The sequence below is a fragment of the Schistocerca gregaria genome, chromosome 6, assembly GCF_023897955.1.
Source record: "Schistocerca gregaria isolate iqSchGreg1 chromosome 6, iqSchGreg1.2, whole genome shotgun sequence".
Lineage (NCBI taxonomy): Eukaryota > Metazoa > Arthropoda > Insecta > Orthoptera > Acrididae > Schistocerca > Schistocerca gregaria.
The window spans coordinates 123,656,924-123,729,012 of record NC_064925.1 but is presented as its reverse complement, the minus strand read 5'-3'; the positions used below and the strand labels follow the sequence as shown (position 1 = coordinate 123,729,012).

Sequence of the window (72,089 nt, the reverse complement as noted above, 5' to 3'; positions counted from 1 at the left end):
ACTTCTTCATCATCTTCAGAGCTAGTTGGCATTTAAACTTGTACTACTGTAGTAGGTGTGGGTTTCATGTCTATCTTGGCCACAATACTGCGTTCACTATGCTGTTTGTAGTAGCTTACCCACACTCCTATTTTTATTCATTATTGAACCTACTCCTGCTTTACGCCTATAAAACGAAAATATATGCATTTTAAGAAACACATTACAGGAAGGTGAAATTCTTCTAAGTAAAAGAAAAAAGGAGACACTGAAAAGTAGAATCTGCACTGAACGAGAAGTCTGTCAGAGGACAGAGTATGTTCTGCAGGGTTGAGGAGTGTTGTTAAAAAGATAGGGGTCTATTTGGTGGATAGTATGAAATACAGTCAGTGGAAAAGACACAGTGTGAGGAGCAGTTTATTGTGTGGGTAGGGTAGTTGCTACAAGAGGGAGGGATAGGGATGGATGGAGACAGTAAAGGTGAGGAGAGTCCTGATGTCGGCTAGGATCGCTGGAGAAGCGTTAAAGTTGGTAGAAGAGATAAATATTGGGCCAGATCTCATTGTGTGGGAGAGGGTGTTGGTTGAAGTTGCATTGGGATAGGATATGGACTACGTGTACATGCAAGCGCATGTCAGGGTGGGTAGTCGGAGGGGAGACATAGGGGTTATTTGAGTCTAGTCTGCAGACAGAATAGGAGAGGTGCAGTTGTTCGATCTACGTGAGGAGGGGTAGGAATTTGATGAGATGGTAGAGGATCCATGTGGGGGAAGGTAAATGGTCGCGGAAAACGAGACGGAGTGCATACCATTTGAGGATATGGAGGGACTTATACAACTTTGGTGGGGTCGAGATCCATGCAGCCCACAGAGGTTTCATTTTTTTAAATTGTTATTTCATCCCCCCTCGAACATGTGGGTGGGGATTAGGTGGCAGCAGTACAGACAACCTTATTTTCAGCCAGTAGAACTTGTCCCTAACTTAGACACTCAAACAAAACACAAAGAGACATATGTACCACAAATTTAAAATTATTTTAAAAGTCGAGGTTAATGTGAGAATGTAAATAACACAAGGCTGTCTTCATGAATTATTTAAAAACAACGATAAATATAGGAGCAGACAGCACTGTGGAAAACACATGGAAAAGCTCTTGAAGGACACTAAACACTTAAAAACAGTTAAAAACCACTTTGAAAATGCTGGACACGACAGAAGATACACTGACCTCCATACACATTCACTAAAACTGGAAAAAGGCCTGTATTAGGCAGGTAGATTGTTGATGGGACAGAAGGTAAGTGAGGAGGGAGACAAGACAATGATGAGAACTGAGGACTGGCAAGAGGTGACGACAAGAAGACTGGGGTAGCTGGGGGAGGGGGGGGGAGGGGAGAAGGCCAGTTGATATTGGGATTTACAGATTTAAGAGAAAACGGGGTGGGAGCGAGAGGGAAGGCAAAAAGATGGAGGTGAGACATGGGAAGAGGATGAGGAGGGAACCCTCTGGGGAGTGGATGAAGTGGGATGAATTCAAAGTTCATAGGATGGGTATATGTTAGGACAGTGTTTGTGGTTTTGGAGACAGAGATGGTTGTAATGTTTTTGGGAGAGGACATGGAGAGTGTGCATGTTGATGGTTGATGGGATGTTAGATAAATATCTAACAGCAGACTAGTACTGGGAAGGAGAGGGGACACAACTAGATTGTTGTAGTCGAGTTTACAGGTGGTGTTGATTGTTCGGAGATGTTCATTGTGAGTGAGGAGAGTTGGGAATTTAATGAGTTGGTAAAGGATCATTGTAAGGTAAGGTAAGAGAGGTGGGAAGCATGGCATTCGAGGATCTGGAAGGAATTCTAGAAGTTGGTAGTGGCAGATATCCATGCAACATTTGCATAGCAAAGGATGGATCAGAACAGGGATTTGTACATGTGAAGGATACTGGAGAGGTGCAGTCAACACTGCTAGCAAGAGGAGAAGATGCAGAGTATGTAAAGAAACACTGTACGTAGCTTGCAGACCTACTTCATAAAGAAAACTCTGCTTTTAACCTAAAAGAATCAAAAAATAAAAGTACAAACGTGTGTATCCAATTTTCAGAATACCACAGAAGATGATTTGTATATAAAAGCGAAACGCATCTGGTGTAATTCTGTTTAATTACATCCCAGTCAGCTTAAGACAGGTAACGTATAATAACATATGTTAACAGCTGCTGCGGAAGATGGCCACACAAACAAACGTTTTCTGTCTTACTTCCTGGTTGACGGTCAATGGTCTCCGCCCACCTCCTCATGCCAGCAGGAAGCAAGAGCAGGAAGAGGAGAACAACCTGCCACCACTACCAGAGGATTCCTCATCTGCTTCCACTATAACCGATGTTGATCTTTGGTCAAACCATCTTACCCTCACTGAGTAATTTGAACCCAGCCACCTTCTTCAAGTATCGCCGACCGCGATTAATCCCGCTCGCGCTAGAACAGGCCCCTCCACCATCTCGCCTTTCCGCAGGATTACTTACAGGAGTAGAATCCCCTTCCTATCCTATCCCCTGTGCTCTGCACTGGAGTGGGGCTATGTGGTGACATTAACTACCGATATTGATATGCATGTAGAAAATCGATACCAAGAACAGTGTATGAGTTTATAATTTTTAATATTGTATTGTTTTTGTTCTCCTCTCTCGTTATAGTTTTGCTGTACACATGTGTTACTCAAGTGGCTCTCTCTCCCTGTTTATTGATTCTGGTCAATATCAGTGCATATTATTTTCCATACTTACCACTGCGAAGCTTCCATAAGTCTATCTCTGTTTACAGTTACGATTCAAGCTACTTTTTTCATCTTAGCTACTTTTTTGATCTTGTACATCATGGACCCTTCGCTTGCATCTATATAATAGTCACAAAGTACCTCCGAAAAGCACATAGACCTAGTATACTGTTCTCAAACAGTAGAAAAGTGTTGTCTGTATTTTATTTGTTTTGGCACATCCTGTATTTGAGTTCCTTCATAAAAAGATTATTTTTATAATGGCAAGCTTTCTGTTGTATGAATACAGTGAGTCAGTTTTTGTCATGTATTTTGAGTATGAACATTTAATTTTTTCTTGTTAATTCCAACAGACTAACATGATCTCAATGAATAGACACTGCTAAGATGTTAAATACGAGAATACTACAAAAAGAGGTCTTCTACATAAATCTGTTGGTTTTGTGCTGATCATTGCTCTTCTCTGGGTGAAAAAAAATATCTGAGCTAGATGGAGACAGCAACCATAACATGTATTATGCTCTTAAACTAGACATAGTACAGTGTCAGGCTCTGGTCTCATGTTGTGTTATGGACTAAATCACTGTTAGCCCTTGTCCTTGGATATTAAAGTTCAGGAAAGTGGTTCTACATAGTTTCAAGTTGAAATTAATCTGCTGCCTTATTAAATTTCCAGCATTCCTATATAATGTCAGTAAATTATGCAGAGCACCTACAGTACCAAAATAACTTACAATGTGTGGCCTAAAGTTTTTTCGTTCTTTTACTAGTGTGCATTAAAGAAACCAATAAAAGCCAGGTATATGACAATATAAAAAGCGTTAAAAAATATATGACACATCAACCAATAAAAATGTATCACAATGATAAATTACAATATGCCATCAGTATATAATTTAACAGAGAATGACATTCTATAAATGTAGGACGAAAACAACACAAAGCCAGAAATAACGTTAACCCTAGGGAAGATGATAGACAGGTCTCAAAACATGTTCTGTGATCGAAAAACATTGTGTTTTGTGGAACAAAGATGTGTAAAAAATATCATTTATTTTGCTAAAGCTGACAACCTATGTTTGGAAGAAGTGTTTTCTTCTATACTACTAATCAAATTCGTCAGCTTAGTCATTTTTATGTCACAAGACATCAGAACAAATCATATCCAAAGCAAAACATCAGAGAATATGTCAAGAGCATCGGAATTTCGTAAATCACACTAAAAGGCATAACTCGTCTTAAAGTGCCCATTCGTATGTTCTGACTCACACTGGAGTACTTGGTATTTAGCTTCATCTTGTGGTTTTTCAGGTTGCCAATTTTCTTACAGTATTCTCTAATGTTTGGTTCTGTGCATGGTGAGCACACAGACTGTGTGGAAAGGTTTATTGAAGGGGTTAGTGGAATTAGCACTTTTTATTTTATCCCTTCCTTTGGATTTTTGGCATTGGCTACTGCGTTTTTTAGTCAAGCTGTGACTCGGCCTGGGCTGTGGCTACGTCAGATGCACCTACCCATGCTCAGTCCATGCAAATAGCGTTTTGTTAAAACACAAATCTCCAATGCTGCCCTTAAATATATTGTTGCATCCTTGAGCCCCTGATTACCAGATGTACATCTAGCGGTTCTCGGCTGACGCCCCTGGTTACAGGAGTCAAGGATAACACTTTATTAATAATTGTAATACAAAGTAATATCACCAGTTACAGTAAGATTTTGAGCAAGTACACAAAGTCCTTTCATCAATACATGTATTTTCTCATCATTAGAAACTTTCCTACAAGAACAGATATACAAAGTAAAAGGCAAATTACTATAGACAAAACTAGCTCTACTTTGCGTCTTCGGGTCGATTCCACAGTGCCATATCTTGTAGGCGATGACATCTCTGTCGGCAAACGATTCTAGTCCAAGTAGCGATGCGTTCTCACAGTGGACAAAAGCTAGCGGCTCTCGGCTGACGCCCCTGGTTACAGGAGTCAAGGATAACACTTTATTAATAATTGTAATACAATGTAATATCACCAGTTAGAGTTACATTTTGAGCAAATACACCAAGTCCTTTCATCCATACATTTACTTTCTCATCATTAGAAACTTCCTACAAGAACGGGTATACAAAGTAAAAGGCTCAAGGATCCAACAATTTGAAAAAATTAACAAAGCATAGTGCCGCTCTGCCCGCTGGGCGTCCAGCCGGCTGGTTGCGCGTGTATGGGGGCTTAATTAAAATGCAATAATTTTAGTTGCTACGTGTCCGGTTACGAAGTTTGGTAACCAGTTGGCCCTGAGTAGTATTATCGTGCAATCTGACTGCATAAAATAAAAATAATGAATGACAAGAAATTTCTGTTAACGCAATTGATTAATTAAGTGCCCTACAACTATAAAAGCTTCGAAACAACAAAGCACAAGTGTAACTGTTCTGTTTGTGGTAGTGTGACTCAACGTAGATGTATGTGGCACAGTTCTTCCTCAATACTACAAGATATTTTGAACACCATTTACAATGAACTAATTGAAAAACCAGAAATACTGTAATTGCACATAGAAACCAGAATTACAAGTCTAATACATGAACACGAGCCAGATGCTTTATTGACTGAACATGTGGCCAAGAGGCATTGTCAATAAAGAAATGTGAAATAAATATAACCTGACGAAAAATACACTGTGACCATTGCAATATCTTCCATCTAAACATTACGCCAACCGAACAGCATCTACTCTCTCGCCCAACAGAACAACAACTGCACTCAACATCCTCTGAATTAGTACTGTCCTTGATATCTTCTCAACAAGAACTCCCACGGCAGCCTCTGAAATGCTACTGCTTTCGACATCCTCTCAACTAGTACTGCACCAGTGGAGGTGGCGGAATAATAATCTTTGGCGCAATCTCTGGCGCTGTGACTCAGTGTAGCTACCTTTGAATGGCTAACCGGTACTTTTCTGGTGTTTGTTCTGGTTCCACCCTTTCCAGGGAAGCACAGTACCAATATTACTACTTTTTTATGGGACATTGTTTACTTTAGCAATTTATGCACCTAGCCGAATAGTTTTTTGCTAAGCATAACAAAATTAAAAAGTTTCAGGAGATAGGCACACCTATATAGAATTAGTGGATGCCCTATGCGATGAGCCAGTATTTGTTTCCTATCAAAGGGGTTAGTAGAGCTCTACTCTGACAAGAGAGGCGTTAGTTATTACAGAGATCGTTTGTTCACTTTGCACCACAAAAATGATGAAGATTTTGAGACTTTTGCACATCGAGTATGAACCTCTCTTGTCACACGTGTGTGATGGAAAAAGATGCGATGCACAATGAAATACTTATTGAAGAAGCTGAAGCAAGAGCTATTGATGTATTCATCTGCAGCAAAAAAAACACACAGATTCCTACTGAAGTAAGGTAGCCTCCCCTACTCCATTAGACAATCCCATAAGATTGCCTGTTTTACATGAGTGGGTGGCTCGATTTGTCTCACTTCCCTCATGAATGAGCTGTTGTCAACTCTTGTGAGTGACCCTGGCCGACAACGCTGCCCGAAAAACCAGATGTGAAGTTACTAGCAGTAGAGTTCTAAGCAAAATATCACATGAGATGAAAGTGTACAGAAAAAAATGATGCAGAGGAGAGACCTTGCCAACCACATTCGTCTTCTGCAAGAACAATAAATTCTGTAATGAAAGGAGCAGTTGAAAAGGTGGCAAATGTAGTTTTAGAAGGTAATCTGAGGGGAGAGACTGTCAGAATGTTAGTATATACAAGAGCTCAGATTAGAATATTGTTTGTCTCATAGTGATGAGTATGGGCTTAAGACACTACACCATAATATAAGGAGAGGAAATAATTGTGCCTGCAGGGACTTGTTTCATAAATCTCCACACTGACTGAAAGAAATATGACTTTGGTATGAAAGATGTGCAACAATGCAGACAGGATTTTGATGATATTTTAGGGGACGAATTTCTACATCATTTCCAGGTAGTGATTATAAGATGAGAACTGTGCAATTCAGTGAAGCAACTCCCTGTTTCAGCTGTAAGTGCATGCATCAGTCATGAGGAACATGTGGTGTGAGGCTTCCTCTACAGGCCCCAATGGAAACGCATATGTGAGCATTAAAAATTAACGCCCTTGTTACGCTCAGCTGAGGTACAGGAAGAGACTGCTGAGATCAGCCTTTCTGGTTGATCTGATCAGCCAGAATGATGTTCTTGAGAGGTTGCATATAAATGGCAAAAGGTGTATAAGGAAGCCAGAATTAATATAAGAAAAGTTTTGTGAGCAAACATGTGTTGATAACTTTGGCCAAAGAGGTTTAGGGATTCTGCATGAAAATATACTTGTTAGTAGTCAGGAAGTAATAAAAGTCGAAGTTCAGTGTGAACAACTGTTTTTATGTAGCAAAAAGAAGCTGATACCAGTAAGAAAGTTTCGCACCATTGCACCCTTTTTAAGAAATCAGTTGGATGAGAAGTTAGCGCACTTGCCTGAGTCAGAATGGAATCTTTCTGGAGAAATATATGTCGTTATTTGAGGAACGGCAGCGTTTGCCAGCAACTGAGCTGCTACTGCATGGAATTGCCATGGGAGATAATAAAACGGTTGCTCAGAAGCCATACAGACTACCATTTTGCCTACAGCCTTTTTAGGGTGCTATTCAACAAGAGCTGACTGCAGAGATAATTCAACCATGGTGCCTAAGAAATCAGTCAATGGGAAAAAAATACCTATCATCTATGCACTGATATGCGAGTGGTAAATGAGGTCATATCACCTAATACTTATCGTATACCCTGTATTGACGAAAAACAGGACGGATTATGGAATTGTACGTGTTTCACCGCCATTGACATGCACTATGCTTTCCATCAAATTGCGATTGCACCACAAGATCTATCAAAGATTAGTCATCTGAAAATGTTGTAAAGTGCCTTTCAGATGGCTACAGAAGATCACATTTGTCTAAGAGAACACTTTTTTGTTTATTAAAATGTCATACAAGTGCTTACACACACATAAAAACTATAGGTAAATTATTTATGTAAGGTTTTTTACTGAAGTTTGCCTGAAAGGATTACAAGAGAGAAACAAACAGAGAATTTGCTGCTTTCTTTTATATGATAGACTAGTGAAGTTCTTGTTAAGCACGTAATCGTTCCAAAGGGATAGAATAATAAATTTTCATACCTTTTACTCTCCCACATGCCATGCTTGAAATCATTTTATGATGCAGATATATTGGCTGTTCTTCGAAAGTTAATTAAACAGTTAAATGGAGGCTGTACGTTTCAACTGTGTGGTAATGTTTGGTAGAGTTTTATGGTTAATGTTGTCTCTAGAGCAAATAGGCACATTGACTGGTATTGGTCAGAGGGTAATATAACAGTTATTTGAAGTTAACAACTGGAACTAGAAAGTCTGCAATTGTTTAAACAGGTTAGGAAAAAATTATGAAATGTTAGTTGGAAGTCGTGCTGACCTCTTACAAGACATGAAAAATTTATGCTTGAACTATTCAGTACTGCAAGGCTCTTACACATTTAATAAGCAACATTTACTACTATTTGACAATAAATCTGTGATACCTGTTTTTATGAATTAATGATCAACCAATGGGAAGTTCTGTTTTCACCAGCGATCTGTACAGTGCTTAATTGAAACGCAATTGGTGGGACGCACTACACGATGGGATTACCTTGATTTGCTCTAAATACCAGTTTGACACTATTCTCTTATAAAATATTAGCGAAACTACAATTTGAAAGCCTTAACTCCTCGCAAGTGTGACATTACACGACTTACATCAGACCTATATGACAACTCAGACTCTGTGGCCCCTCATCAGCTGTAGCTGGTCACCGTCAGGCGTGACCACCAGTCACAGCCCCACCAACCAGAACAAGGCACATGGTGTGCGCCATTATAGACCCCACCCTTGAGCTCAACTCACAGGACCCAACGATTGAAGGAAACCTTTGCATAACGCTATTAGTTTAATTTGTGTTCAATTTCCTTAACATTGATCTATCTGCAAGAGGTATGTCTTTCGATCTTTTATATCTGTAACAAGGATTGCAAAAGATGGGACATGTTGTAAGGATACGAATTTTTGAAGGAAATACTGTCGCCCTTCCTAGGTATTTGCCATTGTCCATATAATATTTTATAGTAGTGCCTGCTTCCTAATTAAATCACGCCCATCCTCAAATTGTTCAGGCTAAGTATGGCTCAAGCTCCATGCTGTTCCCCAAAATTTACTTAAATGCCCATAACCAATATTCAGATAGTGAAGGGAGATGAAAATTTAATAGTCATGGGTGACTGGAATTCGAGTGTAGGAAAAGGGAGAGAAGGAAACGTAGTAGGTGGATATGGATTGAGGTTAAGAAATGAAAGAGGAAGCCGCCTGGTAGAATTTTGCACAGAGCACAACTTAATCATAGCTAACACTAGGTTTAAGAATCATGAAAGAAGGTTGGAAGAACCCTCGAGATACTAAAAGGTATCAGATAGATTATATAATGGTAAGACAGAGGTTTGGGAACCAGGTTTTAAATTGTAAGACATTTACAGGGGCAGATGTGGACTCTGACCACAATCTATTGGTTATAACCTGTAGATTAAAACTGAAGAAACTGCAAAAAGGTGGGAATTTAAAGAGGTCGGCTTTCAGGGATGAAGTAGCGAAGGCAGCAGAGGATCAAGCAGGTAAAAAGACGAGGGCTAGTAGAAATCCTTGGGTAACAGAAGAAATATCGAATTTAATTGATGAAAGGAGAAAAAATAAAAATGCAATAAATGAAGCAGGCAAAAAGGAATACAAACGTCTAAAAAATGATATCGACAGAAAGTGCAAAATGGCTAAGCAGGGATGGCTAGAGGACAAATGTAAGGATGTAGAGGCTTATCTCACTAGGGGTAAGATAGATACAGCCTACAGGAAAATTAAAGAGACCTTTGGAGAAGAGAGAGCTACTTGTATGAATATCAAGAGCTCAGTTCTAAGCGAAGAGGGGAAAGCAGAAAGGTGGAAGGAGTATATAGAGGGTCTATACAAGGGCGATGTACTTGAGGACAATGTTATGGAAATGGAAGAGGATGTAGATGAAGATGAAATGGGAGATACGATACTGCTTGAAGAGTTTGACAGAGCACTGAAAGACCTGAGTCGAAAAAAGGCCCCTGGAGTAGACAACATTCCATTGGAACTACTGACAGCCTTGGGAGAGCCAGTCCTGACAAAACTCTACCATCTGGTGAGCAAGATGTATGAGACAGGCGAAATACCCTCAGACTTCAAGAAGAATATAATAATTCCAATCCCAAAGTAAGCAGGTGTTGACAGATGTGAAAATTACCAAAATATCAGATTAATAAGCCACAGCTGCAAAATACTAACACGAATTCTTTACAGACGAATGGAAAAACTAGTAGAAGCCAACCTCGGGGAAGATCAGTTTGTATTCCGTTTAAATGTTGGAACATGTGAGGCAATACTGACCCTACGACTTATCTTAGAAAATGGATTAAGGAAAGGCAAACCTACATGTCTAGCATTTGTAGACTTATAGAAAGCTTCTGACAATGTTGACTGGAATACTCTCTTTCAAATTCTGAAGGTAGTGGGGGTAAAATACACAGAGCGAAAGGCTGTTTACAATTTGTACAGAAACCAGATGGCAGTTATAAGAGTCGAGGGACATGAAGGGGAAGCAGTGGTTGGGAAGGGAGTAAGACAGTGTTGTAGCCTGTCCCCGATGTTATTCAATCTGTATATTGAGCAAGCAGTAAAGGAAACAAAAGAAAAATTCGGAGTAGGTATTAAAATCAATAGAGAAGAAATAAAAACTTTGAGGTTTGCCGATGACATTGTAATTCTGTCAGAGACAGCAAAGGATTTGGAAGAGCAGTTGAATGGAATGGACAGTGTCTTGAGAGGAGTATATAAGATGAACACCAACAAAAGCAAAACGAGGATAATGGAATGTAGTCGAATTAAGTCGGGGAATTAGATTAGGAAATGAGACACTTAAAGTAGTAAAGGAGTTATGCTATTTGGTGAGCAAAATAGCTGATGATGGTCGAAGTAGAGCGGATACAAAATGTAGATTGTCAATGGCAAGGGAAGCGTTTCTGAAGAAGAGAAATTTGTTAACATCGAGTATAAATTTAAGTGTCAGGAAGTCTTTTCTGAAAGTGTTTGTATGGAGTGTAGCCATGTATGGAAGTGAAACATGGACGATAAATAGTTTGGGCAAGAAGAGAATAGAAGCTTTCGAAATGCGGTGCTACAGAAGAATGCTGAGGGTTAGATGGGTCCATCACATAACTAATGAGGAAGTATTGAATAGGATTGGGGAGAAGAGAAGTTTGTGGCACAACTTGATCAGAAGAAGGGATCGGTTGGTAGGACATGTTCTGAGGCATCGAGGGATCACCAATTTAATATTGGAGGGCAGTGTGGAGGGTAAAAATCGTAGAGGGAGACCAAGAGATGAATACACTAAGCAGATTCAGAAGGATGTAGGTTGCAGTAGGTACTGGGAGATGAAGAAGCTTGCACAGGATAGAGTAGCATGGAGAGCTGCATCAAACCAGTCTCAGGACTGAAGACCACAACAACAACAACCAATTTGTTATACAAAAAGAGAATTTATTCATTCTTTGATGAACATTTCGCAATAACATGACTGCATCTTGTTTGTCCCTTTATTGGTAACATTTTAAGCTGTTACAAATCGTAGTGAGAAGCTCAGTTAAGAACACATATGTCTTGAGTAACGAATGTTTTGAAAAACTCGATTTTATGGGAGACAATTTGGGTTATGTTTGTGGCGCAGTAGAACATTGCCCCTACGAGGTGACAAAGTTATAACAAGAGTGATAACGTCGTTAACTTCGTCGACCCCTCATAGAGGACTAAGCTGTTGACAAACCAGCAAGTTCGGAAAGCTTAATCTATCAACTATAACAGCCACAGACACAGCCAAAACAAATCAATGGAATGAAACCGCGTTTTTCAGAAAGTGTTATTATCAAAGTTTCATCAAGGAACCAATAAGTTCCCTTATTCTAAAGCTGACCATTATCTTATCAGCTTTTGCTTGTTCGCCTGTTATGTGTGAAGAAAGGGCAACCTCTGGATCTCATGTGGAAATGTCGATGCCACTCGAATTCCTTAGATAAAATTTATGGTTGTATTTAAATCCTGATCAAATTTATAGGCCTACTTTGTATGGAGTCTGTTACAGTTCTGAAATCTGAATATCGTCTTGTAAATTTTCATTTCATGTTGTTTTAAAGAGAAATCTACACACCAGAAAGGATGTTTTGACTTTCTGTCCTTCGCATGGGGAATACCCAGGATTTCAAACGGAATAGTTCTGATAGGCGATCGATATACATTCAAGCAATCCAATTCATATATTAATCTGGTGAGCCCTGAACATCCAGAAGGACATCTCCATATACCCTACTGTGAAGACACAGTTACTACAAATTATTGCCTCCTTAATTTTATTGAATATTTATTTCATACATTTATGCCCAATTGTTTGGAATATGATAACAGATTTTCATGTGATGCAGTGAGCCTCTGTGCTTCTTGATAATCAAGATATATGACCACATGATCATAAATATTTGTTTCATGTTTGTGCAGTGAAGTGCTAGTGGAGTGCAGCTATGGACCACTTGGCATGGGAGTGTCGTGAGGCACTGCTGAGCTATGCATACGAGCACTGTGGCAACAGGGGTACTGCATCGCAGCTTAACCACATACCACTATGGTAGCACTGTACTATTCATTTAAGAATTTCAAATGTTAAAAACTATCCTGTATAATCCCCATTTTAACCTGACGAATGTAAGTGGAGCCTTAAGACCAAAAGATGACATGGAAGCAGTTATCAGTAATCTGTTAGTACCATGATGCTAGGAAGTACTTTGTACCTAACAACAAGATACTAACAGCAAAACCCATGGTGCAACGACACTCTACTGTATAGTAGATATGGTATGTCCAAATTCACATGTCCTTCCGTTGCTGCACAGTGCAGGTTTGTGTCCAAGAACTTATATAGTTAAAACAGCAATAAAAATCGATTTATGAGCGAGCTCGCTACCACCTGTGAAGCAAGTGTGTGGCAGCACTGGGAAGTGGACTTCTGTCAGATAACTTACCAGGAATCTGGTTACTTCTCCATCATGCATGCCTTTGAGCACCACTTATTCCAACACAGATACATATGGTTGCGAAAACAACAAATACCATTCAGCCATTATAACAAAAAGAGGAAACTAATACAAATTATGACAAGTTTTGCTAAATACCGTTCTGAGGAAGATATTACATATTTCAAAAGTTATTGTTAGGTTGTTATTGGCTACTGCACTACAACAGAATCCATGAGCATCAAAGAAAAGGTCGGTAGAGAATATGCTGCTGTTGCTGCCGCTTACTAAGATCACCAATGCACCAAGACAAAAAATAAGTCACTACAAGTAGATCAGAAGCACATAAGCTGGAAACTTAACGAAACTACACAGCTGAAGATTCAGATACAGTATGTGAAGTACTCACACATCAGATAAGCCGTACATTAATTCGGTAACATCAATGATTAAGAGGAGTTATCTGAGTCATTAAAAACGTGTGAACAATTTAAAAAAAAAGAGAATAACAGTTTCTTGGTAGTGATGTGTATGAGGCAGTGTTGAATTTCGCACCCTTTTAAGTGAGGCAAGGCACCAACCATCTCACATATGAATAGACACTTCTAGTAGCTTCACTCTAATAGGAAAACAGACTGTAGCAACGAATGCTGATCTGAAACTAATAATGGTGAGCTAACCATTCCCACTGCTGCTCAGGCTACTGGCAATGCGTGTTATTTTTATATATTTCACTTGTACTAGTGTGAGATTGATGAGCTCTGTGTTGCCATTTTTGTATTTTTGGTGCATGGTATTCTGTGTGTATCGATTCTGAATGTCTTACAGTCCCTTCCCCTAAAACGTAGCCATAGCTATACAATTTGGTTTCCTGTAATAAACTGAATATCACTATGAGTGAAACATTTTATTTTACATGAAGTATTACTAAATATAAGACAGTATACTTGATGATGTTGGACATGGTGTGTAATTTCGTATTGCTCATTCCAAATAAACAGGGAATTTATGCTTAGAATACTTTAAGGGAATCGCATCACTCTGATTGTTGTTTTACTTCCCTTCCCCTGAATAATTTAATTACTTCTATTTTCCATCTCTTTGAAAAAGTACTTACTATTACAGTGGCATACATTAGCTTCTTATTGAATTGTGATATCGAAAAACGAATTCACATGTATCGTTGCACAGTAGTTGTGATCGTATGGCAGCTATTTAGACGTGTGAGTGATATAGAAACAAGTTGTTCTCACGAGATCTGGCGGTAGTTAATACTGTTTTAAAAGTTAATGTACCAGTAATTATGATTTTTACATGTTGCTTTTATCACCTTTATCCTTCACATGCTGCTTCAGAGCGACAGCATAGATGCTAATGGTTCCATGCTGTAAATCTAATAACTTTCGGTCCGTTTAGTACATCTGTGTACTTATGTCAAGAACAACTGCTCCCTCACTTTGATTTATAACATGGTGGATCTCTTGTGCTTACCACTTTAAAATTTGAACCTCATTTTGTTTGTCAAATACTGCATATTCTCGGCAGAAAGACTTCCCGACGTTCTGTTAGCGCCCAAGTTAATCATCAGTGTTAAGAATCATATTTCCCTATCCCTACAGTTATGCCTTTTCAGTTTTACTGACCTGTGTGTAGCCTCTTTTGATAGGTACTGACGCAAACCGAGTAGGTCCCTGATAGCTGAAAGATTAGATTTCTTTAAAAAAAATGGTTAAAATGGCTCTGCGCACTATGGGACTTAACAGCTGAGGTCATGAATCACCTAGAACTTAGAACTACTTAAACCTAACTAACCTAGGACATCACACACATCAATGCCCGAGGCAGGATTCGAACCTGCGACCGTATCGGTCGCGCGGTTCCAGACAGTAGCGCCTAGAACCGCTCGGCTACTCCGGCCGCCTGTAGTGAGCTATCTAGCGTAGATGCGTAATACTCTCTCTCTCTCTCTCTCTCTCTCTCTCTCTCTTTCTCTCTCTCTTTCTCTTCTGATTGCCAGAACCGCTACCAGCATGGACATCTGATCACAAATGCTTACCTCGATCATCTCTAATTGGTATTACATCTTTCTGTATATTCAGCTCTAACTCTATTGGTAATATGGTATTATGTTTCATACAGGTAAACGACATCCTCATTAATTAGCCCTTTCACTGCAAATCTATACTAAATTTTTCGCAAAAATCTATAAAGTTGAGCAAAGTTCGGAATTACTATTCTCTGCCAATATCCTGTATTTGCTAATCGATGGTTTTGGCCGCAAGTCAATCGATTCTCAGTATTGTGTTGCATTTGCGTCATTGTGAGTGACAACTATTGCGACTTAATCCGTCTTCTCATACTGTGTTAAACCCTAATCTCTCCTTCAACTTCTTATGTATCTCTCTCGAGAGGCAGTGAAGACAAGATTGAACTTACTACAGTACACACAGCTGTATTTAATCAGTCATTACTTTTATAGCTGATGTATTACTTCCTCTTCATATTTTGCTTAGACTTTTATTTTTAAGATAATTTAGTAACATTTAGCTGTTCTAAAAACTGGCTTGCTGTCGCCATTCAGTTTTTATCCTATTTTTCCAAATCTAAAAAGTGCATGTATCATCGTCCTCAGATAGGTAAGTTCTGACATTAGTGCTGCTACTCAGGAAACAGCTCTGAATAGCAATGTTAAGCTACATATTTGACAATATACCCATTAGGCGACTTCCAATTTCACTTAGGCTTGTTCGTATAGTGAATGTTGGCGCTGGAGACCTGTAGGTTGTTACTTATTGCAAATTTATTAGCCAGATGTCATTGTCACTTCTAATCTCGTGTTGCCTAACGTTCTCTATCATTGGAGTACAAAATTATTTCTTGTTTTATGCCCTGCACTGAAATCCTCCAGAGCTATAATGAAGTTGTATTTGGGTATCGAGTCGCAAATAAATTACTTGGCTATAGAATTTATTCTGTAGTTCCTCTTCTTTGTCATTAGATAAAGAATGTTCCATTGTTGAAGGTGGTATTAAACCACTGGGCCACTACAGTACATAACATAAACGTTTTTCTGCTTATTGATTACTGTTAGTGTTCTTTTGAAAGTGAACCATGGAGAGTGAAAATAAACGTTTATCAACAAAAACTCACTTTCTTTTGAAACCCATGATGCTGTTACGAAAATAACATGAGCGTAATTAAAGCGTCACAGAGTATATGAGTATTTCCATTAGATTCTGTTGAGTGACAGCAATCGCTGCTATCGGTCTGGTGCTGTAGTGCTAGTATTCGTGATATAGAAGGCAGCGGTATTATTGACTAAAAAACGAAATAATTTTATCTCTGGTACTATATTGATGTTTAGTCTGTTCTGCAGCAGCTGAGCAGTACGCCGTTCTTGTGGTGCAACAGTAAAAAAATTTTGTGCAATAGAAGCGCAACGATAGTTGTGCATTATGTCGTTAATCAGAGGACTTTCAAAAACTTTGCGGCCGTCTCTCCTAAAAGTGCGGTGCACAAGTACCCCAGCATTGTATTATCATGAAAAAGTAAGATATTTAGGCCTACTGCGCAATACTATCTTTCTATGAAATGAAAATCGGAACTAGATTATTGTGTATCATTGGTTTTGACAGGTATTGGATCACTACGAAAACCCAAGAAATGTGGGATCACTGGACAAGAATGACAGCAGAGTTGGGACCGGGTTGGTTGGTGCTCCGGCGTGCGGTGATGTGATGAAACTTCAAATAAAAGTGGACGATAACGGAAAAATTATAGATGCCAAATTTAAAACATTTGGCTGTGGCTCAGCAATTGCTTCTAGCTCGTTGGCAACGGAATGGGTCAAGGGGAAAACTGTAAGTAAAAATTGAATTTTATGCACCATATGTAGTGTTAATGTACACTTTGACTTGTTCGACATCCTGAGGGGTCTATGGAACGTGAGTGAATGAGAAGTTATTGTTATTGAGAAATACGTTTCTGATAAAGCATGGGTGTGCACAGTGTGTGCCATAGTAGAGGACAGCAAACTTAGGTTTTTCATCCTAACAAATTTCAATACACGAAAAACATGTTTTATTGTAAACCACCATCTGTAGAGTCCTGTAGTATGACACATTTAATTTAAATACCATATACATTTGACTACAAATGGTCAGTAATACTATACAGCCTAAGTGTCTGGCTGCACTAAAGTTAAATGTTGAGTTCATTGTTCCTGCGGAGTCTGGTGACAGTGCTACTAGGAGAAAGACTAACTATATTTGTCACTGGTCACATTGGCTCATTTTCAGAAGAATGTGCATCACATGTTCCAAACCCTTCCAACTTCTTGTAGCATAGCCAAAGGGATAGGTGATAGGTGACAAACTGGCTGTGCGTTGGTGAAGCCAGTGAAAGTGAAAACCAAATGAAGGTTGTTTCAACAAATTGACTGGTATTACAACCTACTGTTCATGTCTGTTCCATACACACAAGGGGGTTCTGGTATGTAACTTTTACCCAGAAAAGTGCTGGACTAATTATTGAACAAGGTTTTTCCTCACACAAACCTTGTGCTGAATAAATTCTATCATGGCACACAGCCTTCAAGGATATGGAGCACGTCAAACTTACACTTAAATTGGCAGAAGCACCCAATGCAGGTTATGTCTGTAAAAAGTGCTAGCAAATAATTAGAACTAATGCTAATCTATTCACATTTATGATTTCAATAATTGTGATTTTCATAATTATTAATGGGTGCAATTGGCAGTAGTTGTAATTGATTGTAAATATATTATACGTAAGCCTAGAGTACCCTATGGACCATGGACCTTGCTGTTGGTGGGGAGGGTTGTTTGCCTCAGCAATACAGATGGCCCAACCAAAACACGCCCCCCCCCCCCTGCGGGTTCGGGGGTTAGAATAGGCCCGCGGTATTCCTGCCTGTTGTAAGAGATGACTAAAAGGAGTCTAATTGAGTGCAAGACCTTGGACCGACTGACCTACACTGAGGCTAAGCGCAAATTTGAATGGCTTCATCACATGCACGTGACGTCTTCTTAATCCGCCACTGTCACTCCTGCTACAGTTCCATCAGCTACAACACTTCCAGTCAGCTCCGAGTCGAAGGACCACACCTGCCCCCTAGATGGCGGGGGGCTTTTCCCCCGTTGTTCCCACACCACCTTCCTCGGGAGCAGCACCACCACAACCGCTGGGGACACCGATCCCCACTTCCAAGCTGGAGAAGCGTAAGTCTTCTTCGGCTTCTCTTGCTAGGAAGGGATCCCTTGGGTCACTCCCTTCCTAGGTTCCTCCCAGCAGCACAGCAGACACCCACCAGTGGCTGATGAAGCCACAGGTCGCTGGTCGTAGGGCTTCGCGATCGTCGTCTGTCCTGAAGACTGACTCCAAGAAGCCCTCACAGTGAGGGCAACCAAGGGAACAGTGCAAGAAAGCGAAATTGAGGACCCATAAGACCAAGGAACCTGCGGTGGCACCCACTCCACCGCTTCCCTCAAGCTGTGCGTCTGAGGATGAGGTAGAGATTCTCGTGTCCACTGAGAACCTAGATCTCACCGGACCCTCGGACGCAATGGATGTCACTCGCACGGGTACTGAATCTGTGGTAGCAATTGACACCGTGGTGTAATCTGGCTCCCCAGTCCTTTCATGCCTTTCTGAGCCATGGACAATGTCATCCTCCAGTGGAAATGCGGCTGTTTCTTCCACCATCTTGCTGAGCTCCAACAACTTCTCAGCCTTCACCCTTTCTTCTGCATTGCTCTTCAAGAAACTTGGTTTCCAGCGATGCGAACCCCTCCTCTCCGTGGCTATCAGGGTTATTATAAGAATCGGGCAACTTATGAAAGGGTATCTGGTGGTGTCTGCATCTATGTCCTTCTCTCTTCACAGCGAGTCTGCCCCTCTACAAACACCTTTAGAGGCTGTCGCTGTTCAGCTGTGGATGCCACAGGCTGTTACTGTCTGCAGTCTGTATCTTCCACCGGATGGTTATGTCCTGCAGCATGTCTTGGCTGCACTGATAGCCCATCTGCCGCCATCTTTCCTGTTACTGGGTGACTTCAGTGCCCATAACCCTCTGTGGGGTGGGTCGGTGGCAACAGGGTGAGGTGCCACTGTTGAGAATGTATTGACACAGCTCGACTTTTCCCTTTTAAACGATGGTGCCTTTACACATTTCAGTGTGGCACATGGCATGTACTCCGCCATTGACCTTTCGATCTGTCCAATGCATGACGAATTGTGTGACCACTTTGCGATCTTTGTGTCACTGCCACTGCGTCACTCTTCTGGGTGCCCATGCAGATGAGCTATGAATAAGGCAGACTGGGACTTGTTCTCCTCCATTGCCGCTATTGAGCCTCTTTCTAATGCAGCCATTGATGTGCTGGTTCACTCGGTCCCTGCCGGCAATGTTACTGTCGCAGAATCTGCCATTCCCCGTTCTTCTGGGTCCCCTCGGCAGAGGACTGTGCCTCGGTGGTCGCCTGCCATTGCCGAGGCGATTAAAGATTGCAGGCTGGTGCTCCAGTGTCACAAGCAGCATCCCTCCTTAGAAAACCTCATCGCCTTTAAAAGGCTCTGTGTGCGGTCCGCCGCATTATTTGCCAACACAAGCAGGAGTGCTGGGAATGGTATGTCTCCACCATTGGCCTCCATATCTCTCCATTGCAGGTTTGGGCCAAGATTAGGCGCCTCTATGGCTATCAGATCCCTGCGCTGTCCCTGAATGGAGCAGTTTGTACTGACTCCAACATAATTGCAAACCGCTTAGACCATTTTGCTCTCAGTTCCGTTTCTGTGAATTACCCACTGGCCTTCTGCTCCAATAAGAGTGGTTGGAACGTGGGAGCCTTTCATTTCACACCCGTCATCCTGAATCCTACAATGTTCCATTCAGTGGGTGGGAATTCCACAGTGGCCTAGCCGCTTGCCCTGATACAGCTCCTGACCCAGATTGCATCCACTGTCAGATGCTGAAACACCTCTCAGTGGACTGCCAGTGACACTTCCTTGACCTTTACAACTGTATCTGGGTCAAGGATGAGTTTCCGACGCAATGGCGGGAAGGCATTGTTATCCCCGTTTTGAAAGCTGGCAAGAACCCATTGGCGGTGGACAGCTACCACCCCATTAGCCTCACCAACATTCTTTGCATGTTGCTCGAACGCATGGTGAGCCGGCGGTTGGGTTGGGTACTCGAGTCTTGGGGCCTTCTGGCTCTGTCTCAGGGTGGGTTCTGTAAAGGCCGCTCTGCTGCCGACAATTTGGTGAGCCTGGAGTCAGCCATCTGTATGGCCTTCGTCCGCCATCAGCACCTCATTGCGGTCGTTTTTGACATGTGGAAGGCGTATGATACGACATGGCGCCATCACATCCTCTCTACGCTTCATGGTTGCGGTCTTCAGGATCCGTTGCCGATTTTCATATGAAACCTTCTGTTGTGCTGTACCTTCCGCGTGCAAGTCGCGGCCTCGCATACTTACCCCCGAGCTCAGGAGAACGGCGTACTACATGGATCTGTCTGAACTGTTTGCCAGTTTTTAATTGCAATTAACGGGCTCGCTGCGGCGGTGGGAATGTCTGTCTCAGCTCCCTAGTACGCTGACGACTTCTGCCTCTACTATAACTCCATTGGCATTGCAGCTACTGAATGTCAGCTGCAGGGCGCTATCTGCAAGGTGCAATCTTGGGCTGTAGCGCATGGCTTCCAGTTTTCGGCTGCCAAGACCTGCGTTACGCATTTCTGCCGGCGACGCACAGTTCACCCTGAGCTGCGGCTTTATCTTGCCGGCCAACTTCTTGCTGTGGTGGAGACACATCGGTTTTTGGGTGTGGTTTTTGATGCCCGGTTGACTTGGCTCCCACATATTCGGCAGCTTAAACAGATGTGTTGGCGGCATCTTAATGGTCTGCAATGCTTGAGCCACACCAGCTGGGGCGCCGACCGATCTACCCTCTTACGGCTCTACGAGCCATTAATCCAGTCCCGCCTAGATTATGGGAGCCTGGCTTACGGTTCAGCATCCCCTTCTGCATTGCGGGTGCTGGGCCCAATCCTTCACAGTGGGATCTGACTTGACACTGGAGATTTCCAGACCAGCCCTGTGGACAGTATACTTGTGGAGGCAGGTGTCCCTCCACTGCAGTTACGGCACCAATATTTACCGGCTGCTTATGCTACACATGTTTGTAGCTTGCACGGGCATCCTAATTATCCTCTCCTGTTCCCTCAGTCTCCGGGCTTGGGGTTTTCCCTCTCCCACCTCCTTTCCAGCCCCCCCCCCCCCCCCCAGTATACACCCCCATGGTGTGTGCCCCGCCCTTGCCTTCAGCTCGGATTGGCAGAGGGCCCAAAGGACTCAGTCCCTCCGGAGGCCTTCCGCTGCCGCTTTCTTTCAATCCTTGCCACGTATCAGGGCTCTGGCGTTGTTTACACTGATGGTTTGATGGTTGCTGGACGTGTCGGTTATGCTTTCACTCTAGGGGACCATTATGAACAACGCTCATTGCTGACTGGTTGCAGCATTTTCACTGCTGAGCTGGTCGCCATCTCTCGTGCCCTAGAGTATATCTGCTCCTGTTCAGGTGAGTCGTTCATTATCTGTAGCGACTCCCTGAGTGATTTACGAGCTATCAACCAGTGTTTCCCTCGCTCTCGTCTGGTGATGGCTATCCAGAAGTCCCTCCATACCCTTGCCCGTTGCGGCCGCTCTGTGGTCTTTGTGTGGGCCCCTGGTCATGTCAGCACCCCGGGTAATGAACATGTTGACCGCCTGGCGAAACAGGCCACAAGTAAACCAACTGTGGACATTCTCCTCCTGGAGACTTGATTTGCGAGCAGTCTTACGCCGCAAACTTTTCCCGAGGTCATGCAGCTCTTAAATGATGATGGTATCGCTTTGGGTAAAATGTTGCAGAGGTAAAATAGTCGCCCGTTTGTATCTCCGGATGGGGACTACTCAGGAGGACATTGTTACCAGGAGAAACATAGCTGGCATTCTACAAATCGGAGTGTGGAATGCCCGATGCCTTAATCGGGGAGGTGGGCTAGAAAATTTAAAAACGGAAATGGATTGGTTAAAGTTATATATAGTGAGAATTAGAGAAGTATGGTGGCAGGAGGAAAAGACTTCTGATCAGGTGAATACAGGGTTATAAATACAAAATCAAATAGGGGTGATGCAGGAGTAAGTTTAATAATGAGGAAAAAAATAAAAAAAATAAAAAATAAGAATGTTGATACATAACTGTGAATGGAATGGTGAACGCATTATTGTAGCCAAGATAGACGCGAAGCCCACACCCACAGGTTTATATGGCAACAGGTTCCACAGATGGGGAGATTTAGGAAATGTATGATGAGATAAAAGAAGTTATTCAGATAGTTAAGGGAGCCAAAAATTTAATAGTCATGGGGGCTGGAATTCAATAGTGGGAAAAGAAAGTGAGGGAAAAGTAGTAGGTGAATGTCGACTGGGGGAAAAGAATGAAAGTGGAAGCTGTCTGGTAGAATTTTGCAGAGAGCATGGAAGAGACCTGGAGACACTGGAAGGTTTCAGATTGATTATATAATGGTTAGAGAGAGATTTAGGAACCAGATTTTAAATTGTAAGACATTTCTAGATCAGATGTAGACTCTGACCACAATTTATTGGTTATGAACTGCAGATTAAAACTGAAGAAAATGTCTAGAAAATGAGATAGACTGGAAGCGCAAAATGGCTGAGCAGGAATGGCTAGAAGACAAATGTAAGGATGTAGAAGCATGTATCACTAGGGATAAGATAGATACTGCCTACAGGAAAATTAGACATTTGGAGAAAACCACCTGTAGGAATATGAAGAGCTCAGATGGAAAACCATTCCTAAGAAAAAAGAGGGAAAGCAGAAAGATGGAAGGAGTATGTAGATTGTCTGTACAAGGGAGATGATCTTGAGGGCAATAGTATGGAAAGGGAAGAGAACATAGATGAAGATGGGAAGGGAGATATGATTCTGCATGAAGAATTTGACAAAGCACTAAGACTTGTGTCGAAACAAGACCCGAGAGAAGACAACACTGAATTAGAGCTACTGATAGCTTGGAAGAGGCGGCCTTGACAAAACTCTTCCATCTGATGAACAAGTTGTGTGAGACAGGCAAAATACACTCAGCCAGACTTCAAGATTATAATAATCCCAATTCCAAAGAAAGTAGGTGCCGACGTGTGAAAATTACCAAACTATTAGAATTTAATAAGTCACAGCCACAAAATACTAACACGAATTCTTTATAGAAGAATGAAGAAACTGGTAGAGGCCGATCATGGGGAAGATCAGTTTGGATTCCAGAGAAATTAGAAACACGTGAGGCAATACTGACCCTACGATATCTCAAAGGAGATAGGTTAAGACTTAGAGAAAGCTTTTGACAATATTGACTGGAATACTCGCTTTCAAATTCTGAAGGCGGCTGGGGTAGAATAAGGAGAGCGAAAGTTTACTTACAATTTGTACAGATTCCAGATGGCAGTTACAAGAGTTGAGGGGCATGAATGGGAAGCAGTGGTTGAGAAGGGAGTGAGAGAGGAGATGAAGAGACTTGCACAGGATAGAGTAGTATGGACAAGTGCATCAAACCAGTCTTTGGACTGAAAACAACAAGAACAAGCCTAGAGTGGTTGCTTCTGCACATTGATGTATACCTTGACTCATCTCGCATCTGAGAGCTTTTCTTCTGAGAAGCAGGAGTAATAGGCAGAGACTCAGATCAATCAGAGAGTGTGTTAATAAATATCTCCACCCATTGCTTTTAATTGGTGAGCATTGAGAATAAGGAATGTCATTTTACAAGAGGCTGAGGTTTGTTCCAGTTGTTGATCAAAACTAGTTGTCATTTATATTGAAATTTGGAATATGATTGCTGGAAGTGCACTACATAGAGAAGCAAAGGAGTCATTCCATGTCAAGTCAATACAAGTCTCACCCTGTCCATCTCTGAATTTTGACAGATTTGCTGTGCACATAGCACGTGACGAGAAGTTGAAAGGTGTTGAATTACAGAATTGTAATGCAAGTAAGACAAAAGTAATGGCCACCTGAAGTTCTGAAAATTTGCGGACAAAAATGGGTGTAGCATCTGTTATATTAAAGATAGAACTGTGAAACAGATAATTTTGTAATGGTACAGGTTCAAGCTTTCAAATGATATGAAATATGGCCATATCGAAACAGTGTAGACCTATGCAGTGAATGTCAGTGTCCTTCACCTTGAATATCTCAAAACATGTCAGATTCGAAATTGATGGAAAAAAAAAATCTGCATATTGCAGTATACAACACATGAACAATCAAGATGGGATGAGATATGATAAGTGATAAAGTAGTTAAAGCTGTATGCAGAATTCAGCAAAATAGTGTAAAGTACCGAAAAACATTTTAACTATTGGAAAGGTGGTGTGTAGCAATGTACAGGATGGTAAGAGGGTGAACAGGCCACTAGCAAACTGCAAGGTAACAAATTATGACCTCTAACTTTCAGCAATGCAAGGCATAATGTAACTATCAAACCAAATGTGGTGGTTTGCCTGGCAAACAGGTTCAGTTTATGCAAACCAACATAAGTGTGTCATCAGCTCTTATCATGCCTCAGTACTGAGTAGCAAGATAATACACTGGGCTCATTTTGATGAAATTACATATGTCTGGCTTCTTGCTGTTATCGCATCAACCTTTGCAAAATCTAAAGGTGTCAGATTGCTCAGGGTATACGAATGAAGGTGAAGGGCCATGACAATGTAGAAAGCTATTTGTAACCCCATTATTACCTTCATTAAAATTCAAAACATATGCAAGCTGCCAGTGATCTGCATACTTGGATGCAACAAACCCTGTAATACCACAGAGGTCTGAAATGTGTTAGGTCAGTTTTAGAGATTCATTTATGATGTCTGATTAATTGGAAAAAAGAAATGTATCATTTGGTTATTGGTTATGGCCAGTAGGAATAACAGTCTATGCAAGCTGCTCTTGAAGGAGGGTTTCATCGTCATACTCATTGCAAGATCATACTAGTTGTGTAAAGAAAATGATATACTGTAATGTTCTTGGAACACCATTCAGACAACTATCTGGGTGTCAGAGCATTGCAGATGCACTGCAGACTGGCACAGACAGTGACACCACCACATGGTCCTTTGCTGTGTGATGTGGCACAGACATTGAAATCACTGGGCTGTGGCACCACCTGAGATGTAATACAGGCACTTTAACATTCTGTGGCCTAAATGATGGAAAAGATGGACACTCGGTGTGGTATACTTGATTGTATGATACTATCCCTCTGCTTTGAGACATGATGTTGTTGCGCTGTGATGTGTTGTGTGATGTCACTGCGGTGTATGAAGAGGTGGTATGCTCCAGCGGTTTGTTATTGCTGTCCTGGTCCAGGGTTGAGCTGCATAGGTTAATTGGAGACAGGTATACTGCCTTTTGTAGTTTGGTAGAGGGGTGGGGGGTTATTGATATCCTGGTTTGGAATTGAGCTATTTAGGTTAACTCAAGTTTGGGATACCTTTATCTAATGGCGTGTGTTATATGATTTTGTCGGGTTTTATTTTTTGAAAGTTGTGAGTGTGTTGTTTTGTTGAAATGTATTGTGTCTTGAAAGGTGTTGGTATTTTTCTTATTAAAATCTTAGATTGTTCCCACCCAGAACCCCCTGTTCCCGCAGTTGTACCGCTAATTTAATTGGATTTAGTCAAGGGTTAGCGTGTTATTTGTATTTTTGTGGATGTTGTGACGTTTTGGTGGCCATGTTGGATATGCTTGAGATGAAAGTTTTCACCTTGGTGGTAACGTCGTCGGTCAAAGCAGATGGATGGTTCCCAGTATCTGGTAATCTTACTCAATGTCATGTTTGAGGCACTCGGATAAGATGACAAATGACATTTGATCTGTTGCATAGTTTCTGGATGTCTCTAATAAACAACAAATAGATGGATGGTGTTCTGTGCATTGTTCCAGTAAAGCTCTTGGACCTCATCCTGCAGGACAAATGCACCATTATCTGCAAAAGCCCACATTATGATGTGTTCATTGTTACAAGTCTCTTTTCTGCTATAGAAATTCAGGCTGTTGGACAACTATGAGCGACAGTAGCAGGACTATTTTTAATTTGCCTGTGATGTATTCTCAGAGGTCTTCTATAGAAGATTGACTTGTCTTGAGAGTTGATCAATCTGTGGATGTCCGCAGTTTGTATGTTATTCCATCAGTCTCACTTTTGTTAAACACCTCTCCCTAGGTATAATGCGAAAAAATTTGTACCGAGGCAGTTCTCACATGTTGGCATGTAATGTTTTGGCTGTGCAGGATTGCAAATGATGTGAGCAAGACAGTGTTTTTATATGTGTTAAGTTGACAGCATCATGTGTCAACTCTTTGAAATTGAGAACTTTCAACAAAGCTTCACATTCTGGTGAATACTGAAAACACACATTATGGGTACCAGTGGTGCCAGCTGGAATACAGTACTTTAGTCTTAAGTAGCAGAATTTGATAATCCTATTTTCAGTCCTGGATGTTAATCTTTTAATACTTGATAACATTTATTCCATGCATTCCGATACCAATCATTTTTGTTTATGACATTGGTCCATTTTTTCTTTGCACAAACAAAATCTTTCCCAAACAAATAGCAAACAACCTTCTTTGATGTGGGATTCTGTGACATGACTTGGCATGTATTCAGTTATGACACATCTGTCTTGGATTGGGAATTGCTAAGATACCACATTCTTTGACTAATTACAGTCCTGTCCTCACTAAACACTTTGAGCTCATAATTCATTTGCAGTCCTATGGATGCTACACCTTTTTGGAAGAAGTGTCAACATTTGGCTCTTTCGAATACTTAATGGTGCTAGTACTGAATTTTTCTTTCAGTTGCATTATAATTTCAGATTACATGTTTATTTCACCCTCTGCCTTTTCTCCACACTGGATACATATTTACTCTGGAATACCCCAGAATCATTCTTGCACTATTTCTGTGCATTTTTTCTCTCTTTCTTGTCTTATTCATCTGGGCTCACCAAGAAATACAAGGCTGTCATTTAATGCAACTAAAGCAGTGTTTCCTCTTGTCAGGGGAGGTAGGCAGGTTTGTGATTTCTATCTGTTTCAATGTAGTTGACTCAGTCACAGGCCCTTGTTTCTGTTTTAATGTTTTCTTAAATTTGTTACATATTCACTTTGTGTAAACCTATTTGTGTAACTGTTCTGTCCAACTTCCCTGAAGGGATTACAGCAATGCAGGATCCTTTCAAACTCCATCTTCATGGTAGGTTGGTATGGTCACAATATATATCATCTTTTGCTACAACTTCACTGTATGAGAAGCAGGCATACTGCCATCTAAGATTTGATAGGAAATGGTTCACACACACACACACACACACACACACACACACACACACACACACACACACACACACACACAGTTTCCTGTTGTGTCACTTACTACCAGCTTGCTGTAGTTAAAATTTGCATGGATTCGGTGGCCTTTTCATATCGCTATAACACCACCATTTTAAGAGTTTAACTTGGTTTTTCTGTACTTTACACTATTTGTTGCAGTCTGCAAACAGTTTGTATTGCATTTTTCCATCACACAGCTGTATATATTAATTTATAGCTCCTTATCCAGATGTCAACTGAATTTCATTTTTTAGTGTGTTGTATATTGTACAATGAAGGACTGTATAAACTTTATTCATAAATTTTGAAGGTGACATAAGTGAGATATTAAAGGTCAAAGTGTTCTGTCCTGTGCTGAGGAGTAATAAGAACACTTTAGCGACACAACATGATTAGTGAAAACTGTCCATCCTGGACAATTTCTCGAGGAGTGGGAGAGTGAGTTTGACATGGTAGTAAGAGGCGAAGAACTCTTAGACAACCGTTGGAAACCATGACAAAGTGGTGCCTTGTGAGTGGCTGTTGGAAGCATAGTGGCTGATTTGGGCCACTGGGAAGATGACACGACAACTCTGGAGGCAGAGAGAGCAGCAGTGGTCACAACATGCAGTGTCCATTGCAGAGACGTGAAGTGGATTTTGATCCTTCAGAATCTGGGACATGTTTGGCCTCCTCTGGGTGGAGCGCAGATCTATGTAGCCACCTGTGGAAGGGTATGGTGTAACCACATGGATGTAAAACAGTGCCCGCCAATTGGAGTGGTGTGTGCTGGGAGCCACATGCCACATAGTGGCGAAACTGGTGGCCCTGAACACGATGACACGTGCTGGAGGCCTGACTGTATATGATGCCTTGTCTCGTCTGTTTACTTTAAACCTTGTAGGTGAGGCATGGGCATTACCTGGAGTGCTAAACATGATTGGAGGAGTGGAGGTGAGACTATACCGATTGCAACCCTGCATATGCCGCATAAAAAGAGATGGTGCAATCTTCCCAAAGATGCACTGCCTATGAGGGAGATGGCATGTCACAGCTGCTCTCACGGACTGTCCAAACTGAAATGAAGCAACAGTACAGCCAGTCACTGTATAAACATGTGCCTGAGAAGAACCGAAGCATTTAAAAAAAAAAAAAAAAAAAAAAAAAAAGAACCTGGCATGAACGTTGGAATAACAATGCAAGAAGCACTGAACAAAACTGCTGAGCATGGGGTGTGGAGTTCATGCCCTCTGAATCTCAAGAAATGAAAAACACAAGCAGTGCATAATAACTTCCAAAACCTCAGTGCCAGAGACATGAATACACCTAAACAAACCACAAATCAACCCAAAATTTGATCCCAACAAAAAAGTGTTACCTATCTGTGTAGGGGAACAGTGACAAAGCTCAGTCAGTGGCACTGATGGGGAAGGACCAGGTGCCAGTGAGACTTACGGTGAAACTTCCAAAAAAGGTGCAACCTAGGGCCTGACAAAACATGACGGGACTGTTGCCACCTGCCTGGATGGTGAGATTGGCGGAAGGGTTGGCACCAACAGGAGTGGCCATATTGGCTGTGGTGGCAGTGCAGCAGGAACGACTGGGATGGCAGCATCGGGAGGACTGGCTGCAGGATGGCTGGTGTCGAACCCACAGATGTGACAGCTGATGCTGGCATTGGTAGGTCTGCCAATGTCAGGAGAGTTGGTGGCAGACGAACTGACAAAGACAGGCATTGTTGCATACTTACTGAGTAAGGCAACAACTAGAGGGCTGGTGATATCTGGACTGACAACAAGTATGATTTCGCAGAAAAGTAACGACACTAGTGCCGGCAGGAATACCAAGAGGGGAGGCCAGCCTCATTAGGGCCTTCACCGACAGGACAAACGCCCAACAGTGAGAGACCCAGTGTCCAATGGCATCACTGGCAAGGATGGGCCAAGAGTGGTGGAACTGCAACAACACAAGAAGCATGAGACATTGCCTTAACAGAACAAACTAGTACACAAGTAAAACCAGTCGAACAAGCTTGAAGAATAAAATTCCTGCTGCAGCAAAACAAACTAATTCACAGCAAGAAACATGAAAACAGACCGAAGACCAAAATATTGAATGTTTTACCTCATTGCCGACGTACTAAGGCAGAGCCTTAAAAAACCACATGAAACCTTTTACCTCGTTGCCAATGTTCTGTTGTCTTCTGAGGAGTGATAAAACACAATTTTGCAACATAACTGTTTATTACAGTTACTAAGCAAAGAATACTTCAGAGAGAGAATATCTCCACAACTGGATAACTGAAAACTGTCTATCATGGATAATATCTCAGGGAGCAGGGAAGATGGTTCGGCATGCTCCTGTGAGGTGAAGATCTCGTAGGCAGCCACTGGTAACCACAGTAAAGTGGTGCCTTGTATGCGGCTGTTGGAAGTGCAGCAGCAAGTGTGGATTGTGGTGAAGATGGCACGACAACTCTGCAGTAGTCATGGCAGGCTGGGTCCATTGCAGAAACTTGAAGTGGTTCTTGATCTGAGTCTGGGACATGTCGGGCACTCTGGGCAGTGTGTGGACCTATGTAGCAGCCTGCAGAAGGATATGGCATGCTATGAGGTGAGCACCTGACTGTTACGGTGACAGATTTTTGGGTGGCCATTGCTTTTGTTGTACTTCTGCTACAGTTCTGTAATTTGCCATTTTCATTCTCTTTTTGCCATGTACACACCAAATTTTACAGATATCAGAGGTGGTCGGGTTGTAACTCATATTTTTCTGTGTTGATCTGACAGGGAATCACTTGGAGGCCTCCATGGCCAGCGTGATGTGAACTGATCTCTGTGAATTATTCAGCTCTTATGTACCATCTCTTTGTGACTGCTAATGGGATGAAATCTTTCTGACATTATTTTGCTTCATATTTGCATACAAATACAATTTTTTTGTGGTGCCTGTCACTGAAAATTAGTGTGCTACTTAACAGAGTACACCTTATATTCTGAAGAGGACAGCTGTTGTACGTTCTAAATTGGGACTTGACTTGAAATCCGGTGACAGTGAAGAAAGTGGTGTGTGTTTTAAATTGTATATGTTGTTTGGGATCTTGCTTAAACATCATAGTTGGAAGATTGTGTTAAAGAGTGAATGGCTCATCTTATGAGAGGCTAGTTGTAAGCTAGTTTAGTATCTGTCAGTTTACTTTATCATTATTCTCCCTCTTTATTGTGGAACTTGGTAATAAACTGCAGCTCACTGTGTGTGTGTGTGTGTGTGTGTGTGTGTGTGTGTGTGTGTGTGTGTGTGTGTGTGTGTGTGTGTGTGTGTGTGGCGGGGGGGGGGGGGGGGGGGGGTGTGTGTTTAAATCCATAATTATGCTTACACACAACAGTACAGCGCCTTGTAGTGAACAAAGTCGTTGTTGAAAACCTAAAGACAGTGGTTTTTTGAGTAACTTTTGAGAGTTGATGGGTGGTATATAACATTTAAGGTTACTTAATGAGTCACACAGAGGTCATAGAGCCAAATAACACATCTTAATTTCCAACAAGTGTAATATTTGCTAAATGGGCCTATTTAATTACCATTACAAAATGAAATGTTACTGTGACAGAGTTATCAGGCAATTGTTTTTGATACATACAGAATTTAGGTCTACGTTTAGCTGAAGACTCTGCAAAACTTTCGGTAGTTTATTGATTTTATAAAAGACTTTCGTGAGATATTCGCTCTACTGTCAAAATCTGATGAATGCTCTCACTGTTAAAAGAACTTTTATCTGTAACCAAGATGGGGGAAGGACATAAGGGATAACTGCAGATTGTGGTACCAACTGTCAGCTTTAAACTGTGACATCGTCAAAGTGACGCTCCTTCATTCTTGTACTGTGAGGTAACTGTGACTGCACACACTAAACAGTTGTTAGATCTAATTGCAGAGTACGTGAAGTGTTAAGTTTATGCAGAAGGTGTGGGACTGACCAAAGTTCCAGCACTTCAGATCAGGGACCAGTGTTTGTGGCATTGTCGGTGGTACAAGGTATATGACATTCTGTTTGGAGAGGCTCCTGGTTTGAGAATTATAAGCTGGCCATTAGGGAGGCTGTAGTAATGACATACTGTTTTTGCTGTTGCTTGTGGTTTGTTTTATTATTTCAAAGTTGTGAATAATATTTCTTGTTTTTACTTTTTTATTTGGGTGTTGTGTGTAGGTGGGTAATAGACATAAAGAACAACAAAAAAATTGCAGAAATAACATGAAACTAATGGGACAGCCTCTGGAATTATGGGGTTTTGGGTGGGACAAACTAAATGTACGTCAATCCTAATAATGAGGACATACCAAAACAAATAGATGAGGACATACCAAAACAAATAGCAAAAATCAAACAAACAAAATACAATCAATGGAACCTCAAAGCAAAACCTAGAAAAAGCTGTATTGGAAATTTTAGTTGACATATATAGCTGAAGTGAAACCTAAGATATCACAAAACTACACACTGCTCAACAAATCTAGTGTTGAGCACTTAGCATGACCTATGTGGCAGAATTGAAGTAGGTGGTACCCCAGCACCGAAACTCGCTCTTATACGTAATATCAAAAACTTCAACTCACCAATGTAGTCAAAGAAACTCCATGTTATCTACCAATCACAGTTCAACATCATTATCTTCTAATAACATCACAACCAAAAAATTCAAAAAAAGACTGCATCAACACCAGTTTTGAAAGACAAGACACGCTATTATGCCCACAAATAGACTTACCGCCCTTGATACTAGAGGAAGAGGAAGATGAAGAAAACCATACCAACAACCAAATTCAGCACACACACACACACACACACACACACACACACACACTGGGAAACAAAATAAAAACCGAGTCTTCTATTCCTCTCAAACCCAACCCCCTTCCCTTCCTAAACCCCCACCCTCCCAAGTAAATAACAATTCTAAACACAAGACTCAAATAAAATAAAAAAACCACCATTCACACCTTCAAAATAAAAACACTCAAGCAATAGCAAAAATAGTAAGTCAACAACAAAATTTAATGACTGGCCTAGTTTTTTAAACCTGGAACCCTTCCAGATTGAACCCCATACATTTTCCTTCTGACAACAGCACATGCTCTGGTCCCTGGTATGAGATTCAGCAACTTTGGTCAATCCCACATGTTCTCCACAAACTTCACACTTTACATACTCGGCAATTAGATCGCGCAAGTGTAGGAATGTAATCGTGGTCAGCATGTCATCCCCCACTGCAGCATGCAACGACCTACTCATGAAATCCATTGTCATATCCATAACTTAACAAAATTATGTTTCCAACTACAAACAACACACAACACTAATAATTCCAAACTTGAAAACAGATCTGTTGCCCTTAAGTCAACATCAAAATAACTTGGTACCAAGTCATTACAAACACTTTCAATATTATTCTTACAAACAGCACTAAGTCAGTCCAGTGACTCACAAACAACTTAGAAACACTAGAGAATGCCACCACTTACTCTAGCACACCCTCAGTAAACATGATCAATTTCAAATACCCTTGCCACCGTGATGTTGCATAGCATAAAACAATTACGTCACAGGTTGAAGCAGACGGGTGATACTGCAAACTCTGGTTTTTGATTTTGCACGAGGCGTAAGAGTGCTGCGGCTTGTCTGTCACATAGTATAAACTGGTCACTGTTACACTTGCTGCACAGGCCAAAGATATTGAGAGGGAAATCTCCATGATGCCTTACATATACTTCATTTTAACTGTAAACTATAAGTAACTGTTTTTTGTGGGAAAGCTTATCAGAAAAGTAATAAGCCTTGTACATTAGCTCAACTGAGTAAAATGTAATATAAATGAAGTAGTATATTTCGGCAGAGGTAACTGGACTGCATTTTTGATCGTAGTAATGAAGAACAAATTGTAATGAAATCTTTTTCAGAGTTAGCTGCCTTTTCTTGGGTTAAGCATGCTATCGAAACCAAAACATCAGGAAAGTGAAACTTTATAAACACTAGTGCGAAATATTTTGAATTTTGTTGTGCTATGAATAATAGTTCAAGGGGCAGAAGTCAGTGACCATGTTAATGGAGAATGTTGCTTTGCCAGACTCGTAGCATAACCTGGAACTGAATGAAATGTAAAGTCCAACCACCTATGTTTCTATATTTTGTTTTGTAATTGTAGCATGTATAGCAACTGTGTAATGATTTCACATGAAAGGAATTAGTGAAGGGTGTAATATAATGATTCAGTTGTGGCCAGTGTCAGCCGTTTGGATAACATTTGTTGGCTTCACCAACTCTCAACCAAACAGTCAACTTTGTCACTTCCTAATACAGTGTGTCTCAGGAGGAATGGTCAGTATTCAATGATATGACAGGAGAAATCATTGAAAGTGGAAAAGTATAGTAAACGTGGTTCCAAATTGCATATCTTAAGAACTCTTCGATACTGTAAAATGTATCTCTTCTATTGCAAATTTTTGCTTTCCATGTTTTGGAAACAGATGGTATAAATAAAAACAAAAAGAAATAGTAAACATAGGTTCTAAAATGTATACCTTAAGAGTAGAGATGAGAAATGCACTCCATATACCCACTTTAAACTTGCCAGTGAGTCCTGTGACATTTCCAAACTCATCTACCTGTGCCACTAGACTCGGCTCATGAGTCTCTTCCATAGCTCATTTGTCACGGAGTCTGTTGTCAGGTGCAAGTGGACTCAGCACATTCAGAAAGGAGAGTGAGTACACCAGTTCACAGGTATAAGTTCAAGTTGAAATGTTACAAAATGCTCAACTGCGTAAATGACAGAAGCAAGTTATGTACAAATATAATAAGTGGTCAGTTAGCAGTGAATTTCGTTCTATTTACACATGCATTTATACAAATAAAACTTATTTGAAGCAAGCTCTGCCTCCAATAGGCAACACAAATGTCTGTTTCCAAGCTTCCATGAAACAGCAATGTGCACTATGGAGCTAATAATCAGTTAAATACTTCGTGTTATTTATACTGAGATTGCTGTTAGTATTGATAAGTCAAACAACAGCCTCATCTCTCATTTTTTAAATAAACACAATCTACATATTGCAGCAATGTACACCACAGTGACACAGCAGAGCTAAACAACAGTGTAGTCAAGGCGAGAGCCTAGTATAATGTACAGTTGGCAACAAACATCTCCTGACTGCGGCCAAGTGCTACCAATCAGTAGGCAAGTTACACCTGGAGGTGGCGAAAATCATGGGATAGTGGTATGCACATCTAAATATGCTGTAGTATCAGGTAAGCAAGGTATTAAAGGGCATTGTGTTGGAAGAGCTGTCTTTTGTTTTCAGTTGATTCATGTGAAAATGTTTCTGGTATGATTATGGCAACATGATGGGAATTAGCAGTCTTTGAATATGGAATTGCAGTTGGAGCTGGCTGTATGCATAATTCCATTTTGGAAATTGTTGCAGTATTCAATATTCAGAGATTCACAGTGTCCAGTGTGTCCTGAGAATACTACATTAAATGCCCTACCTGTCTCCTGTCATCGTGGACAATGCAGTGGCCAATGGCCTTCACTTAATGACCGAGAATAGCGGCATTTGCTTACAGTTGTCAGTGCTAACATGCAAGCAACACTGCTTGATATACCAGCAGAAATCAATGTGGGACATAAGATGAACATATCCGATAGGACATTGAGGCGAAATTTGGCATCAGTGGGCTACGGTAGCAGAGAACCGTCAAGAGTGCCTTTACTAACAGTAATTCGTCACCAGTAGCATCTCTCCTGCACTCGTGACCGTATCAGTTGGACACTAGATGACTGGAAAACTTGTTACCTGATAAGATGAGTCCCGATTTCAGTTCGTGAGAGCTGATGGTGGAGTTAGCGTGGCACAGGCCCCACAAAGCCATGGACCCAAGTTGCCAACGAGGCACAGTGCAAGCTCGTAGTGGCTCCCTAATGGTGTGGGCTCTGTTTAAATAGAATGGACTGTGTCCTTTGGTGTAACTGAACCGATAATTGACTGCAAATGGTTATGTTCGGCTACTTGGAGACCATTTCCAGTCATTCGTGGACTTCATGTTCCCAAACAACAATGGAATTTTTATGTATGACAGTCCACCATGTTACTGGGCCACAGTTGTTGGTGATTGCTTTGAAGAACATTCTCGACAATTCAAGCATATAGTTTGTCTATCTGGATCACCAGACATGAATCCCAGTGAACATTTATGGGATGTAATCGGGAGGTCAGTTCGTGCACAAAATCCTGCAGTGGACTTCCAGTTACTTATTGGTTCCATGCCACATCAAGTTGCTGCACTGCGCCAGACAAAAGGAGGTCCAACACAATATTAGGAGGTATCCCACTACTTTCGTCACCATGGTGTACTCCTCGCTTAGTAATGTGTTTGTGAAGAGTGAGTGCAGCTAAACACAGGAAAACATAACACTTCCATGGTGAGACAAGAGAGATGTTTTTTGTTACAATGCATGAAGATAAGTGTATATGTTTGATATATAATGCTACTTTAGCCATACCTAAAAAGGAATATATTGAATGCAATTTTAGAACAGTTGACTTGAGTCAGAAGCACCTGTTGGTAGTGAGTCGAGGAGGAAGAAACTTTCTAATGGTAAAAATAATTTACAATCACAGCTGATGTTTTTTGTAATGTCTGTACAAATAAGTCTTTCATCAAACATAACATCATTTTGTGTATCAGAAATAATGATGAAACATGGAAAACCATTAGGTGGTGGCATATTTGTTAAGGAGTGCTTTCTGGCAGCTAGTGGGTCATTGTATTCCACACTTAAAAAAAAAAAATTATAGTTAATATCAAGATGGAGTATTTCACATAAAGTTAGAATTTTTGTAAGACTGATGTGGTCAGATATCACTGTAAAAGAAGACTTACTTACAGTTTTCATCTTTAAAGACACTGCAGTAGCAGAAGATTTTTAAAAAAGCTTTAATTTCTGAATATGATTTGCCAGTTCAGAAATGTGTATGCATTACTACTGACAGTGTCTTGCGTATATGCATTTCTTTAAGTATTATTGTTCCATCCATCAGCAAGTACTTAGTGTACGTGTTTTGAAAATTATGTATTAATATTGGCACCAACATTGAGAATTCAGTTCACTCACATTCACCACAGAGAAGAAAATTTAAAGTGCTATTAGAAGAATTAGCTGCTGTCACACACTGAAGTTAGATGGTTGAGTGGAGGAATAATTTAGAGAACTTCTTCCTGTGATAAGACCTTTTGCGTTTGAAAGAGAGGAAGAGTACTCGCAACCGCATGATTTGAGCTGGTTGTTGGGTCTTGGCATGTGTAACTGATATGGCAGTTGAACAAAGACCTTAAAGGAATAAAAGCCAAACCATCAGTACTCTTTATGTCTTCCGCAAAGTATTTGACAGTTACAGAAATTAAATGTGAAAGGGCCATTCCGTGCCAAGTGGTCTAATATCAAGAAATGTTCCCACATGACCATCATGGATTTTGATGAAATTTTGTATAAACATTCACACATGTTCTCAATGAAAATAGGTAAAGTTTGTTTCAGAAATTCAGTACTTTCGGAGATACAGTCACTTGTTTAAGACCATAGCACAGCTTTCTATAGTGCGTCCTTGAATTTTCAGCAACTTTGAGATGAGATATCTCTAAGTATTTGCATGAAAGAAACAAAACTTAGCCGTCCTATACAACTTTTAGAGCTCTTTAAAGTAAAATATTAAGAAAAGGATTTCTGAGCATTTTTCATATAGATAATTTGAAGCAAAGTTGGGTGAAAAAATAGCTGTTTAAAAAAAATGCTAACTTTAGTTTTTTATGTCTCCAAAAGTAATTGTAGGATGTACATGAAACTTTGCACACCATAACTCACCAACACAAGGTCTTAGAATATAAAATTTCATTCTCCTATTGCTTTCCATTATTTCACAAATCTAGGGTGAAGTACACGATTTTTCAAAAAGTGCTAAAAATGGGTATTTTTAGTCAAATTTTTCAAAAGTGTTTTCTCCAAACTCTTCTAAACTATAATCATTAGAAAGAGCATATTCTAAACTATCTAGAAAAGTGGATTTGGTTTTGCAATGGAAGCATATAAGGCCTTAAAAAGTAGCATCATCAAAGAGGCACACTGGAAGTTTGAACACTCAAATTATACCTGAAACCTTTTATTATGCCTAACAAATCTTTATTAGTGCTTTAAATAATGGAAATAAAAAGATCTGGTAAATAGGCAATGAGACTGTCAGAAAAACTTGAAAACTATGAGAAGTAGCCCTTCTGCTTTTATCGCAAGTGTTCATCTGCAGAAATCTCTTCTCATTAAAAAAAAAAGAATTTTTTTGTTCTTCTAAAAATTGTAAATATTTACAAGTGGAAATGAAGACCTAATTTTTGGATTCAATTGCATAAAACATTTTTCCAAAAAGTCGGTTTGCTTGAATCATGTATAAAGTGATGTAAATTTTCCAGTCAATATTGCAGAGATTTTAATGCCTAGGTGTTGTGAATTTTTGTCTTAAAGTTATTAGGGAAACATGTGAAATAGGTTGGTTAAACATCTAAAAGTTTAATTTTGTATTTAATCACACTTAAATGTAGCCGACTACCTTGTTAAATATGTAACCACTAGTTTCACATAGAAAATTCACAAGATTCACTGTTTATAGAAAATAAAATGGCAACAATTTAACAATCAGATTGTTTCATTATTGTGAGCCTTGTTTGAACAATCAATATTTCAGTGGTGTGTTTGCAGCATAGTGAGTGGGTTCTCTTGACTGAGTGTGGCTTGTTAAGTGATTCGTAAGACCATCAAAGTTTGTAATCTAATTTACAAAAAATTGTTTTGTGTCTTTTATAGCATATATCTCTTATTAGATTTTGGCATTGGTATTATACATTTGCATGATTTCATTCAGTAGCAATTTGTCTGAAATTTAAGCAGATTATAATTTGCACTTAGAGGCCAAATACATTATGTAGTTACTGATTCGAGATGGATGCAGAGGGAACAGCATACCTTCCTGCACAATTGGGTAAGGAGATAGTGGAACAAACTGTCGTGTCACTTTCTTTGCCAAATGCTGCTTTAAAATGGTTTGATTTTAGTGATGAGGAAAATAAGTTGTTGGTCCGACGTTCTGAAGCAAAAGCTGGACAATATCTCAAGTTTGCCTACACCATGAAACCCTGTTATTGACACAATAGGAGAGGTTACACAAAAAAATAAAAAATAAATAAAAAATAAATGCTTCAATCCCTTTCGGAAAGTGAATCATAATGTTAAGGCAGGAATTCGCACTCTTGATACTGAAACAACTAATAAGGCTTCTGATATGTTGAAGAAGCAGTTTGTTAATAACATAAAGCGAGGTCAGAAAATTTGTCTGGCTTGCAGGAGTACCTTAAATAAACACTTGGACGAAGCTTTATGAGCCTCACCATCACATTCTGATGAGGACTTTAAACCAAAAGAAGAATTAAACAGTAGCTTATTGTCTATTGGTATTTTACCCTTGAAGAGAACAGTAAACTACAGAGATCAGCCCCAATATGTGAAGAAGAAAATTCAAAAGGCTCAAAATGTGATTAAAAACAGAATTGTAAATGCAATGGGAGTAAACCTACAAATTGAAGATGTTCGTGAAATTAAGGAATGTGGAAACTGTGCCAACTATGCACATTTGCTGACTGAACTGAAAGCCAAGATGCAGAATGCAATTCATAAAGAACAGATGCAAATTTTAACCTTGGCACCTGTAAGTTAGACAGTCAAACAGCAGCTCAGTTCAGCGTGTCCAAAAGAATGGTGAAGAAGCTTAAGGCAGAGAAGGGCATTCTGGCACTTCCCCAAAATAGGCAAAGCAGGAAATTACAGCATTAGTTGCTAGTAGAGTGCAAAATTTTTTTTTGAAGGTGATGAGTATAGTAGGGTGTGCCCTGGAGAAAAAGATAGTATTTCAGTTAGACTTTTAGATAGAAAGACATACATGCAAAAAAGATTGTTACTTTGCAATTTACGGGAAATGTATGTTATCTGTAAGAATATAAATGGTCCAGAAATAGGGTTCTCAAAGTTTTGTGAACTTAGACCCAAATGGTGTGTAACAGTAGGATCAGCTGGAATGCATGCAGTTTGCGTCTGTGCAATTCACCAAAATGTTAAGCTTTTGCTTAGCAGAGCTGGTATACTTGAAAATTATAAGGATATTCTCAGCAAGGCAGTTTGCAGTTTGAACTCTAAACAGTGCATGCTACAACGCTGTGAAAGGTGTCCTGGGCCCGAAGCTATAGCATGTGAAATTGCCAGCTATTTCCTAGATCATGAGCCACAGGAAGTTATTGTGTTTAAGCAATGGATACATATGGATCGAGCCACACTGGACACAATGCAAATGGTAGTGGATGAATTTATTGGAGATGTAAAAAACAAAATATGGAGTCTGTCATGCCATCATTACATTGCCAAGCATCAAAGCTTGCATCTTAAAGGCCTTAAATGTCATCTGAAAGACGAAGAGCTTGTTGTTCTAATGGATTTTGCAGAAAATTATTCTTTTATCATTCAGGATGCTGTGCAAGGCTTCCACTGGGACAATAGTCAAGCAACAATTCATCCATTTGTTATCTACTTTCGTCAAAATGAGAAAGTAGAATCTTTAAATTTTTGCATTATCATTGATTGTTTGTAGCATGACACTATTACAGTTCACGTTTTTGTCAAGGAGCTCATCAAATATATAAAAGCACAGTTCGCACAAATATCCCACATTCATTATATCAGTGATGGCTCCAGTGTTCAATATAAAAATTTCAAGAATTTCCTAAATTTATGCTACCATAAGAGTGATTTTGGAATGACAGCCAAATGGAATTTTTTTGCTACTAGTCACGGGAAATAACCTTGTGATGGGATTGGAGGTACAACAAAGCGGTTAGCAGCAAGAGCAAGTTTGCAACATTTACCTATTGATGAAACAACAATTCAGGTCAGCAGAGTTTCAAATGATTGTTCATCTTTTCTATCTAAAATGGGTCACAGTAATGGAGGAGGCATATTAATGTCTGCTCTCCAACCAGGGCAATATGTTGCATGCATCTATGAAAACGTGTAGTGGATTGGGAATATCTGCGAGACCTCCACAGAGCAAAAGGATGCATTAATAAACTTTATGCACCCACATGGTCCAGCAAATTCATTTTATTGGTCACCAAGAAGTGACAAGTGCTGGGTTCCGGAACACCACATTATTGCAGTTATTCCAGCTCCATCAGGAAATTCGTCTGGCTGGCAATACACCATTCCTCTTGATGTTGATCAGAAAATTAATGTAGCATATCAAAAATTGAAATAGGTTAGAGGAAACAATCTAAGGAACCCAAGATTACCTTCTAATTTTTACACAGGGCATTTAAATAATTTTACTATCTGGGTTGGCAACCTGTGTGAAGAAACACTTATCAGGCTTGGGATCCTGTGGTAAAGAAACCCACTTGTTGCTATGCTATCAGGTGTGGCTCCTATGTCAGTGGGAATGCTTGTTTTCTCAGGTGAAATGAAACTAGCAGTGGTTGAGCCACCATGGACCATAGCAACTCATTTATACACTTTTTTTCCATCAGTAAGCTGGTGTTGTTCATTAAACAGGCAACTAATAATTAGATGATTATGCAAATAAATTTTACCATTTACATTCATTCTTAATAATAGTAGTGTGTGTGTGTGTGTGTGTGTGTGTGTGTGTGTGTGTGTGTGTGTGTGTGTGTGTGTGTGTGTGGATGCATGTGAGGACTTCTTATTTTACTTATCCCAGACATTAATAAACATGTATAAGGCAAAATAAAAGATTTCAGGTATGATTTGAGTGTCATAAAAATGTGTTCAAACTTCCAGTGTGCCTCTTTGATTATGCTACTTTTTAGGGTCTTATATGCTTGCATTGCCAAACCAAATCCACTTTTCTAGTTAGTTTAGAATATGCTCTTTCTAATTATTATAGTTTAGAAGAGTTTGGAGAAAACACTTTTTTGAAAAATTTGACCAAAAATACCCATTTTTAGCACTTTTTCAATGATTGTCAACTTCACTCTAGATTTGTGAAATAATGGAAAGCAATAGGAGAATGAAATTTTATATTCTAAGACCTTGTGTTGGTGAGTTATGGTGTGCAAAGTTTCATGTACATCCCACAATTACTTTTGGAGATATAAAAAACTAAAGTTAGCATTTTTTTAAACAGCTATTTTTTCGCCCAACTTTGCTTCAAATTATCTATATGAAAATTGCTCAGAAATCCTTTTCTTAATATTTTACTTTAAAGAGCTCTAAAAGTTGTATAGGACGGCTAAGTTTTGTTTCTTTCATGCAAATACTTAGAGATATCTCATCTCAAAGTTGCTGAAAATTCAAGGACGCACTATAGAAAGCTGTGCTATGGTCTTAAACAAGTGACTATATCTCCAAAAGTATTGAATTTCTGAAACTGAAACTTTACCTATGTTCATTGAGAACATGTGTGAATGTTCATACAAAATTTCATCAAAATCCATGAGGGTCAGGTGGGAGCCTCTAGACCACTTGGCATGGAATGACCCGAAACTGTTTCTTCAGATACTGTCTGATCAAGAAAAACCTTTGGATCAAAAAACTGTAATGAATTATACAGCTATCCTGACAGCATGGAAAACAGTTGTTGCAACCTGATTTTCAGATTTCAAGGCAATGGAACCTGTTCAGCTTTCAAGTAAGAATTTTCTCTTGTAGAGAGACTGAACATGCAGACGAAATAATTCTATTTAAATGTGACATTCCTTTAAAGTCAGAATACAGTGAAGATTACTCATGGAAATTAGGGAGTGTAAAAACCTACTCTAATATTGTAAGAGTGCTGCCATATGTTTGATCATTTTTTAAAAAATTCATTTTTTGAATCAGCATATCTCAGTGACACAATGATGAACAAAGTGAAATCTATGTGTCCTCCTCTTTGACTGTACTAGTTTGGCTCTGATAAATTTTTCGCCAGTTTATTATAAACTTGATAATGATAGGCAAAGCAAAGTATCTCTCAGATTTTGTCAACATTTGATAGTGCATATTGTAGTTTTTTTCACATGCGTAATATGTTGAAAATTTAGTAGTAGTATGCAACTTTTAATAGAGAGAAAATTATCTTTTATGCATTTTGTGTAATTAAAGTGGTTAATTTTGGCTACAGTATTATTTTGTGCTTAAACCTGTATGATTAAGTCAGTAGATCTCTAAATGGACTGAAGACATGTAGTAGATCTCAAGTCTAAAAATATTGAGCATCCCTTCTCTAGAGGTAGTTGTACCATTGACAAAGTTAAGTGTTAGTAATACTAGAACACAATGTTTGTTACTTCACCAGAAAGAAAACCACTTCATTAACATAACATTTTTAATGTATCATTTGCACTACGATCCTCACTGATAATGCTCATCGAAATGATGATATCTATCCCAGAAATCACTTCCCAGGTTTGGATTCACTTGCCCCTTTTGTATCTGGCTGAAACACTGCTGCCAAAGAGAATTAGCACTGTGAAAGATAGATTGTTCCTGAAAAATGCTGTTGGTAACTCTAAACATTAGTGTTTCTGGTGGATTGCAGTAAAATTCTTCTGCCTTTTTCTGTACTTCCTAAAGTTCATTAAGACTTAAGTGATATGGTGCCAATGGACTTACAAAGGGTGTTGCCTCATACCGTACACAGATGAAATGCTGCCTGTAGAAATCCACTTTGCCACAGTCAGTTAAAAGAAGACACCAATGCAACATAGATACCTGTCAAATAATATTTGTGCTTTATGGAATAAGTTTCTAACTGGTAATGAGAACTCCTGTGCTTTGTGCCAACTCTTATTCGATTCTTTAATATGATTGTGCAGAATATGACTGGTTGCCTTTTTAGTACGGCATGACATACTTCATGTCTACAATTTTAAAATTTGGATTACTATTATGGCAAAATAATTATACTAACTCATAAATGCTGCAGATTGAAATGGATAATTATTATTTCAGTTGGATGAAGCTCTGAAGCTGAAGAACACAGACATTGCCAAGGAATTACGCCTTCCGCCTGTTAAACTACATTGTTCAAGTAAGTGAATTCATGTTTTAACACTAATTTTTTTATTTACTTCGATATGTAACTTTTCATATCAATACAAGTTTAGGAAATAAAGAGAATTTTATGTCTGGTTCATTCTCTTTCCTTTTCCTCGGTCTCTATTGACAATTCCTTAAGGAAAGAACACATGCCATTATGATATGACATATTCGATAAAACGTTATTGCTAAAGTTCTCAGTTGTTTTAATGCAGCTGAACATAATGAAGATGACTATACAACCCGTCAGCTTTGACAAGTGACGCTTTCAATTGAGTGATTATTCAGCAGCACTACGTGACTGATTTGGTGTCATACAGTGACACTTACTAGTGTCGAGAGCAAATCTTGAACCTAAAGCTAATCCTAAGAAATCGGAGAATTTGTAGTAAAAATTTAGTTTGCACCTTTGTTGAATGAAAAAAGATCTGTGACTCAGTTTACTGTGAGTTGCTCTTCAAAATCTTAAATGAACAAGATCTAGATCAATCATAAAACAGGCACTGACTGACACAGTGTCCAAAATTAAATTTATGGGGGAACTCTTAGGCCCTTTCAAAATAAAATTGGGAGCAAGAGAAGCAGATGGACTGCCTCAATTACTTTTCAACTGCATCCTTGAGAAAGTGATAAAAGAATGGTGTAAACAAAAATCAGTTGTCAAAACTGACCAACCAATCACTTTAGGCAGAGGCAAGTTATCTATAGATTACCTAGCATTTGCAGATTTAGAAACATTAATTTGACACTTTGAGTCCAAATACTTAGTGAGTACTAATGGGCTTATTTGCAAATAACAACAACAACAACAACAACAATTAAAGTTGTGGGACTGCTGTTATTAATGAAGCATACTACGAGGGTGGTTTGAAAAGTTCTCAGTATGAAATAGAAAAAAATAGACATCATTGAAACTTTTTTTTCCAGTTTAATCTCTTTGTAGATTAATGTACTTTGTCCAACGATGTTCCAGTGCCTTGATCCCATCTCGAAAATGAGTTTCCTTCAGGCCTGCAAAATATTTGTCAACTCTGGCTATCAATTCTTCGTTTCAAGTGAATCTTCATCCACAAAGAAAAATTTTCACTTTTGGGAAGAGATGGAAGTCTGATGGAACCATATCAGGTGAATTAGGGGGGTGGGGGGGGGGGGGGGGCGCCAATAATTTATACCTCTTTGTGTGTAATTTTTCCATGATTGTGACAGCATTTGAAGCACTTACCACATGTTTTTAATCCAGCATCAAGAGTTGTGGTACCCATCTTGCAGTTAATTTTTCATTTCAGATTCTTCCATTAAAATGTGATATAACCTTTGAGATGACATCTGGCAAACATGAGCAATTTCATGCACTTTCAATCGGCAGTCCTCCATGACCATTTTGTGCACTTTTGCAATGATTTCTGAAGTAGTGACGCATCGTGACCGACCAGTGCGCAGATCATCATCTAACCTCTTCCGAACAAATTAAAATTCAATTGTTCACTTGCAAACAGTTGAATATGAAGGAGCAGAGTCCCCCAGTGTATTCTGGAAACGGCATGAATGTTCTTTGCTTTTATACCTTTCTTTACGAAGTACTTAATCACTGATCGAATCTCGAGATTTTTTTTTTTTTCCATCTCCACAAATCACTATGTGGGAACAACAGAGCCATGCCACCGCCACAGCTCTCTTCCAAGAGCTCTGACGTGGCATGCGTTTACAGCCAATAATTCAATGAATATCACGTGAAAAACACGGTGCGTAGGTGCTTACCTCTAGTGATGATTCTGAGAACTTTTCAAACCACCCATGTAAATAATTGAAATATCTGACAATTTTGGGAAAATAAGTGTTTTCTGTGGTGATGTAAGTATTACTATGAAATGTGCCATAATATAAAAGTTGTAGGCTTAGACAGTTAAAAAATCACCTTCCAACCTAACCTGACCTTGGGCTACACTACATATGTTTGTCACTACAGTCATAATTTGAAAAAAGCAATGCCATTGATGTCACTGCTCAAAAACAGTTTTATCGTGAGGTTCACGACATTCTCTTAGACTAATGAAATTGACTAATATGTTAATAACAAACTAAAGTAGCTTGAAGTGGAAATAACTGATTTCTGTAAGTTCTAGCATTACAGCTTGCTTACAGTACATGTAAAGACTAGTCTCCTTCTGTGGGAACATCAGTCTACAAATGGCAATGCTAATTCTTTAGTGGAAAGCATATTTGAAGCAGCCGGTATGGTAATACATGCACAAAAAATTGTAATTGTCTCAGTGTATCGAATTCCAGGATCTGATGAAATATTTATAGAAAAAAATTAACACACTAATTTTGCAGTTGTCCAAATATAAACAACATAAAATTATAATTGTAGGTGATATTAACATAGATATAAGGACAAAGAAGAAAAATGTTATCTATATGGTTAATTCTTTGAAGTCATTGAACTATTATTTCTTAATGAAAACCCCAGTAGACAGAATGGATGTCTTGATAACATAATTAGTAATGTGTATAAAGATACTCTTGAGTGTGACGTAATAGAATTAGGAATATCAGATCTTGCAGGTCTATGGCTTCGAATAGAAAATTCAAAACTCATCACTAAAGAAAGACAAATGACACACACACTTCTAAGAGAATCAAATGTAAACAACATGATTAATGAGGTACAGGAAATTGATTGGGCTCATAAAATTAATAATAATAATAATAAGTCAATTGATAAATGCTTTACTATTTTCCTCACAGAAATTAAGCACATTGTAGAAAAGACTTGGCCCCAAAAGACAACATCCTAGTAATACACATCCTAGTAATACACATAAGCAATGTCCTACTAACAAGTGGTACACTCCAAAACTTAACAAACTTAGGATACTACCACTAATTCTGAAGGATGAGTGTAGTGAAAGTGATAAAGACAAGGCAAATTACATAAATATGAGAAAACTTTACAAATCTGAAATAAAAGGTGCTAAGTGCAATGCAAACAATGAATACATTTTGAATTCCAAAAATAAATGTAAAGCAGCCTGGAATGTCATAAAACAGGAAATTAATAACATCAATAAAGAAAAACATCCCTATAGCCTGTGATACACACAGGGATTATTTTGTAAATAGTGCCACTACCACTCCACTCATAAATGCTACGATAGATGCGGAAACACTACTCATCCATACAAAACAGACTAGTGAGATATTTACTTGGACCTCTATCACCCTAAATGACATTTGCAAATAGATAAACAAACTGAGCATTTCCAAAACAGGAGACTATTATGGACTGAGTACTTTCATCATAAAGCGTATAGCAAAGGAAATCAAAATGTCTGTTCTCTCACTGTCAGAGTACTAGATGAAGGAATTTTTCCAGAATGTCTTAAGCTCCCAGTTACACTACCAGTGTACAAAAAAGGCGATAAAAACCTCTCAAACAACTATAGACCCATATCAGTAGTACCAATCATATCCAAAATAATAGAAAATTGCATGCATATGCAGCTATACAGCTATTTTGAAAGCAACAAACTATTAAATGAACAGCAATTTGGATTCAGGTCTTACCTATCAACTGTAAAAGCAATTGAAGCTTTGGTGAACACTGTATATGAAGCATATGAAAAGAGGCTGCATATATCTGGAATACTTATTGATTTAAGCAAAGTATTTTATTTAGTGTCTCATGACATAATCATTAAAAAGTTAGAATACTATGGCATTGAAGATATACCACTCACCTTATTCAAATCTTATTTAAGCAATAGGTTACAGCTAGTATATGCAAATAAACAGAGATCAGCAATACTCCCTAGAAAAAGAGGAATACACCAAGGCTTGGTTCTTGGGCCTTTCCTGTTCATTGTCTATATTAACGATTTCTCGAATTGTGTATCATTTAAGAATATACTGTACGCTGATGATAGAATGCTAATAACCTCAGGTGTCAATTTACAAACTGTGCTGGATAACAGAGAAATAATGCAAATGACTAGTCACTGGTGTCAGGCCAATCAACTGTGCATAAACAGTACAAAAACAGAAGAAATAATTTTTAATCTAAAAGCTACAAAAAGTAAAAATAAAGCAGTGAAACTACTTGGGTTGCACATAGACCAAAAACTTCTCCTGGGAAGAACACACCAATAACCTGTGCAGCAAACTAGCCCGTGTACTTTTTTTACTGTACAAATTGAGAAACAGTGTGAGCAAACAGCTGTTACTCCACTCATATTTTGATTTCTTCCATTCCCATCTGGAGTATGGAATTTTGCTCTGGGGTAATTCCTCAGGGGCTAAATGTATTTTCAGATGGTAAAAGAAGGCCATCAGATGTATACTAGGATTAGCACCCAGAGATTCCTGCAGAAACCACTTTAAATATCTCAGTGTAATGACAGTACCTAGCATGTACATATATAACTGTTTAATGTATGCTAAAGAAAATCTGGACAAATTCAGCACGAGATGTGATGTACACACACACACACACACACACACACACACACACACACACACCAGAAATAGTCGCTTGTTGGATTTTCCTTTTTCATGGCTAGCTGTTGTCCATAATAACTATAACATTTGGGCATAAAATTTTTTAATAAGTGACCATACTCAGCTTGTACAGCCCCATTTAATAAATTCAAGAGTGTATTGGTAAATTGGTTAAAATGCAGTGGATTCTATACAATTGAAGAATTCTTAGGAAATACTCATTATAATATAAGCTTTTAATAAGTGATAAAGAAATGTTTTCAATTCTTAAATAAGCTAAATAATTCTGTGTATGTAAGTGTTTATTGTGCATAACTGTAGTCCATTGTAAACGTTGACGAAGCCAATTGTATGAAAAATACTGAAAGGCAAATAAAAATATTCTATTCTATTCTATTCTATTCATAAGCTACTCTTGCCACCCTTGGTGATGCCAAATGGAAAGAATCATAGAAACTTGGTCTAGGCTGCTGAGATAGGGCGTATTGTACAAACATAAGAAAAACAATCTATAAATGTGCTGGTGGAGGGGTTGGAAAAACCATCAGTAGCTGACAGCATTTGAAGCACTTGCCACACTCTGGTTACTTAAGGCTTGCTTATGTATGTGTGTCGATACCTAAATTGACTTCTAATTCCCTAGCTTACTTTGGGATGAAAATGGCACTCAATAATTGTACCAAAGGCACTCCCAGTAAGTTAGATGGTCACCTGATGATCACTCCCAAATGACAAAGCGAGTACAGGTGGGTAGTATTCCAGAGCAAACTGAAGTACAGTGTGACAAAATGTCTACAGTCAGAGTATGATGTTAATTTGGGGAAAAAAAAGAAAGGAAAGGATGGTTGAAAATTTCCCCATCAGGGGGGCTCGAGACTGTTTTGTGAGTACATATGTGGTGAGCATGTGCCCCAAACTCAATCTCCATCTCTGACTATCTTTACTTCTTTTACTATAGAACCCAGCATGACAATTCTTCATGTTGACCTGGCTATTTCGGCAGATTGTCGTACTATGGCACAAACAGCAGCATGATAACAATTACTTAAAGTTCATACTTCTTCCACATAAATGTGAACAACAATTAAGAACATACACAAATATAGAAACAATCCAGATGCTGATACAAGCAGTTGCTGAGGGTGAGTGCTTACTTACGGAAAGTAGGGTTCCTGTAGAGGGCACGGTGGATGCTGTGCCATATGCACAGTTCAAATAGGCCACCACAGGCAGATTATGGTGGCGGTCCATGCAGATGCCGTTGATGGAATATTCAAAGTGTAGCATGTCAGTGGCCTGGTCTCAAAGTATTACATACAGGGTTATAGCACCCCCCCCCCCCCCCCCTCCTTCCCCAGGAAAGGGCACTCTATCGACGCGGGAGTCAGTGTGTCTGTTGAAACATCTATGGCCTCTGTGGCAGATGTCACAGGTGATGTTGGCAGAAGGAGATTCCAGGCCAGAATCAGTCAGTAGGGGCAGAAGTAGTGTAGTCATGGACACGCGCAGTGGCCTCTCTCCTGCAAAGAGCCACAAGAGATGACCGGTGACAAGAGTACAGGTAGCATCTCATTATCCTGTTCCTCGATGTAGTGGAACTGCTCTGATAGCAAAGACATTGGCCACTCGGTTGGGGCACAAGTGACGCCAGTGTTGAAGGGCCAGATGGTGTGGCCAAGCAGGCTGCAGAATCACTGGAGGCAGTGAAACATTGTGGGGAAGGCATGTGCACCACACAAAAGCAGTGACCTCGGCAGCTGAATCCCCAAGCCCAAACTGCAATGCCAGGAGCAAACCACAATGAGGGCTGCGATAATGGTGGGGCGGGATGAGCAGAGCATAGGAGTGTGTGTGGCTGGAGACCGTGGAGAATCTAGCTGGTCTCAGATTCCCCACCAACTTAAACCTGTAGGAGCATGTCAATGTGTCATTCATGGAGGAATGTGCGGCGCACTTCATTTGAACCTTGACCAGGCAGACCAGACGTTCTGCCTCGCCATTAGATTGTGGGTGAAAAGGAGCATCTGTCATAAGACGACTACTATGAAGGGTGCAAAAATGGTGGAAGGCCTGAGACACAAACACCGTTAACCATTACAAGTGTACAGGGCATTCCTTCAATAGAGAAAATGTTGGAGAGGGCCTGAATAATAACCGCAGCTGACATTGTCGTACAATGTTTATGCAGGAGCTGAAGCATATCCCACCATAGGGTGACTGAGATAGCAACCTAGGCAACAGCCCATCCGTAGCTAAGAGACCACCACCATTAAATACCAAAAGACAGTGCTGGAGGGCAAAATAGTTATGCAAAGGTTCAGAACTCCTGTCAGGAGGCCTGTCCTGCCAACTGTGCTGAACGAGGTGAACAACTTGCTGCGAAATGGGATCAACAGCAGCTATTTCCTGATACCTATGACCCTGTAATAGGGAACCCTTCCATTATACATTGCGCCTCAACATCTAAGTAAAAAAAATTCATCCCGGTTGAAAAATAGGCTTTGACCCTCCTTTGGAAGCCGGTACAGCACATTGGTCTTCGCATGTTGCAAAATAGGCTGAAAATGTATATCAGAGTTGTAGCGAGACAAACAAGCCCAACACAGGAGGTGATGTGCTGCTTTGTCTGGCAATGAAGCAGAAGGATTAAACAATGTAACCAAGGGTTTGTGGTCAGTAATGAGGTGGAACTTGGACCCATACAGAAACACGAAAAGTTTTTCAGAGTGTAGACAATAGCAAGCACTTCCTTTTCGGCTTGGAAGTAGTGCTGCTAAGCGGAATTGAGTGTTTTTGACGTGTATGCTATGGGATATTCAGAATCATCCTCATGTTGATGTGTGAAAATGGCCCAGAGTCTGTACTGAGAGGGGTCTGTAGCAAATACCAGGTCATGATGAGGGTTGAAAGTAGCCAAACAAGGAATAGAATGTAACTTAGATTTCAAAAGTGTGAACATGTGCTTGTAGTCTGGCATCCACTGGAACACAACTTTTTGTGGAGCAACTCGTGGAGATGCTGGGCCAATGCGATTGCACCTGGAATAAATTTGTCAGTAAACAGTTTTACCCAAAGTTTGGAGCCCTTGGGACATTTGTAGAGTAATGAAGAGCTGTGGCTGTAGTGACATGATGGCTTAAAGGCTTATCACCATCCTGAGAGATGGCATTTCTACCCTGCAACACGAAAGACCATGAACAAGGTGTAACAATAAAATTGAGAATATAATGTAAATGGATAGATAAAAAAATCTATTCACCAAGCAGTGGCTAAGAGCATAGCATTGTGTGTAACAAAGGTGGGAGGGGGACAGCGAAAAATAGAGAGGTGAGAAAATGACGTATGTAGAAAACTAAAATGCAGTGAAGAAAGGAGTAGTTATTGTGAAGAAATGCTAAGACAGAAGAAACTAACGTAAATTAAGGCCAGGTGGGTGACAAGAACCAAGGACATGTTGTTGCACTAATTTTTACATGTGGAGTTCTGAGAAACTGGTGTCCGGGGGAAGAATCCATATGGTGTGTGGGGTGAAATAGGCACAGAGGTCATGGCTGTCATGTTGTAGAGAATACTCTGCAACAGGATATTGTGTTTTGACAGTTACAGTGTTGGAATAGGTGATGGTTGGAGGTTGTATAGGGCAAATCTTGCAGCAGGGATGGTCGTAGGGGTAGGAGCTGTAGGGTAGAGAGATGGGTGCAGAAGCAGTATAGTGTCGAACAAGGATATTGTGGAGATTGGGAGGGTGACACAAAGCAATTCTAGATGTGGCGAGCAAAATCTGATAGAATGGATCTCATTTCAGGGCATGATATTAGGAAGTCATGGCCTTCTTGAAGTTGCTGATTAGTACGTCCCAGACCAGGATAATACTGAATGACCTGTGGCGTGCTCCGAAGTTCGTTGTTTTTTAAAGGGATCAGCTGCACCAGGATTGGAGGTGGTGGCCCAGGAAATCTGCTTTTGAATTAGGCTGTTGGAGTAATTACTTCCAATGAAGGCCAATGGTGGTGTGTTGCTGTAAAGAATCTACCTCCGAACAAATAAATTTGCTTCGAATGTCAAGGTTGTATGGGAGGGAATGTTAGACATGGAAAGGAAGTCAACTGTCAAAATATAAGTGCTGTTGTTTGTTAGTAGGTTTAATATGGACGGAAGAGATCAATATCAAGGAAAGTGGCTTGGGATTCAGACTAGGACCATGTCAAATTTAATTGGGAGAAGATATTTAGAGATTCCGGAATTTTAACTGGTCAGCCTCACCATGATTCCATGTGACAAACTTTGCATTATTGTATCTAAACCAAACCAGGGGCTGAAGCCTTATGGATCCCAGGAAAGCCCCCTCCAAGTAACCCATGAAAAGGCTGACATAGGAAGAAGCCATCCTGGTTCCCGTGGCCATACCTGTGATCTGTCTGTATGTCTGCCCCTTAAAGGTGGGTGAAGTAATTGTTGATAAGTATAAAGTTGATTTAGGTCAGCAAGAAGGATGTCATAGGTTTGGAATTAAGTGGGTGCTGACTGAGGAAATGTTCAGCAGCAGACCGACCATATACATGGGGGATGTTGGTATAGAGGGAGGTGGCATCAGTGGTGACAAGCAACGTGTGTGGTGGGAGGGGGGATTTCAGACAATCTGGAAAATGGTTGGTGTCTTTGATGTAGGAGGCGAGTTTTCATACTATGGGTTGCAGGTGTTGATCAACTAAGGCAGATATACATTTGGTGGGGGGTTTGAAGCCAGCAGCTGTGGTGTTTGTGGATCTTAGGAAGAAGGTAAAAGGTGGAGGTGTGTGGTTTGGGTGAGATAAGAAGTTCCGTGGATTGAGGTGTAAGTCCTTGTGAGAGGCCTTAAGTTTTCTGGAGGCACTGTAGGTCAGCTTGAATCACAGGGATGAGATCTTGAGGGCAGATGTTGTATGTAGAGGTGTCTCACAGCTGGCATAAACATTCACAAACATACTCCTGTCGGGCAAGTACTGGAGTAATCAGCTTGTAGAGAACATAGAGCCTGGAATTCTGGAGAGGACAGGTTAGGGTCATGTTGCTGAGACCTGAGGAAGGATTGTAAAGCAGTACTGGATGTGAGGAATTCTTGGAAGGTTTTTAAGGGATGATTCTGAGGTAGTGGTGGTGGACAGAGTTGGGATCATGGTCAGAACGGTTTAGACAGGATTTAATGTCAGATTTGCTGTTGGAAAGGTTTTGGGACTGGGTTGCAAAGTGATATTTGCAATTGACATTTGTTTAAAGGAAAGTATGTCCTGCACCAAAGCAGCATGGTTAAATGCTGGTTTAGGGCTGAAAGTGAGACCCTTGGATAAGACAAATAATTCAGGAGCGGAGAGTGCTTCAGATGAGAGGTTGAAAATACTGTACTGTTGTGACTGGTTCTTGTGATTGAGTTATCACTGGTTGGGAGACATTGGTGAAGTCTGTGGGATGTTAAGGAGGTTAGCCAACCTCAATTTGTGGGAGAAAAGTGGTGGTTAATGTTGAGGCTGTTTTGGGAGTTGCAGAGGGACAGGAAGGGAAACACCACTGTTGAGGTAGTTTAGGAGAAGATGGGATAGCTTTTTGAGGTGAAGTCTAGCATGTTGTTGCAGTCTAAAGTTGGCTTGGCAGATGATGCCATCCAAGGAAACATGAAGGCCAGGTAATTGCAACATTTTGGAAGAGAGAAGTCTGGAGGAGTGGAAACTGGCAGTTGAGGCATATAGGTCACAGGATAGTTCGGTAGGTACAAGAGATTTCTGTATTTGAAACTGTAAAAGAGGCTGGTGTAGAGTAGGATTACATTCAGAAACAGGGTTTCCAATGATAGGGCTTTGGAAGTAACACCAAAGGACAAGCAGGTTTCAAGAAACAGAATGTGAAACCTTAATCTTGATAGTGCAAAAGCTTGTTTTTGAAAAGAGTGGACATAATGTGTGATGAGATTCATCATGGCAAGAGATGACTTTTCCCTGTCCCCCTCTCCCACCTTCATTGCATATAATGCACTTGGCTTTTCATTCTCATTAACTCATGGACGATGTTTTAGCTGTAATCTCTATTTTGCATATTGCCCTGTGTTTCACTTTTAAGCTCTCAAGTTTACATCCAGTGCAGTCCCCAATAGTCTCCTTCCTTATCCCGTCCAGTAAGTCTCCCCCGACCCCAGGATCTGGGTGACTTTCCCGAACTGTATCCCTTTTCCTAAACCTCTCCAGTCCTTTACCTTAACTGCTCTTTCTTCCTCTTTCAATACTTCTCCCAGGAGGAGGAGCCACTTGCTCCGAAATCTTGTAACAGTTAAACCTTTTTGAGTGTGTAGTTTTTATCTATCCATTTACATGAACAAGGTGTGTAAGTTCTGTAAATGCTCTTCTGTGGAGGCACCCATCATAATTATATCATGAGATATTTGATGCAACCCAGAACAGACATTGTCAGTTGTTCCAAAGAATTCTGAAAAATTGTTGGGGCACTAGCCACACTGAACGGGAGGTGCTGACATTGGTACAACCCAAAGGGTGTGTGAATCACAAGGAGCCATTCTTGTAATCATCCAGTAGAGCCTGTAAATAGGATCCAGATGAATCAGTTTTGGAGAAAAACTAGCCCCTTGCCAGTTAGCCAATTACTCATCCGAAAAGTGCAAAGTGTAAAGTGTGAATGATAGTTTGTGTGTTAAATGAAACTTTAATGTTGCGACAGAGGCGAAGCTGACCAATAGGTCTTTTAAGTCATGGTGGGGGGGGCTAGACCACTCACTTGATGTAATAGGCTGTATGACTCCCAATGATGTCATCTTGTCCCATGCTGAGTTCACTTGAGCCACTGGAGTGGGGTGTGCATGGGAAAAAAAACGCAGCCATGCTATTGGTTTCATGGTAATGTGGGCTGCAAAATTAGTGGCACAACACAACCTATCTGAGAAGAGACGTGAACTCTGAAGACAGATAATCTAACTGCCAATAAGGGACCAAGTCTGAAATGAGGTGCACCTTATCTGAAATGGAAAATCCAAAAGCATTGAAAGAAACAGACCAAACAATTCATGGATGTGAGCGCCATTCACTACCAAAAAAGTCAAGGAACAAATCAGAGTTATACATTGTGGGAGCTAAGTTGCCACAGAATTGGATATGCTGGTTGTTGTAACTCACCAACTGTCGACTAACTGCAGACAACACCAGAGATCCCAAATCCACATAAGTTTGTGAGTTTAGTAAAGTCATGTCTGCACCCTTCTATGAGCACTTTGTCCATCATTCACATATCAGTAACAGTTCATTATGATTCGTAAGTATTGGAGATGCACAATTAACGTCCATATCTGCAGGTGGGATCTGGGAATGATACACAGTTGTAGCAAACTGCCCAGTGCTCTGGGATGCACGGCCCTCTCATGTTGGACGAAATAATAGGGGCAAGATGGAAGCGTGGAGTGCTGTCATTACTGTGGTTGCTTGGCACGTCACTGTCCAGTGCAACATTGAGGCTGTGTTTATATGGCTGCCACACCATTCTCCTCCCTCCCATCCCCCAAGAATGGAACTGATCAGTGCCCAAGGACCAGGAAAAGGAACCACTGCAGTGATGTTGCATGAAGCCTCAGCTGTTCACCAGCAGCACAATATGCCTCAAAAGATTGAACAAGAGCAAACATGGATTCTTGTACTGTAGTGCATGTTGATGCACCTCATTGTCAGAAGCCAACTGAATGATTGCATTATGGACCATAGAATCAGCATAGGAGTAATTCCGAGCATTGGTAAAAACTGTTGTTTGCAACTGAGGACTTGGAGTTCGGCCACCCAAGCTGCGGAGGACTGGTAGAGCTGTTTATGATACTGATCATACTCTTTACGCACTGCAATGACATACGTATGTTTGACAACAACTTAACATATTTTGTTGAACAAAGGAGATGTGGATTCCTGGATTTGGAAACCTAACACGAAAACTGATAAATCTGAGGAGAAATCCAAGAAAGGATCAAAGCCTTACACATGTTTGTGTCAGTGACACTAAAAGTGACAAAGTGTTGCCAAAGCTGCTTCTCATAAGCCTGCTAATCATTGTAAGGGGGAAATGGCAGCAGATACTTTGACAGTGTGGGAGTCTGTAAAGCCCATACAGCTGACAAGTTAATGATAGGCACTGTAAGAGTACTGCCTCCATGGACACAAGAACTGAAGGAACAACCAAATAGAAGAAGTGAGCACTACACTCATCTCCAATTTTAATACTGTGAGACACAAACAACAGCATTGCCACGATGAGCCAAATTATTATTATTATTATTATTATTATTATTATTATTATTATTATTATTTTCTTTCACGTACAAGCTAACAACAATTGAGAACATACACACAGATATAGAAACAATCCAGATATGTTACAAGCAGTTGCTGACAATTAGTATGAACACAACAAGAGGGAGGGAGAGTGCCTGCTGCCCTTCTCTTATAAAGAGCACTTTTATTTACATCTTTCTGCATTACTTTTCATCAAACATTTTGGCTAAAGTAATTTTTTGTCCCCTATATGGTTTGACTTCCATTTTTCTATTTTTTTTCTTTAGTGCACACTGGCTGTGGAAGACTTTTAGTGCTGACTTACCTACCTTGTAGAAGATCCTCTGTGCCCAATAACTAAGTAGATACACAAATATGCTTAAAAGCCAGTGCAGTAGCCAGTCTGTCATGGGGGGGACATCATCTGCCCTCTCGACAGAGTCCATTGAAAACATAGGGGTGGCACTTCTGATGCCAGAGCTATTAACTCCTCATCTGTGCCAAGGAGTAAGTGTTAAGTCTTTCTGGTTTACCAGGGTTCCAGGCAATGACCATCATGCCAGATGACCTTTGCTGTGGCCAAATGTTGCCAGTGAGGAGAGCCCTTGATTAGAGTAAGTGGCATCAGGATGGATATTCCACAGAGGAAAAGAATCAGATTAACTCAAAACGATAGCCATAACGACTCTGCTGTCTCGGTAGAGAAAAATCCTGTAATCCAGAAACTTACAACTGTGTTGTGTTCCCATCTTGAGCAACACCAAGTGATGAACAACCTAGCAGGATGAAGAGTTCATTTCATCCACCAAATCAGAAAGGTCTGAAAGGTGATGGGATAGATACAGCCACTTTTTCCATGGTCCACCTTTGAGACTTTTTGGTGCCTGTGCTTTGATAACCTGTGTTCCTGCTGCATCATTTATCTTAGCTGTGAACATTGTGGAGGGCTTTGCACGAGAATTGACCTTGCAAACCACCTCCAATGTTTAATTGTTCAGGCCAACAGTGCCCGTGTTAATCATTCTGCTCCATGCTCAGAAAAGAAAAAGATCCAAGAATACAAAATTATAGAAACCAGTGGTTGACCTCTGTGGTGTTGGGGCGGTGTTGTCAGAAGTCGGGAAGCAGGTAGTTCACCACCACGGGCGGACTAATGGTGAAGCACTGAGTAGAGGTCTAGTTGTTGTCTGTTGTTCTGTCATGAAAATAGCAATGTCAGAATATTCAGTTATTGCTCAGCAACCTACAACATGATCGGAGAAGCTAATGCTCCCAAAGTGTAAGCTGTGTATGGTTGGCAAGATTCTGCAGTCAGAGACCAGCTTTTCTCTGGTCACCAGCTTAACTGGCCACATGAACTGGTGATAAGTGACTCTAAAGATGTTGCCTGCAGCAGTGGAGCAGATAGTAGTCCGTGATGGCAGGCTAAAGGCAGCCATGTGACTCGAGGCAGGGCGTGCCGGATACATACAATTGTACTGTAGACTTAGCATAGACTTAGCATGGAGAAGGCTGCTCTGTCCATGCAAGAGAAGACAGACAGAATGGAATTTGACAGCACTCCGGTGGTAATGGCTGAACGGCTGCATGGCACCAGGTTCGAACTGTAGACCACAAGGATAGGAGGCTGCCAGTGACTGAAGTAGGCCCACGGGTGGCCCACTAGCTAGAGGACACTGATTGGCAACATCAGATAGTTGACTCCATGCAGACTCGTGCATTGGCATAGAAACTGGTGGCTGTTGGACTGCTTACTTCTGTGTAGATATAGGTCCATGTTTCACTTCGATACAAAGCTAGGTTCTGGAAAGTGCTTTTAGTGTCCCACTTCCTAAAATTCCTTCAGCCTCACCAGATATAATTTGACTACTTTCCTTTACCCTTGTTTTGCTATTGTTAATGTTCATCTTACACTGAAGCATCAAAGAAACTAGTATAGGCATGCATATTCAAATACAGAGATTAGTAAACAGGCAGAATATGATGCTGCGGTTGGCAACACCTATATAAGACAAGTATCTGGTGCAGTTGTTAGATAGGCTGCTACTAAAACAGCAGGTTATCAAGATTTAATGAGTTTGAACATGATGTTTTAGTCAGTGCACGAGTGATGGGACACATTATCTCCGAGGTGCTGATGAAGTGGGGATTTTCCCGTACGACCGTTTCTCAAGTGGTCCGTGAATATCAGGGATCTGATAAAACATTAAATAACAGACATCACCGTGGCTTGTAAAAGATCCTGCAATAACTGAACCAATGGTGACTGAAGAGAATTGTTCAATGTGACAGAAGTTCAACCCTTCTGCAAATTGTTGCAGATTTCAGTGCTGACTTTGTGTGCGAACCATTCAATGAAACATCATCAATATGGGCTTTCAGAGCCGAAGGCCCAATTGTGCACACTTGATGACTGCATGATACAAAGCTGTACACCTCGCCTGAGCCTGTCAACATGGGACTGTAGATAACTGGAAACGGATTGCCTGGTCAGACGAGTCTCTCTTCAAATTGTATCGAGCGGATGGATGTGTACGGGTACACACACACACACACACACACACACACACACACACACACACACACACACACACTCGTGAATCCGTGGACCCTGCATTTCAGCAGGGGACTGATCAAGATGATGGAGGCTCTTTAATGGTGTGGGTCGTTGAAAGTGATATGGGACCCCTGGTATGTCTAGATACGACTCTTGACAGGTGGCACTTACTTAAGCATCCTGGCTGATCATCTGCATCCATTCATGTCCGTTGTGCATTCCAACAAACTTGGGAAATTCCAACAGGACACAGCTGGAGTAATGATTATGCTTCATGTTTGCTATTTCTCTTAATACATATCCGGCCGCAGTGGCCGTGCGGTTCTAGGCACAGCAGTCCGGAACCGCGGGACTGCTACGGTCGCAGGTTCGAATCCTGCTTTGGGCATGGACGTGTGTGATGTCCTTAGGTTAGTTAGGTTTAAGTAGTTCTAAGTTCTAGGGGACTGATGACCTAAGATGTTAAGTCCCATAGTGCTCAGAGCCATTTGAACCATCTCTTAATACATATCAATAAAATGAATAACACGCTAGACCATTTGGGACCACTCTATCCAATTGGCCATAATATAAAGCAAAGATGCTGTAACTTACCAAATGAAAGTGTTGGTACGGTGATAGAGACACTAAAAAACACACACAAATTTCAAGCTTTCGCAACCCGAGGTTGCTTCATTAGGAAAGAGGGAAGGGGAGGGAAAGATGAAAGGATGTGGGTTTTAAGGGAGAGGGTAAGGCGTCATTCCAATCCCGGGAGCGGAAAGACTTTCCTTAGGGGGAAGAAAGGATAGGTATATAGTCGCGCGCGCACACGCATACAGACACAAGCAGACATAATGTCCGCTTGTGTCTGCTCACGTGTGGATGGACATGTGCGTGCGTGTGTGCGAGCGTACACTTGTCCCTTTTTCCCCCCAAGCCAAGTCCTTCCACTCCCGGGACTGGAGGGAGGGGGGGGGGTGGAAAGGGGGGGGGGCGTTCCAGTCCCGGGAGTGGACGGACTTGCCTTGGGGGGAAAAACGGACAGGTGCACGCTCGCACACACGCACATGTCCATCCGCACGTGCGTAGACACAAGCGGACATTATATCTGCTTTTTTTGTGTGTGTGTGTGTGTGTGTGTGTGTGTGTGTGTGTGTGTGTGTGTGTGTGTGTGTACCTATCCTTTCTTCCCCCTAAGGTAAGTCTTTCCGCTCCCGGGATTGGAATGACTCCTTACCCTCTCCCTTAAAACCCACATCCTTCCCTCTTTCCCTCTCCTTCCCTCTTTCCTGATGAAGAAACCTTGGGTTGTGAAAGCTTGAAATATGTGTGTGTGTGTTTTTATTGTGTCTATCTACCAGCACTTTCCTGTTTGGTAAGTCACAGCATCTTTGTTTATATATATATAATTTCCCAACAAACGGACACTTTCGATCGACACCGGGTGTCATGTAAAAGATATGACGAGCAAGGTAGGATGAGCAAGATTTGTGTGGGCTTACTCCAGCCACGTGCTGCAAAAAGGAAATTGCAAATATTGACTGAAACAACAGAGAAAATGTGCATGACAACCCACAGGAGAGACACAAGGTATATGTATGATATTGATTTCAATAGGGAGTGAGCATGGAGAGGAAACACTTCTCACTGCCGAAATACACTGCACTGAGAGGCATCAAGCTTCACAGTGGCACACAACTGCAGTTTTACTTTTAGATTTAAGAACCTTCATCACTATTATTGGGTGTATAGCCTCTCCTTTTAATCTAACTTGTGAAAGTGAAACATGATAATTATTAATCATGATAAGTTTAATAATATTAGCAACCCTACAACTTCTATGTATTGTATTTCACTGACTGTAGCTGGATAAAATAACTAATCTCATAATCAAGAGCGACCGAGGTGGCGCAGTGGTTAGCACACTGGACTCACATTTGGGAGGATGACGGTTCAATCCCGCCTCTGGCCATCCTGATTTAGGTTTTCTGTGATTTCCCTAAATCGTTTCAGGCAAGTGCCGGGATGGTTCCTTTGACGGGGCATGGCCGATTTCCTCTCCAATCCTTCCCTAACCATAGCTTGCGCTCCGTCTCTAATGACCTCGTTGTCGACGGGACGTTAAACACTAACCACCACCATTGCCACCACCATAATCAAGACCATTTAAATAATTAGCATTGTATTTGAGAAACTTTCTCTATTTCATGTCCAGAAAGCATGAGCAGCACTGGGAAGAGACATCAAACCAATAAAAAGGCTGTATAATGGAACCCTGTAATTAAGGCAGCTCTCTATCAGCAAGCAAAACACTTTCCATTGTAGTGTGTCAGCAGATGTCGCAAATTGTAAAAAGAATTGTTGGAAGAGGGGGTTGTGGTGGTCTGAAGTATAATGAAAAGTGTGAACGTCAAGATGCAGGGGGAGAGGAAAAGAAGTTGCATGCATAGTAACTTTTTATCCACTTATATTACTGAAATATGCCAAGGCAGGCTTCCTTAATCTTAATGTGATCATATCTACCGATCCCATGTCCTGCTACAAATATAAATATTATAACTGCAGTATGCCTGCATGTAAAGGCCAGGCAACAATGTTTCTCATGAACCCTGGATTCCATGCACTTTTAAAATGGTGCTTTGTGGACTACTTGGAGCCACAATTGTTCTGTTCCTTTGACAAAGCTGAATAAAATATTACAAAGCATTAAAACTGCCTAAATGTGACATTTTTCACACCATTAATGAAATAGCCTGTTATGACAATGTTTTCTCTTGAATCCTGACAAAAAGGCAGAGGGAATACCTTTGTTTGCAAGGTTGCCCTGGTTCAAAGCAATAAGTAAACCACTAAAAAAAGTAAGAGAGTTGCCCAAAGAAAGCCACTGACATCATCAGCCATAATAAAATGTTTAAAACCAGAATAAGAAAAGTTTAGCCGTAAAACCATATGGCTACCGCACTTCTGTGTTAGTGTGATGCACACATGCAGGTGAAGTTGCATGTGAGGAAACTGGAAATGAAAATGGTAAGTATCATACGGTTTTGTACACTCCCAGGAAGGAGAACCTTTTAGTTTAACAGAATCAATAACCAATTCAAAATTTTTCCATACATTAAACCAGTTTCCGTTACCGCATCCTGAAGTATTTGTCGCATGAGCTCAAAATCTAGTCTTATTTGATATAGCATATTAATTCTTAAAGGTATTTAATAGACAGTGCTTTAAAAGATGCCAAAAACTTCTGAAATATATGAAGTTCCAAAACTTTTGAATTTTAAACAATAATACTGGTGTTCGCTCTGCTTAATAATAAAATTAGCAGTACAGTGAACTAAACATGTGTTCAAATGAGTATTTGTCTTGTTCAATGATACCACCCTGTTTAACCAATAGGAACTGGGGTACCAACAGTCTTTTTCTTCTGAAAATGGAACTTACACATTCAAGTCGCATGTGCATTCCTGACGTCAGTATTTTAATGCTGATCAGATATATTTTAATCCTTGCTTCATTTAATTTTATTGTTGTAAAGCTGAACTTTCCATTGACGCTGTATGTGTCACTGTTGAGGTAATTTGTGTGTAATCTTGAAGTGTTAATGAAATTGGAAATGTGTTTTTTTTTCTGTGCCCCATGTATGGATTAATTCCATATTGGCAGCAAAGGAAGTATAATAGTTAAATTTTCTTTCTTTGGCTTTTTCAGTGTTGGCAGAGGATGCTATAAAGGCAGCTCTATCAGATTACAAGATTAAACAGGAATCACTTTCCAAAAACAAAGGAAAAGAATGAGGACATATGATTTAAAAAAATAATTCAGAACATGATTTTAAGATTAATTCAAGGTTCGTATTTGATGAAGCATCGAATAAAAAATAAAATACAAAAATTTATGAAAATACAATCCATTTATGAAGAAGCCATGAAATTAGTAAGCAGCTATATTGGGCATATAACAGCTGCAGTGGATTCACATCTGTGATATTTAATTTTAAAATTTCATGTAAATATATTGTGACTAGATTAATATTCATTAATATAAAGCTTAATGCACTTGATATAGGTGCCTGTTTCATGAATGCGATGACACATTCTCCTTTAAAGAGGAAGTAGGGGCTTTTCTCGTTAAATTGAAATTTTAAGTTATTGTAAACGTTGCCTTTGTCATTTGCTTCTCTTACTGAAATTTTCTTAGGAAACACAATTATAAAGAAATATATTTGTATGACAGTATGTAGAATAAATGCTTTACACATAATTAAGGAGTTTCATTTTTATGTCTTTTCTGATTACCTGTGAGACATGTAAATACTTCATTATATAATTCTTTCTACAGCAGTAGCCTTTATTCTCAACAAATTGGGGTTTAGTAAATGGAAGGGATAGTATTAATGAAAGCAAGTAAATTAAACATACTTTCCTTTTATTGAGTATTCATGAAAGTGGAAAAATATGTTAGGGTTGTGGTAACAACATTCAATACCACACTTAATAGGGGTTGCAGTTATCAGCCGCGGTCCATACTAGTATCGCTGGACCCGCGAGTCGTGACTAGTGCTGCTAGTGCCACTCCGCGGCTTGTAACAATTCTGTAGTGAGTGCTCATCCACTCTTGTTAAGGACATGAAGTAGGAAAGTAGTATAGCCTTCAGCTGATAGGAAGCAACCTCTGTCAAGGCACTTAGTTAAAGTATGGCCTATGTGATGCCTCTGTAGCTATCTGTTTGTAATTTTATTCATCCTGACTATGAAGACTCCTGAACCGCCAGTTAAGTACAATACGTTGTTTTACCAATGACTTCTAATTATTTTAGTCATTGCAGACTCAGTCCATGCAGTCGGATCCTTATCGACTTCACTGACAAACCTGCTGTATATGCTAGAAGATATTTGTATGTTTCTATTTAGCATTGGCCACCAGTCATTCACATTGGCAAAGATTCATTCGTTGTTGTCATATCAAGGGTTAAGTTGGTTCTGCAGATGTTAGAGGGCATTAAATCAAGGGTAGTAAGAAAACGTTCAGCTGTGTACACAGAATGTTTCGTAGGTCTCATAATGAGGCAGCACATTCAGTGATATGGAAAGTGTCAACCACCAGCTGAGTTTCCCTAAAAACTCAACAAAAGGTCATTTTGAACACCTGGGGAAATCTTGAAATGGTATCGGCTTGGTGGAAGACATATTGTCATTTTGACAATGAACGTCTCATTCATCAAAGTACAGGAGGTCACAACACAAGAGTCCTACGACCACAACATTAGAAAACTTGTGTAAATTACTGTAAAATAAGGATGTAGAAGTTAGAGGACATTTAATGATAATTCAGTGCTCATGTGATCATTAATATCAGAAATTTTGTCTTATTTCAGTAACAGTTGTTGTTTGCACCAGTGCTCTGCAGTCAGTAACCAAGTGTTGTTCAGTTGGCAGCCAGATATATACTGTTACCTTTCTATAGAAGAAAATGGATGCACACACAAAATAACCACCATAGGACATTGGTATTTGTTAAACAAGTGTCCTTGGGATGTCATTCTCTCACGAAGAGAGCAATGAGAGATGGGCTAAAACTATAGTTCTGCTCTGCCAGAGTTATAGTATGAGAAAAATGTCTCAATATACTCTTTGGGCTGTCTTTCCTACCGTAACTTTATCTATTTTGAACATGAACCAAATGGTTGTCTTGTGCAAAAGTTTATGTTGTTAAAGGGAACTGTTGCATCAGCCTTATGGAGAACTCCCATTTGACACAGCCAAGAGATTCTACTTGCAGAAGTGGAATACTAAAAAAAAGTTTGATTTAAAACTGATGCTAATCACACTTAGCTACATGTGGCGGGACTAACACACCAACTGAAAGGCAAAGGATGTGGCATAGAGCACTAATTCAATACCTGGTAACATTTCTGCTCTTCCCTCTGCTAGATCCTTGTGAAGCAATAGTGGACATAACAAACTGAATGGATTTGTAAAACAGGGAATAATTATGTAAATATTATTTAATAATAGCCTTGCACCATGAGTTTCATGGTAAGAAACATTATTATATTGCAAAATTAAATAAGCTACAACAAGAAAAGAGAAATTGCCAAAGACTGTCACTGTAAGCACTTGCTTAAAAGTCCCTTTTATATTATAAAGTGTTCAAAATGTCCATTGTCTACTGAAATACACATTTGCAATCCCTGGTGTTAGGACTTACAGATAGAATGAAGAAATTCTGTCTATATCATTACATATTCTGTAACAAGGAGATATTTTAAATCTTCTTGGTCCATTTGAAGTTTCGCTTAGGCTTCATCTTTGAATGTACACAGAGAAAAATGTCTAATGGTATTGAATCAACCAAACATGTAGACCAACTGATAATGCCTTCACATCCTATCCAGCAACCAGGAAAGAGATGGGGAGTACTTTCCTAACCACAAGTGAGTAGTGGACTGAACATGCATCGTGCTGGAGCCACACATTTCTATGTATTTCACATGGCGCTTCCTCTAGGAGAGCTGGTAGCACTTTGAAAAGAAGTCGTGTATATATTTTACCCTTTAAAATTTCTTCATTGAAGTACGGACAGATCACATTGCACCCAATAATCCCATAACAAACTTGCATACTCCACTGCCTCTGATGTTCAACCTGCTCCATTGGTCCAGTAATGCACATCTCCTGCTTTTAGCCTTCCGTGATTGGTAGCAGTGGTTTTAGTGGTAAAGATAATTTTTAAAGGAAGAATCTCTTGTTCTGATGTCACATCAGAACTTTGTGACATAATTCCAAGTGATCTTCTGGAACCTGCCAGTTAATCTTCTGGTGAAGTGACTCATGATATGGATAGAAAACATTTGCAAGCAAAATAAAGAAGGAAAAAAAAAATGGGCTGACTTATTCCAGAGTGACTCTCAATTCTCTGGAGTTACACATGTGGTATGAGCAAAAGCAGCCAGAGCATCTTTCACCCCTGCATAATATTATGGTGACCTTCTAATATTAATTTTTGGCACATTCACTGCATTGTTGGTTTTATTGGTCATTGTTTGTCAGGGTATGTTTAGTATACAACTCAACATTTTTGTTTAGTATACAACTCAACATTTTTGTTTAGTATACAACTCAACATTTTTGTTTAGTATACAACTCAACATTTTTGTTTACGTTTATTCTGCATCCTCCATAGGGAAGTAGCATATCTAGTTTCTATTGGTTTGTGAAAGACATTTGCTTTTTCAGACCAATCAGTAATTGTATCATGTGGAAAATACAAACTAAATGAAAGTCAAACTGCCTCTGTGCCCCTTTTATACTGGTATTGTAGCAGTTCAACACATTATTTCCTTCTTACCTGGTATATTTCTTTATTTGGGTATGAAATCATCAATTTACAAGTTAGGCAGCTATCAGTTATATGTTGAAAACAGATATATTGTAATTTATTTTTGAAGAATGAAATATTGTTGTATTTGTCTTTTAGAACTAAGATATTAAAAGCAGAAATTACTGTAGCTCCCTTAGAAAAATGAAGTTGATGCCAATACTTCTGTAATTAGTATAGCTATGAAAAGAGACTATAGATCATTTAGTGGTGATTTTCTTGTGACTCAACTGGGTGAAAACAGACTTGGGAGCACACGGACAGTTCCAGAAATATTTTATGTGAACAGATTACCTGAATTGCCCTCTATAATGACTTCACCACATAGTTATCACTGGTATCTCTATCATAAGAGAGCTCTGTGGATGTCAGCATGTTAATATGGATGAAAGGACATTAGTGGAATAAACATGTTTGAAATGGGACACACCAAGCTGCATCTGTGCTCATGCCTGTTTTCTTAAAGCAAAATATTAATGTACATGTTAGATGGAAAAGCTGTTTGTACTGTGATTCAGATAGGGACAATAAAGTGCGGCACAGTGGTTGCCCAACCACTGCTGTTGCCTATGGTTGACAATGGTGAGTAAAGAAAGGATGCACAAATATGCGGTGTCTGGGTGTCTGTTAAACACCATGTGTTGATCCAACAGCAGCAGCAAAAATAGCAGCCGCAGCAGCAGCAGCATGTAAGTACCAGATCATTGGCAGGCAGTTGCACAATGCAGGGCTGTTTAACTTGCAGCTGTGGAACATTTCCATACCTTCATGTAGTGTGAGGGATCTTTTATGGGGCCATTCAGGCTAGTAGATCATTTTCAATTGTCAGATACACTTCTGCATCAACACTTCTGCTACCAATCCCATAATTACACAGGGTAAGATTTCACTCACTTTTAAATATGAAATGTTATATTGATTGGTTTGATTGGTCTTCATTATGTTGTGACGGATATGTAGTTTCTAAACCGGCCAAGAAAGGCTGGCATTCTAAGAAATGCCACAGTTTTCGTGTTCAGCAGTCAAGTGTTAATTGTGACAGCCATTGAGTTCGTGTCTGGAAGAGAAGTGGGAGAACTGGGTGGGAGAGCTGGTTTGTAGTATCCCTTAAAGTAGCTCCACCTTTCTTGTATGTTTGATATCGTATGATGTCTGATTGCGTTGGTGTTCCTCATGTGAGTGTGATCCCTGCTACCGTTGGATAAGCAGCTGCCAGCAGCAAGTCGTATACTCTTTGCTCACTTATGTGTTATATAGTTTAATTTTTAATTTCTTTGCGTGTTTTTGGTACTTGCTTTGTTTAATTCATAAATTTTGGGCGTATTATAGTATTTGAGAGACGTAGCATTGCGGTTTAGTACCTGAATAGTGTAAAATTGCGTAGTCTCCTTCCGTCGCCGAGCAGTGTGTCGGCAGTGCGCAAGTAGCAGCATTACTAAGCAATCTTGTATCTTAATAACTGTTTAAATTATGTGTTGAATTGTTTGTGCTCTCTGTAGATTAGTTCAGATGTTCTTTGCACAACAGTTTTTAGCAAGGATAGGGGGCTGCAACTGCTGTGTTCGGATGCAGGCTGAGCTGGCATCCCTTTGCTCCCAGCTTCAGGCAGTGTTGGCTTCGGTCACACAGCTTGAGGCTGTTGCAAGTGGGCATCACTGTGGGGATCCGGATGGGGGTTTGTCGGGGATGGCCAGCTCGTCCCATGCATCCCCTGATCGGACTAAGACTGTGGCTGCCCGGGATACTGCCTGCATTGAGGCTGGTCCCTCACCTGTGGTAGAGTGGGAGGTCGTCTCGAGGTGTGGCAGGGGGTGAAAGACATTCCAGAGGGCTGAATGGAAGGCCCCTCCAGTTGGTCTGACGAACCGGTTTCAGGCTCTGTCTCGGGCTGATACTGATCTTCGGCCGGACATGGCTGCTTGTTCTGTTCCAGATGTTGCCCCTCAGTCTGCAAGATCCGGGCAGTCACAGAGGGTGGGCTTACTGGTAGTTGGGAGCTCCAATGTCAGGAGCGTAGTGGGGCCCCTTAGGGATATGGCAGCAAGAGAGGGGAAGAAAACCAATGTGTATTCCGTGTGCATACTGGGGGGGGGGGGGGAGTCATTCCAGATGTGGAAAGGGTCCTTCCGGATGCCATGAAGGGTACAGGGTGCACCCATCTGCAGGTGGTCACTCATGTCGCCACCAATGATGCGTGTTGCTATGGATCGGAGGAAATCCTCTCTGGCTTTAGGCGGCTATCTGATTTGGTGAAGACTGCCAGTCTCGCTAGCGCGATGAAAGCAGAGCTCACCATCTGCAGCATTGTCGACAGGACTGACTGCGGACCTTTGGTACAGAGCCGAGTGGAGGGTCTCACTCAGAGGCTGAGACGGTTCAGCGATCGTGTGGGCTGCAGATTCCTCGACTTGCGCCATAGGATGGTGGGGTTTCGGGTTCCGCTGGATAGTTCAGGAGTCCACTACGTGCAGCAAGCGGCTACACAGGTAGCAGCGGTTGTGTGGCATGGACTGGGCAGTTTTTTAGGTTAGATGGCCTCGGGCAAGTACAGAAAGGGCAACAGCCTCAAAGGCAGCGGGGCAAAGTCAGAACATGCGGGGACCAAGCAGCAATTAGTATTGTAATTGTAAACTGTCGAAGCTGCATTGGTAAAGTACTGGAACTTCAAGTGCTGATAGAAAGCACCAAAGCTGAAATCATTACAGGTACAGAAAGCTGGCTGAAGCCAGAGATAAATTCTGCCGAAATTTTTACAAAGGCACAGACGGTGTTCAGAAAGGATAGATGGCTTGCAACCGGTGGTGGCGTGTTTGTCGCTGTTAGTAGTAGTTTATCCTGTAGTGAAGTAGAAGTGGATAGTTCCTGTAAATTATTATGGGTGGGGGCTACACTCAACAACTGAGCTCCCTTTACCGACCTCCCGACTCGGCTGCATTAGTGGCTGAACAACTGAGAGAAAATTTGGAATACATTCCACATAAATTTTCTTGCATGTTATAGTCTTAGGTAGAGATTTCAATTTACCAGATATAGACTGGGACACTCAGATGTTTAGGACGGGTGGCAGAGACAGAGCAACGGGTGACATTATACTGAGTGCACTATCTGAAAATTACCTCGAGCAGTTAAATAGAGAATCGACTCGTGGAGATAACATCTTGGATCCACTGATAACAAACAGACCCGAACTTTTCTATTCTATAAGTGCAGAACAGGGAATCAGTGATCATAAGGCCGTTGCAGCATCCCTGAATATGGAAGTTAATAGGAATATAAAAAAAAGGAAGGTTTATTTGTTTAGCAAGAGTAATAGGACGCAGATTTCAGACTACCTAACAGATCAAAACAAAAATTTCTCTTCCGACACTAACAATGTTGAGTGTTTATGGAAAAAGTTCAAGGCAATCATAAAATGCGTTTTAGACAGGTACATGCTGAGTAAAACTGTGAGGGACGAGAAAAACCCGCCGTTGTTCAACAAAAAAGTTAAGAAACTACTGTGAAAGCAAAGAGAACATCACTGCAAGTTTAAACACAGCAAAAACCTCTCAGACAAACAGAAGCTAAACGATATCAAAGATAGCGTAAGGAGGGCTATGCGTGAAACGTTCAGTGAATTTGAAAGTAAAATTCTATGTACCGACTTGACAGAAAATCTTAGGAAGTTCTGGTCTTAGGTTAAATCAGTCCTATATCTCTGATGTCGATCTGTTGTAGAATTTTAGAACATGTTTTTTGCTCGCGTATCATGTCATTTTTGGAAACCCAGAATGTACTCTGTAGGAATCAACATGGATTCCGGAAACAGCGATCGTGTGAGAGCCAACTCGCTTAATTTGCTCATGAGAACCAGAAAATATTAGATACAGGCTCCCAGGTAGATGCTATTTTCCTTGACTTCCGGAAGGCATTCGATACAGTTCCGCACTGTCGCCTGATAAACAAAGTAAGAGCCTACGGAATATCAGACCAGCTGTGTGGCTGGATTGAAGAGTTATTAGCAAACAGAACACAGCATGTTGTTATCAATGGAGAGACGTCTACAGACATTAAAATAACCTCTGGCATGCAACAGGGGAGTGTTATGGGACCATTGCTTTTCACAATATTTATAAATGACCTAGTATAGTGTCTGAAGTTCCATGCAGATTTTTGCGGATGATGCTGTAGTATACAGAGAAGTTGCAGCATTAGAAAATTGTAGCAAAATGCAGAAAGATCTGCAGCTAATAGGCACTTGGTGCAGGGAGTGGCAACTGACTCTTAACATACACAAATGTAATGTATTGCGAATACATAGAAAAAAGGATCCTTTATTGTATGATTATATGATGGCAGAACAAACACTGGTAGCAGTTACTTCTGTAAAATATCTGGGAGTATGCGTGCGAAACAATTTGAAGTGGAATGAAAATTAATTGTTGGTAAGGTGGGTACCAGGTTGAGATTCATTGGGAGAGTCATTAGAAAATGTAGTCCATCAACAAAGGAGATGGCTTACAAAACACTCATTTGACCTATACTTGAGTATTGCTCATCAGTGTGGGATCCGTACAAGATCGGGTTGACGGAGGAGATAGAGAAGATCCAAAGATGAGCAGCGCGTTTCGTCACATGGTTATTTGGTAACCGTGATAGCGTTACGGAGATGTTTAGCAAACTCAAGTGGCAGACTCTGCAAGAGAGGCGCTCTGCATCACGGTATAGCTTGTTCGCCAGGTTTCGAGAGGGTGCGTTTCTGGATGAGGTATCGAATATATTGCTTCCCCATACTTATATCTCCCGAGGAGATCACTTTTGTAAAACTAGAGAGATTTGAGCACGCACGGAGGCTTTCAGACAGTCGTTCTTCCCGCGAACCATACTCGACTGGAACAGAGAAGGGAGGTAATGACAGTGGCACGTAAAGTGCCCTCCGCCACACACCGTTGGGTGGCTTGCGGAGTATAAATGTAGATGTAGATGTGCATGGTAACAGCTGCGGAACATATTCAGGAGGATTTGTTACCCATGGCATTGCTATTATGAATGCCCACTAGTATGACCTATTTCATAAGGCCACAACTGTTTTCGCATCACAGTTGTACTGAATATCTTGCAGTTTTGGATACTTCCATGCAGAGTAAAAGTTTTACCAAGAATTGTTAATAGCTACTCCTCTCTTTCATGGAAATGTACCTCTTCATCCACATGCCCAAGCCAGGGCAGAGACGCAGAAGTCCTCATGTCATATTGTTAAAGTCTCTTCAAAGTTACTTTACAGTTGACAGCTATGATGGAAGCAGCACAGGGGGAAGGCACGGTCTGCATTCCATTGCTCCATGAACCCCATAATATCTGTAGCTGCAGCAAACCCTTGAAGGTGCCAAACTCCACCCCAACACTCCAGCCCCCACCCCACCCCACCCCTGTGGCCCCTCCACACACAGTGTGCTAGAGTTTGACAGCTTTCTGTCCTGTGTGTTCATTTCACCCTGTGATTCTGTTTGACTTTACTGTTGCAGGAATTACTATTTTATTTGTTACTGTTATTTGTAGTGTGGTACTGAACAATGTCAGTAGAAAGTTCATCGAAAGTTATGAGTGATAAAGTTCTGCATTCTGTTGGTCAGGGGATTTCTGTAAGAGATCAGTTGAGAGAAATGGTTTGTGCATTATGTGACTACTCCGAGACTGAAAAACTCAGTGGCTCAGTGCTCTCCTTTAACAATGTAATCATTAGAAATACTGCTCTGAACATGAACAAAAGCACTCTTATGAAAATTGGCAGGGAAATGTTTGAGAAATAAAAGCAGGCTGGAAAAACACTGAAGTTTG

At 40.4% G+C, this 72,089-nt stretch overlaps 1 protein-coding gene across 1 annotated transcript; it reads left to right on the top strand.

Annotated features, from left to right (window-relative positions):
• The first annotated feature begins 16,267 nt into the window (after positions 1-16,267).
• LOC126277875 (iron-sulfur cluster assembly scaffold protein IscU-like) lies at positions 16,268-63,155 on the top strand. Its single transcript, XM_049977402.1, has 4 exons — positions 16,268-16,484; positions 16,572-16,796; positions 43,482-43,560; positions 62,604-63,155. The coding sequence occupies exons 1-4, from the start codon at positions 16,392-16,394 to the stop codon at positions 62,687-62,689; spliced, it is 483 nt and encodes a 160-aa protein (XP_049833359.1). The 5' UTR covers positions 16,268-16,391; the 3' UTR covers positions 62,690-63,155.
• Positions 63,156-72,089: the final 8,934 nt, after the last annotated feature.

Coding starts and splice junctions, on each gene's coding strand:
- LOC126277875 (XM_049977402.1), top strand. CDS start 16,392: ATGTCGTTAATCAGAGGACTTTCAAAAACTTTGCGGCCGTCTCTCCTA. Junction 16,797..43,481: donor AATGGGTCAAGGGGAAAACT/GTAAGTAAAAAT, acceptor TTATTATTTCAG/TTGGATGAAGCTCTGAAGCT. Junction 43,561..62,603: donor TGTTAAACTACATTGTTCAA/GTAAGTGAATTC, acceptor TGGCTTTTTCAG/TGTTGGCAGAGGATGCTATA.